Raw genomic sequence first — 72089 nt, 5'->3', positions numbered from 1 at the left:
GGGTGGTGCAAGAGGGCAGCCTGAGAGAAGGTTTAGTTTTACTGAGAAAGGGAGAGAAATCATGGACAATGGACAGGGCTTTGGATTCACAATCAATAAATACTAAGGCAGAATTGTAAGGTAGAAGATTAACCAAGCGAACAGAGATAAGGGAAACCTGGATTTTATGTTTTGGAGGTTATTGGTAATGTTTAAATAAGTTAGGAATGTACTTTACAAGTGTTAAATGGAATGTTATGTAAAAATTAACAAGCCAATAAAATAGGAATTGATAAAAAGAAAAGTGGCAAAAGTAACAAAACTCAAGGGGGGTTAAATTGGATAGTCCTGGAAAGACGCTGTTCATTGGCTGGATGCATCAGCAGGAGGCAAATATCATGAGAGGCTAGAAACTTTAAGCTAGACTGCACTGCTTAAAGCTAGCCTGCACCTCTTAATGGAAAGGCGCAGTGTGGCTGGAACAGGTGCTGGAAGTTGTGCTTTAAGAGCTTCTGACCTGGGATAGAGTGTAAAATGGCATAACAAGGGACTGAGCAGGCTCCAAGGTTTTTGGACGCTGCACTGGAGGTCTTGGTGGAAGAGGTGGAAAGGAGGAGAGATCTCCTGTACCCTCAGGAGAGTAGGAGGCCCTCCAGACACACGGTCAAAAGGCAGTTGGCGCAGATGGCCATGTAGGTCAATGCCAGGAGTCAAGCCTCGTGGACCTGGATGCAATGTCGCAAGAAGTTCAATGACCTCACATGAGTGGTCAATGTCAGTGAATACATAGAAACATAAAAACATAGAAGATAGGAGCAGGAGTAGGCCATTTGGCCCTTCGAGCCTGCTCCGCCATTCAATGAGATCATGGCTGATCATCCAAATTCAGTACCCTGTCCCTGCCTTCTCCCCATATCCCTTGATCCCTTTAGCCTCAAGAAATATATCCAACTCTTTCTTGAATATATTTAATGAACTGGCCTCCACCGCCCTCTGTGGCAGAGAATTCCACAGGTTCACTACTCTCTGGGTGAAGAAATTCCTCCAAATGCCATAACCTACCAACTGCACCACTAGCCTCAGCCACTGTTCAATTCACCACACCCCCATAACTCAACTATCAACAATCACTATCAATCAGGCCACATACCTAACATTCATCTTCACCTCACCCTCACACACTTAGCACTACTGCAAGCCTCACACCCACATCTCACAGCTTGAATACACTGTCAGCTATTCAACCATGACAGCCACATCAGCCAAACAGATTGCATGGCATTCACTAATAAACTTCCCTCTCTCTTGCAGGACAAGGTGGCGCACAACTGGAGTCAGCAGGAGCTGACTGGAGGGGGACAGGCACGCCTGCATGCCCTAATCCCAATGGAGGAGACAGTGCTGGCCATGATTGAGATGACCATTGCTGAGGCTGTGGCCAGCGGTGGGGCTGAAACCAATGAGGATGACGCTATCCTCATACCTAATACTCCTTCTTAAATTCTACTTCCCCCTCATCCCACGCACTCTTCTGATTTACAAGCTGCAGATTGTGTAAGCATGCACCTCTTATTTTCCCTCCCCTCCCTGCACCACAACCTTACCATGGTGGCCTAGAAATTCAGTTAGGGGCGCCCAGCTCGCCTGGGCACCGGAATTACCGCTGCGCGCGGAGCCACTTGCGCCAGCGGGAAATTCAGTTTCAGCGCCCCAAGTGGAAGCCGGCCGCTAAACAAGGGTTTTGGCGCCCCGCTTGGGGCGCTGAAACTGAATATCGGCGTGTAAAGTGCCGCAACGCCACCCGCTGCGGCACGGCAGCCTGCGGTACTGCAGGCCTTCCTCTCATTCTTAAGGGGGAGGTGCCTGCAACAGCGCGATCCCCGCTCGCGAGTGCCGGCAAATGAGCCCGGCACCAAGGAGAAGTGCCGTGCTCTCTGGAAACAGCCGGCAATGCCGCGGGGGCGGGGTGTAGGAGGCCGGGGAAGGAGGTGCGGGCAGGCGGCCGCCGAAAAAGCGGCCGGCCGCACCTCCACCTTAACTCGCCCCACTACCGGCACAGGTAGGCCCCGTGTACCGGTCGCTGTTTGCAGCCGGCGCGGGGGAGGCGGCAGCAACCAAATATGGCCAGCGGGGCGCTGCGCACACCGATGACGTCATCGGTGGCAGCGCAGCGCTAATGGCTAACGCCGCCATTAGCACCCCGCTAAATATCGCAGTAGGTTTGCACAGTGGCACAAAAGCCCTCTTTGGGCGCAAACTGGTGGCGCAGGCCACTGAATTTCTAGGCCGGTGCCTTTTTCCTTTCAGATAACCAAGAGGTACAACCTGGCCAGGCAGTGGAGGAACACCAAGAAGAGAATGATCATGAAGATTTCACACTCGCAGCCTCGCTTAGATACTGACACTATGCATATCTTAGAGGATAGATTAGAGGCAGAATCAGTACTTGGTGAGACACCGAGCATGAGTGGGCTACAGCCAGGGCAATGGGCAAGGATAGTGCAGGTGCCAGCTGGCCGGAGGGTGAGGTCACAGATGGGTTCTGCTGTAGAAGACTCAAATGAGGACTTCGATGGGGCAGCCTACAGAAGAATGTTGATGGGTATGCACAGCAGAATGCTTGGTGCATTAGGAAGCCTGCCAGGAATCCTGCAGTCAATGTCAAGGAGCATGGTGGAGTCCAGCACCGACTTGTCACAGGGCTTTGTGCAGAACTTGGAGCCCATCCTTTCCAGCATGGAAGTGATGGCCAACTCCATTCGCACACTTATGGACTCGACCTTGAAGCAGCGTCTGATGGCTGATGATGCAGCTTCCATTGCAACAGCCACCCAATGTCTGAGTGTTGCTGTGTAAGCTCAGCTTGCTGCCATCATGGCTGTGGAATACAGTTTGCAAAGGGGCTTGCAGGGTGTCACAGGAGTCCAGCAATCTGTCCTCCAACAGATCAGTAGGATTGCTGAAGCATCACACTGGGAGAGTGGCAATGTCTCCATGGGACATGAACCTGCTGTCCTCTCTCAGCAAGACAGTATTTGTCCTCCCACCACTGCCACTCCATCAGTGCCTTTGCTGTTGTCTGTCAGCCAGCCAGCCAGCCAGCCAGCCCAGACTGCTGCCGCCCATGCTGAGATGGTGCAGTCCTCAGTCGGGACTTCTAGACCCAGAGCTGCTTGAGGTCATCCTCCAAGATCATCTGTAGTCTCCTCCACTGAAAGTTAGCAGCCTTCCACCAGCCATGCTGCAGCCACCGGGGTAGCACTTCCTAGGAGCACTAGGACAGGCAAAGGAACACTGAAGACAGGCACTAAGGGAATGCACAAGGGTGATTAGTTGACTCTTGTATGTAAAGTGGCACAATTTCATTTGCAAATTTGGTTTGGAATGTTTATTTTGTTGTGGCTTTTATTTTTGCATTGTGGCCAAGCGGACGCTGTGCTGGTCAGTGACAGAGGGAAGGTAAGGTACAGCCCGGCTAGAAAGGGGCTGCCTATGTTGGCACCTCCCTTCTCCTCCTCTTATTCCTCCTCGTGCTCCTGCTTATCAGCTGCTCGCCATATAGCTGGTGTCAAGTGCTGTGCCCTCATACTGGCAAGGTTGTGGAGCATGCAGCAGACCACAACAAATCTTGACACCCGCACTGACGAGTACTGTAGGGCTCTTCCTCCAGCGTGGTCCAGGCTGCGAAAGCATTGTTTCAGCATGCTGATGATCTGCTCTATCACATTTCATGTGGCACCATGGCTTTCATTGTATGCATGCTGCGCACGTGTGCGTAGGTTGTGCACCGGAGTCATGAGCCATGTCGTCAGCAGATAGCCCTCATCACCCAGTAGCCACCCTTTGGTTTGCCGAGGTGACTCAAATGCAGCTGGCACAGTGGACTGCCGCAGAATGAAGGCATCATGACTGCGGTCAGGATACCAGGCATTGACCTGCCTGATTCACTGCCTGTGGTCACACATCAGCTGGCTGTTGAGGAAGTGAAATCCGTTTCAGTTCTGGTATAGAGTTGACATGCGATGTTTGCAAAGTGATTTGCTTGCAGACAATGGCATCCTGCACCATGGGGAAGCCTGAAATCCTAGCAAAGCTGCATGCTCACTCTGCCTGCTGGTCTCTGGCAAGAGAGAATGAAATATAGTCAGCTCTCCCTTTGAATAGAGAGCCTCAGTGACCTCCCTTGTGCAACAGTGGATGGCAAAATGCGAGATGTTGCAAATATCTCCAGCTCCAGCCTGGAAGGAGCCAGACGCATAAAAGTTCATCGCCACAGTCACCTTCACAGCCACTGGCAATGGGGTCCTTGCTCTGCACTGAGGTTGCAGTTGTGGCTGTAGCAGGTGGCAAATTTCAGTGAGGACATCCTTACTGAAGCACAGACGTCTCACATATTGCTTCTAACTGTGGTTCAGGCAGGAGAATCGCTCCCTGAACACCCTGGATGGATATGGACTCCTGCTGAGAGCCCTTCTCCTCCTTCCTCCTCCTCCCTCTTCCAGCAGCTTGTCCTGCTCTGCATGGCCTCTGTTCATTCTCCCAGTCATGCTGTATTCCAAGGGGAACACCTACTACTGCACCCATGTCTGGGAGCAACTGGTTTGTGCAGAAGCATTGAAGTCAGCAAAAAATCCTCAGCACCTGCCACACCACTCCCTGTAGACTTTTGCAAATTGAAACAACTATGGAAAGCACCAAACACTTGTAGAATCATAACAACAGCCAAAACATATCAACCAGCAACTAACCTGTAAGTAGATGCTGATCCCTTTAAGTAGCACTGGTAGGGGATCCTTCCTGCTGCTTAATACATATTCAGCTGTGCGAGGTTAAGAGAGGTCATTGGCTCGAGCGTTGAGCTCCAAAATGGCAGCATTGGCATCAAATCAGCATTGCACGCTGATTGACATCATGATCTGCCTGCTCTGCATACTTCTGGCAGACAGTCACTGCGTGCGCGCTAACACCTGCACCAATATGGCTTCCGGCGCGATTCGCCCCCACAAGTGTGCATGCGTGGGTGAATGCCATTTTGGAGCTCTAAGGACCCAAAAAACAGGTGCTAATGAATCCAATTTCTCGCCAAGCAAGTCAACTGGTTGCAGAGTTCATATTTGTATACACATCCTAGTGACAGAAATTTACACAGAGATAGTTACTTCATTGAATATACAAGAACTGTTTTCTGTCTGAACTGTAAATGTTGCTCTATCAGTGCAGTGGATGTGTTAACTTAGAAAACAGCGATTCCCCAGCTATTGCTTTATTGGGCAAATATGTGAAATTTGGATTTACTGATACTTTGGTCTAAAACTGATATTATTCTTTCTAGGGGCAGCAATGCATTTTCTCTGTTTTCTGTTTTCAATTCTTTCCACACTGTGCTTCATTTTTTGGGCCAGAGAGCAGGCAGACGACCTCTAGGAGGTATGTGAGAACAGCCACAGTGATTTAATCTTCAGCTGGGACCTTCTCCATGACAGCAGCATTGGAATCTGGAATTCCCAGTGGGGGAATTCGGGAGGTGAACCTATGAACCTCCCTCCCCCACCCAGCCCTCTAGCACCTGTGATGTTAAATTCCAATCTGACCGCTATGTAATTCTCCAGCTGCTCATTTTACCAAATAAGTTGATGTTTTACTTTGTCACCCACTTTTTGACAAAATTATCAACTGGAGTAATTTCACCCCGGATGTTCTCGACTGACTCAATTCTTTGAAGACAGAACTCACTTGGTTGGAAAGCTGAAGTCTGGATATCCCCCAAAAAAGTGACGTCTAAGTTCAACAGATCATCCCTGCAGCAGATGCAGTTCACTAGCCTTGTTCTTCAAATCACTGGTGAGTGTTGGTTTTTATTTACAAAAGCACGAACCCATCCTGCACTCATAACCTAGAGTGCAAAACTTTACAAAACTGAGGAAAGAACATCAAGTAACAGGTGATAGAACCAGGCATTTTAATAAGATTTTGAAACAGTGGCCGGAATTTTAATTAGGAGGCGGGTTGGGAACGGGGGTGGGTGCAGCTCAGAAGCGGTCAGGAAACCCATCTCCTGGGTTTCCTGTAGGCCCTGCCGAATTTAATGGCAGGGCTTGATTTGCATTTGAAACACTCTGTTTCCCACCCGCAGCCAGCCAGATGGAAAGGCTGGCTGGCTCCGGGTGGGTAGGCCTGCGGCACTAGGCCACACAGAGGAGGGAGGGAGGGATCGAGTGGGGGCTGGGGGTTTTCGGGGGACGGACTCAAGCATGGGGGGCTAGAGGAGTGTAATGTATATACCTTTAAGGGGGGAACTACTTTTTACAGCTCATGTATACTGTAGTACCGGCAGTGACCACACCTGTATATAGCACTGAGTAGTAATCTGTACAGTTCAGTTCCAGAGTGAGCCACGTTGAGTAAACACCTGTTATACCGTTCCCCTGCAGTCTGGTGTCTTATTACTCTCGGACACAACATTGGCGACGAGACAAATTCGATCCTACCTGCAACTCTGCATCACCTCCCAGGGATTCGTTCTGGAGACCAGTAGATTGGAGGTCAAGGCCAGAGACACGGGCGTCGACCATAGGCAACCGCCCAGTCATCCAACAGAGACTCGAGAATTGCGGGGGAGGCTGTTGAGAGCCAGGCTTGGTTTTCCAGTCGCGGTGGTCCAGCGAAACGGGTTGGCAACAGGTAGTGTGCAGACCCTTCCCGGACAGCGGCGGGCTAGAGCCCGACTGAGCGGCACAGCAAATGGCTGAGCAGCGTCGATGGGGGAGAGAGAGAGAGGGCAGAGCGCACAGGGCGCAGCCGGTGTTCAGGGGCCGAGCAGCATCGAGAAGAGGGAGAGAGACGCGCAGAAACCCGCGAGGCGCCGCCATTGCCACAAGGACCGCCAAGAGCAGCGTTGGCAGCAGCAGGGGAGGAAGAAAAGCGCGGGAGACGCAATTTTAAGCCATTTTAAACCACACCCAAAATGCCGAAGAGTGGCAGTATCACCGCATTTGACAATGAAGTTGAAGATTGGACTACATATGTCGAACGAATAGAGGTATACTGCAAGGCAAATGAGGTGTCAGATGACAAGAAAGCGCCGGTATTGTTAAATTTAATGGGTGCAAAGACGTATGGCTTATTACGAAATCTAGTAATCCCAGCGAAGCCAGTGGAAAAGAGTTTTGGAGACATAGTGACGATACTATAGGAACATTTAAACCCCACACCGCTGCTGATAGCAGAAAGATTCAAGTTTCACAAATGGAACCAGCATAAGGATGAAAGCAATGCTGAATATTTAACAGAACTTTGCAAACTATCGAAACACTGCCAGTTTGGAACGGGACTGGCAGATACCTTAAGGGACAAGTTTGTGTGTGGGCTTCAAAGTGAAGGAACCCAGAAACGGCATTTATCTGAAAAGGACCTTACGCTGGACAAGGCTTTCAGCATTGTGGTATCATACGAAGCAGCAGCACGGGGTGCTGCAGAGATACAACAGAGACCGCAAGAATATGGCACAAACAAAATGTCATACAGAACAGAGAAGTGCTATCGCTGCGGCAGAACAACACACGACCAGAAGGATTGCTGGTTCAAAGACAAAGTGTGCAGACAGTGTGGAAAAGTAGGACACATAGCACGAGTCTGCAGGTTGGGAAAGAAAACCAGCAATAAGAAATCTCCAAAAGAAAAGTACAAGAAGGTACATAAGGTGACGGAGAATAGTTCAGACGAACAAAAGAGTGATACCGACTCTGAAAACAGGGAGCTGAGTTGTCTGAAACTACATAATGTGATCAAAACAGAGGATCACCGAACCATTTGGGTCACTCTCAAGATAGCAGGAGTCCAGGTAAAACTGGAATTGGACACCGGATCAGCCCTAACAGTCATAAACCGACGGGACTACGAGCGGCTATTCTCACACATACCCTTGAGAGACACAAAAATTATTTTGAAGACGTACACGGGGCAAAAAGTCTATCCCAAAGGAAAAATAAGGGTGACCGTTATATATAACGGTAAGGAAACACCAAACTAGACCTGTATGTATTGCAAGATGGAGGACCACCATTACTGGGACGTGACTGGATCCGGAAAATACAGCTGGATTGGCATTCCATGCAAGCACTGACTGTGGCTGCCAAAAAGGATGACGACGTCACACCTGGACGACTGTCAAAGATCCTAACCGATGCGCAAGAAGTGTTCCAGCAAGGACTCGGAACACTAAAAGGCATGACAGCAACAATTAAAATTGAAGAAAACGCAAGCCCAAAATTTTTTAAGGCCAGACCGGTAACTTATGCGATCCGCCCAGCCGTCGAAGCAGAGCTGGAGAGTTTGGAACGTTCAGGAGTACTGTCCAAGGTAGACTGGAGCGAGTGGGCTACACCCATCATCCCTGTGATGAAAAAGTCATTGAGCAGCATGCCTGGGGAACCAAGGAAGGTTTGCATCTGTGGGGACTTTAAGGTAACAGTGAACCCAGTCCTTCACACCGTGCAATATCCACTTCCGCTGATGAAGATATTTTCGCCTCGCTATCTGGAGGGAAACCCTTCACTAAGATTGATCTGGCCCAGGCGTATCTGCAAATGGAGGTAGAAGAAGCATCAAAAAAATACCTCACAATCAACACCCATAAAGGTCTCTACCAATACAACTGGCTGGTATTCGGGGTAGCATCACCTCCGGCTATTTGGCAAAGGGCAATGGAACAAGTCCTGCAAGGGATCCCAGGGACCCAGTGTTATTTGGACGACATCCTGGTCACGGGCCTCTTGTCTCCATTTTTAATCCGAAGAAGGGCGCTCCAGTGATGACTGCGCAACGACTACAAAGATGGTCACCTTTTCTAGGGGCGCACCACTATGAGATTGAATATAAGGGCACGAAACAGCATGGAAATGCTGATGGGCTATCACGCCTGCCACTGCCTACTGCGGAGGAAACACCAGCAGTGGATCCTGTCGAAATATTTCATTCGACTATAGTTGAATACCTACCGGTAACTAACGCTCGTATAGAAAAGGAGACCCGAAATGACCCGACACTGTCTCGGGTATATGATTTGACAGTGAAGGGATGGCCAGCACATGGCGACTCACTGTTGCCAGCATTCTCGACAAGAAGAGAACAGCTGTCAGTGTGCCGGGGGACCTTGATGTGTGGATCCCGAGTGGTAATTCCACCCAAGTTAAGGGATAGAGTGCTCAATGAGCTTCATGAGGGTCATCTGGGAGGGGTAAAAATGAAAAGCCTTGCCAGGGCTTATGTGTGGTGGCCGGGAATCGATAAACAAATCGAGGACCTGACCAAGAGCTGCTCAGGATGCCAGAAAGTCCAAAATGCACCACCACATGCCCCTCTACACCCATGGGAGTGGCCCTCATCTCCATGGCAATGGGTGCATATTGATTTTGCTGGTCCATTCATGGACTCAAGGGCCTAGAAATTCAGTATAGCCACTTTTGGGGCGGTAAAGTCGGGCGGCCGCTAAAGTTTGCGCCCGGCGCAAAGTCGAGCCCCCTTCGCCGATATTCAGTTGCATCGCCCTAAGAGGTTGCTGCTGCGCTAAAACAGGCGATGCATGACTATCATTAGGCACTAAGCTGGCAGGCTGGGGCGCTAACACCGGAAGTTGGGAGCAGGGCAGGTGCGGCGAGCTGCTGATTGCCGGCAGCCACGAGATCTTAAAGGGGGAGGGTGGATTTGTTTTTTTGACAGGCCAAGACTAGTGTATTTGTGTCTCTGGGGATCATCATCAATCCTCCTCCTCCTCCTGCTCCTCCTCCTCCTCCTCCTCCTCCGCCGTTGCAAAACGGCTGCCTTTTCTACTGCAGGAGTGCCCTTTAATTTGCGCTCCCCGCGGCCCGCCTCGGCTGTGTACCGTTCCAATTCACAGTCGTTCGGGCCGCCCGGCGCACAATGGGGCGGTGCGAGTGAAGTTCCAGTTCCGGGCGCACAAAGGGCGTTGCACGACGAAATGACGTCATGATCTGCGCGCGCAGATGAGCGCGCGCAATGACTTTGCGCCGGCGCTAAATGTCTGCTGAAGTTGGGGCGAGGCGCAGATCACGCTGCGCCCGGGCGCTGCGCCCGGGCGCTAAGCGCCTAGCGCTCGAGATCTACTCCTCCTAAGGCGCTAACGGCTGGCGCAGCCAACTGAATTTCTAGGCCAATGTTTTTAATAGCCGTGGATGCGCACTCGAAATGGCCTGAGGTCATCAAAATGTCCTCCACCACCACAGAGAAAACTATTGCAGTCCTACGGACCATTTTTGCCAGGAATGGCTTGCCAGAACAGATTTGCTCCGATAATGGACCACAGTTTGTGTCCGAAGAGTTCCGGTGGTTTATGAAGAAGAATGGGGTAAGGCATTACACATCCGCCCTGTATCATCCAGCCACAAATGGATTGGCTGAGAGGTTCGTACAAACCTTTAAGAAGGCAATAAAGGCTATGTACAATGACAACATTCCGCTGCAGCATAAGGTGGACAATTTCCTGTTCGCCTACCGGAATGCGACACATGCAGTCACCAACCAGGCCTCGGCCATGATGTTCTTTAACCAAAGGTTAAAATCTCGCCTGGATTTGCTCAGACCAAACGTACGAAGAGATGTTGAGAGTAAGCAATTCCAGCACATCCATGAGAAGCCAACAAGGAGCTTCAATGTAGGGCAACCAGTCTTGGCCCGCGACTACCGAACAGAAAAATGGCAGCCAGGAACGATATGCACACGGCAGGGCCCACTAATGTACACAGTGGATGTTGGGGAGAACATCGTGAGACGCCATGCTGACCAGATCCTAGAGTCACAGGAACAAGTCAACCCCATGCCTCGCCCATACGTACCTGGTGAGGAACCTGACGTACAGGCTGCATCTACCCCAGAAACAGTAGCATCGGAAGCTGATGACCCAACCGACGACAGGGTGCCAGAATCGCCTCCGCACCAAGAGCGAGACACTCGGGAAAGGCGCTATCCAGAAAGGATCAGGAAGCCTCCCCAAAGACTGAATATATAAATGGACTATTTTCAGCTAACGTTGTATGTTAAAAGTGTTAATTGTAATTAGTTTGATATTTAATTGTTAAATGAGTGTTATGGTACTGTTAATCTAAAAGGGGAGGAATTGTAATGTATATACCTTTAAGGGGGGAACAACTTTTTACAGCTCATGTATACTGTAGTACCGGCAGTGACCACACCTGTATATAGCACTGAGTAGTAATCTGTACAGTTCAGTTCCAGAGTGAGCCACGTTGAGTAAACACCTGTTGTACCGTTCCCCTGCAGTCTGGTGTCTTATTACTCTCGGACACAACAAGGAGCATGGGGAGTGTGGGAGAGAATGGGGGCAGGCATCAAGAGATTGGGGGGTGCGGGAGGGAGAGGATGAGGCTGGCATCAGGGGATCGTGTGGGGGTGGGGGTTGGGAGTGAGAGAACAGGGACTGCCATCAAGGGATCGGGATGGAGGGAAAGAACAGGGACCTCCATCAAGGGATCGGGATGGAGGAAGAGAACAGGGACCGCCATCAAGGGATCAGGAGGGAGGAGAGAACAGGGACTGTCATTAAGGGATCGGGATGGAGGGAAAGAACAGGGACCGCCATCAAGGGATCAGGATAGAGGAAGAGAACAGGGACCGCCCATCAAGGGGTCGGGAGGGAGGAGAGAACGGGGACCGGCATTAAGGGATCGGGATGGAGGGAGAGAATGGGGCCAGCATCAAGGGATTGGGATGGAGGGCGAGAACAGGGACTGCCATCAAGGGATCGGGAGGGAGGAGCGAACAGGGACTACTATCAAGGGATCAGGAGGGAGGGAAAGAACAGGGACCGCTATCAAGGGATCGGGATGGAGGGAGAGAACAGGGACCGCCATCAAGGGGTTGGGATGGAGGGACAGAACAGGGACCACTATCAAGGGATCGGGAGGGAGGACAGAACAGGGACAACCATCAAGGGATCGGGAGGGAGAGAGAGAACAGGGACCGCTATCAAGGGATCGGGAGGGAGGAGAGAACGGGGACAGCATCAAGGGATCGGGAGGGAGAGAGAGAACAGGGACCGCTATCAAGGGATCGGGAGGGAGGAGAGAACGGGGACAGCATCAAGGGCTCGGGATGGAGGGAGAGAACAAGGATCGGCATCAAGGGATCGGGATGGAGGGAGAGAACAGGGACCACTATCAAGGGATCGGGAGGGAGGAGAGAAAAGGGACCGCTATCAAGGGATCGGGATGGAGGGAGAGAACAGAGACCGCTATCAAGGGATCGGGAGGGAGGAGAGAACGGGGACCGGCATTAAGGGATCGGGAGGGAGGAGAGAACGGGGATTGGCATTAAGGGATCGGGATGGAGGGAGAGAACAGGGACCGCCATCAAGGGATCGGGATGGAGCGAGAGAACAGGGACCTCCATCAAGGGATTGGGGGGGAGGAGAGAACGGGGGCCAGCATCAAGGAATCGGGTGGTTGGCGGGGGGGGGCGGGTGGCGGGGCGGGAGGGAATGGTCACCAGCATCAAGGGATCGTGGGGTTGGGAGGGAGTGAACATCGAGGGGCTTAGAGATGATCGGGGGGATGGGGGGAGGGAGAGAACATCAGGGGCCTGGAGAACGATCGGTGAGGCGGGAGGCGGGGAAGGCATTCAGAAGCCTGGGGGAGGGGGATTGTAGGCCTCGTGGGGGGTCTCCGATTGGGGGGGTAGTTTAGGCAGCGATGCTGATTCCAGGAGATAAGCTTACCTCCTGGAAGCAGCAGTCCTCGCCTTCCATTAGCTCTTTGGATTCCCGAGACATGCAAAACCTGACGAGCTACAGTTAAATTTAAAATTGTGGTTAAATCTGAGTCACACCAGCCTCATTATAATATTTAAATGGACGACCCGTCTCCTGGGAGCGGGTTGGCTGCCCGCCCCCCGGTCCTACCTCTATTAAAACCGGAAGTGGGCCAGTTGGAGGTGGGTTCTTGTAGGGATTCAGATTTTGAACACTTTAATTTCCCACTCGACCCCAACCCACCCGTTTTTTGGGGTTAATATTTCTCTCAATGTGTACCCTGCATTGAGGGTTTGATTGGGACCTCATACATTTCTGACAATAGATGCCTAATTTTGTAATGATGCTCCTTTATTTTTGATGGAACTATAGAAGAATATTTCTGTTTCTGGACTAAAATGTTGAACACTGGTTAATGTGTTGTGATGTTGAGTTCCCAATTTTGGACCTTCAAAGAACCTGAAGATCATTTACTCGATTAGCTGTATGTAAGACATCCTGGATTTAGAGTTAGATGTTTCTGATTATACTGGTGGCATCCATCAGTTTAACGACCTGGTGCTCACGGTAAGTTGTCTCGGCCAGTAACATACAATAGGTGAAGAGTGGACACTTGTCGGTCTCACAGTAAAGTTCCAGCTCTTTGCCATGTTGCTTTGTTCGGAGGATAGGCTTCAGATAGACAGCCGTGAAATGCATTTCTTGCAAATACAGTGGGAAAAAGAACGACTTGCATTTGTATAGCGCTGTTTACAAACTCAGAACGTTCTAAAGCGCTTTACAGCCAATGAAGTACTTTAGTAGTGTAGTCATGGTTCTAATGTAGGAAAGTCTTTCCATCAGTCCATGCAGAGACATTGAAAGGAAAGTTATTTTGATTTTGCAATAAAACACCTGGCACATATGAATATTTTGATACCCAGAGTAATGAGCTCACTGCCAGATTTTCCTTAATTCGCCACTGTTAGTTCTTCTTTGCTCCTCACCCCCCGCCCCATTTCAAGTAAGATTACGCAGTTGAATCCAGCCCATAGTTTCTACTTTTCGGATACAAAACAGTCTGCATGATGACGTTGCCAATAAAATGGATCCTGCTGGAAGAGGCAAGCTTTACAAGTATGTATCCAGTGATTCTCCCTGTCAAAGGGTTAAGTTTTTGCATCGACAGGACATATCCCTGTTACTGTCCTAATTGTTGTTCAAACTAGGATCAATTTATGCAGCAGGGTAAGAGTTAAGATACTCTTCATGCTTTGACATGGTTTAAGTTCAATTGGAACAGAACTTTTATTCATCTGCAAGCAAATGATAAGGTTCTTTGTAAACAGGGCGTTAAAACTGGTGGATTGTCAACATCTCTGACATGGCAAACAATTATCATTATTACTTCAGCTCAGACACATAAATGGCGCAGCAATTATGACTATGTTGTCTGAAAATGCCAAAAATTAAAGCAAGCAGCAAACAGAATCGTTGTTGTACACCACATATAGAAACAATTCTCGGTGGGCAACTTGTGAAATCAGGTACTTCCCCATTCCAATACTATGTTGTCTCACAGCTCTTAATCTTGAAAATATTATACAGAAATAAATTAAGAGAGCTGTGATAATAGTTAGAAAAGTTTGAATTGTTCCTTTGTTGAATTTATGGGTCTCAATATTAACCCCCACATGAGAGGCGGGAGAGGGTCAAGGTGGAGGGGGGTGTGTGTTAAAAAGTGAAATGCATGGAGCTCGACCCCAACCCGCCACGCACGTGCCCGCCATTTTTATGGCAGTGGCTATCAGGGCGTTCGAGTGACCCATCACAGAGAGCCGTGCCGCATAATTAACATACTTTAATCGGGGATTTACTGCTGCTGTGTGGGTTTCCCAGAGGTCGGGACTCTCGACAGTGAAGCGAAGGTGGGAGCTACCGACTCCGCAAGGTAAGTGCCTCTTTCAGCAGTCCTTTTGAGCCAATAGGAGCAGCAGTGCTCCACCCAGGCCCCTTAAGGAAGCCCTCGGCCTCCCTCAGCCCCCATCACCAGTGCCCCCCCCCCCCACCGCCAGCTCCCATCACCATTCCACCCCCCTAGCCCTGATTGCAGGCCTCCCACGCCCTCCCCCCCAACCCCCTGATTGCCAAACTCTTCCCCCCAGGTCCAATTGCCGACCACCCCTATCCCTCCCAATCGCAGGCCTGCCCCCAGGTCTGATTGCCGGCCTTGCTTCTCACCATCCCCCCCCCCCACCCACACTCCGGCATGCTGATTGCTAGGGACCATCCCCAAGGGTCCCCAGCTGCAGCCTCCTGCCGCTGGTGATCCCCACCGCTGGCCAGGATGTCCATTTAGCCGGCTGGCGGGCTGGAGAAGCAGCTACAAGATGTTAATGAGGTTCTACCATTAAGATTGGCAGGACCTTCGCGTCCTTGGCCTTGCTGGGTTCTTCAGTCATTTTCGGCCTCACCCACACCCTCCCTGACACCCTGTAAATATCGGGGCCATGGTAATTGTTTTTTGCTGTAGTTTTTCTCGCTGGTGTTTTTTATTAAAAGTATTGCTGATAGCTCTAAAGATGGGAGCACCAACCATGCTGACTACTCACTTAGAAAGGACATTAGGGTCTAGCAATCTGAGCCCACGTTGAGCTGAAAATTGTCATTGAATGGAAATGATTCATTGCAACACATTTGCTGCACATGCTGGGAGGCAAAGTTGGTGAGATGCAAAGAGCCCTTAATAGCTTTATACAACAGATTTACCTAAGGAAGGATATGCTTGCCATAGAGGGAGTGCAACAAAGGTTCACAAAATTGATTCCTGGGATGGCAGGACTGTCGTATGAGAAGAGATTGAGTAAACTAGGCCTGTACTCTCTTGAATTCAGAAGAATGAGGGGGATCTCATTGAAGCATACAAAATTATTACAGGGCTTGATAGGTGGATGCTGGGAGAATGTTTCCCTTGGCTGAGGAGTCTAGAACCAAGGGCCACAGCCTCAGGGTAAAGGGTAGGCCATTCAGCACTGAGATGAGAAGAAATTTCTTCACACAGAGGGTGGATAACCTTTGGAATTCTCTACCCCAGAGGGCTGTGGAGGCTCAGTCATTGGGTATATTCAAAACAGAAGTCAATAGATTTCTGATTAGAAAGGGCATCAAGGGATATGGCGATAGGGCCGGTGAATGGAGTTGAGGCAGAAGATCAGCCATGGTCTCATTGAATGGCGGAGCAGGCTCGAAAGGCCAAATGGCCTACTCCTGCTCCTATTTCTTATGTTCTTATGTTCTTATTTGGGGCTACTCTTGGTTTGCTGGATTTGTTGGCAGTGAAGAGCTTCCCAAATTAAATTATGTTGCTCAAGCGAGCTCTTGTTTTGTTTAAATGGAGCAGATCTTATCATTGAACAGATTACATTATTAATTAACTCGCTGATCCCATAGATATGAGTGTGGGTGTGTTAGAGTCTCCAGTGTGTCTGTGAGTCAGTGTATATTTATGCATGTGTTTATGTACCTATGATGCTTATTTGGTTATTTGATTGATGCTTTGAATGAAAGTAAATTCTGCTTAACATTTAGAAGGACATGGGCAGTCGGTGCATGGGAACACCATCGCCTCCAAGTTCCCCTCCAAGTCACACACCATCCCGACTTGGAGATAGAGTGGCCTAGAAATTGGCCCACTTACCGCCACGAGTCACTGCCGTGATCTGGTCCAAAAATAGCAGCCGCCACTCTGGCACCCTTCTGTGGTGTGGGACTCGGCAGCCGCCATTTTGGTGAGGGCCTTAGCGCTGCCGATAGCAGCTGGCTTGCAACGCTGACTTAACATCACATCAGCAAACTTGGACCTTAGCATTGAGTTCAGCACTGGGTCCTAAGCTCGCCATGAAAACCCAGCATTCAGCAGACTGACAGAGGCGCCATCAGCACCTCTTAAAGGGAAACACACATCATTCAGTTAAGTTTGCATTTTAACTTTTGGACTAGATTTTTAAAATTTTTATTGTAGTGGCTTGGTGCAATACATGTTAATTTTTCTTTAAGTGTGCCGGGCGTGCAGGAAGTGATGGTAAAGGGTGGCATCCGAGAAGACAGAAAATGCTGAAAATACTCAGTAGGTCAGGCAACATCCATGGAGAGAGAAACAGAATTAATGTCTCAAGTTGAGATGCTGCCTGACCTGTTGAGTATTTCCAGCATTTTATGCTTTTATTTCAGATTTATAGCATCCACTCACAAAGGGAAGGGGAGGAAGCAGAAGAGGCAGAAGCAGAAGAGGCAGAAGCGGAAGAGAAAGAAGCAGAAGAGGCAGAAGCGGAAGAGGAAGAAGCAGAAGAGGAGGAAGCAGAAGGAAGGATGCAATCCAGACAGCCCCTTTCTATCCGGGATGGAATCATCCACCTGTGGTACCAGTGAACACAACCCCAACTCCCCTTTCAACATTTTTCCCACACCAATCTCTTCCCCCCAGGTCCAGTTGCCAACCACCCCCATCCCTCCCAATCGCAGGCCTGCCCCCAGGTCTGATTGACAGCCTTGTCTCTCACCACCACCCCCCCCCCACCCCTACCCCAGCACCCTGATTTGCCTCTTGGCCACAATGCTGAAATAAAAGCCACCACAAAGCAAACCTTCCAATCCAACTTTATACATCTATCCATCCAATATGACATCAAGAAATCAACTCATCACCCTTATGCATTCCCTTAGTAACTGTCTTGTGTGTGCCTTTGCTGATCCTATTGATGTCACACAGTGCTACCCCAGTGGCTGCAGCATGGCTGGTGGAAGGCTGTTGACTTTCAGTGGGGGGGCCACTGCAAATGGCCTTGCTGGTCGACCTTGAGGAGCTGGTGGCTGGGAGGGTGAAATCGAGTGATGGTGTTTCCTCTTCTTCTTCTTCTACTGAAGGGATATTACGAGTCCTAGCCCCTTTAGGGCTACCCCGGATCAGGCGTATTCTCCAGACGTTCACTTTCAACTAAAGTTTGATTTAGCTGAATCCTAAAGATGCTTAATTGGGTCTAAAGGTCCAGACTATCTCTCCCTAAAGGAAAGGAACAACCTGAAGATGTTACCATCCTCCAGATAGCACTTTTAATAAGTTTAGCTAGATTGTAACGTTACGGATGTTATGAGGGTCCGGAAAACTCCCTCAGAATTCTGCAACCCCTCACCAAGGAGCGTACAGAGATTGAGTTTGCGAGTTTGATACAGAAGTATTATGTGAGACAATTCTAAAAATATATTGATTTATTAAAGAACCGACATTCAGTTTACAGTTGGTAAATCAATCACAACATTAACAGTTCCAAATACAAAAAGCTTACAATTCTATTATCAGAGATCCTTATTCTCAAATCTTAACTTCGCTAGTTTTACAGTTTTTAGTTTATTCCAGGATATCCACCAAAATCAAATACAATACCTTGATCCCCAAGATACAAAGAGTTGAAGACTTACAGAGCTAGCTCTGAAGCTGAGAATCGCTTTGCCCCTTTACAGTGAATCTATCATCCCATTTGAAAGTTCAATTTTTATACCCTTTTGCAGTGGTATTTCCTTTGAAGTTTTCTGCAGATGTAAGCTAATTATCTCTCGTTATTTTTCTGCTGACCCCTGCTATTCTTACAGTCAGTTCAGCTGGTAGCATTAAGAATTATGTCTCTACCTTTAGGTGTTCGAAGCTTATCATAAAAATGGTGTGACAGCAGATGCATCTATTTGATGTCATTCTTACCAAGGTCTTCTGTTTGTGTCTTTTTACGATGTGTAACTTAAAACACCTCAGCTGGGTGCGCCATTGCCTTCTTAGTTACCTCAGCTGGTTGTAACACAGACTCGTGTCTTCTGTATTTCATTTGATATCATTTTTACGAAGGCATATGTTTCTTAATCTTATGTGATTCTTTCCAAAGTGTAATTTAGGACACCTTAACAGGGTGTACCATTGTGTTCTTTCCAAGACTGCAGACTTCAGGAGCCTCCAACCTCCTGTTTCAATAAGGTTATTGATTCAGTGTCAACAACTTATCTTATCTCAATAGCCTGTATGCTGTTTACAGCTTCTCCATTGTTAGGTTTTTAGATTTTCAAGCCCAGTTTGTCATGTTACAATAAGGCCAGAATTATTTCATAGAATGGTGTATTTTTCTGAATATGGCTTATTCCTTTGCCCTTCTTCTTCTTTTTCTTCTCTTTCTTTCCTTCTGTCCTTTCCTTTTTTCCTTCTTTCTTCTTCTTGTCTTTCTTTTCTTCTTTCTTTCCTTCTTCTTCTTCCTTTTCTTCTTCTTCTTCTTCTTCTTTAATCTTCTTCTTCTTCTTTGTCTTCTTCTTCTTCAGAATGAAGTTTCTCAAGGCCATCCCATTTGCAGTGTAGATTTGCATGTACATTTTGTAGTTTAGTCTATGATCAGTGACACACATTGTTCAGGCCTCAAGAGCCTGGACGCTAACAGAGGAAAGGAAGTGTGGTTACTGTGAAAACACTTGAGTGAAGATCCAAATACCGTACAGGCGATCAGAAAAGGTAAAATTGCAGCCATAGCCTGAAGGTAAAAGCAAAAGAAAAATTGTCTCTATCTTGTAATTCTATTCACTGCATCCCAAAGAAATATGACAAAAAATGAGCAATAAATCTTCAACAAAAAAAGTCAATTTATGACAGAGGGAAAGGTAAGGCAGTTGATTTCAGTCTAGGTTCATTGAAGAAGTCGGTTTGTACATGTACTGTGATGGCAGATTACTCATGTGTACACCTTCGGGACATGTGAGCAGCTTATCCCAGGTTCAGAGTGGATAATTCCATCAGCAGACACACAAAATGTGGAGACGATTACGAGGAAAATCCTAACTTGTTTCCCTCTTTGGCTTAGCAAAGTTTGGAGTCCTTGCCAATATGATAAACACGAGGAATAAGGTGAGGATTTTCTTAAGAGCTAAGTGCAGTGACACTTCCAAGATAATTGGAAATAAGAGAAAAGTCACTTAGTTACGTGAAGAGATCGAACTGGAAAGCAAGTGCCTGCTGACTGAAATTTATACGCTTCTCCCCAGCAACAAACTGAATAATCTCTCTCTTGTAGCATTTGCAGACAGCTGCTATGCATTTTCTTGCTTCCCATGTGTTGTGCAAATGGCTAAGTATTTCCCGTAACAAATTAATTTTGAATAAACATAATTTGAACTGAATCCACTACAGGAGTATTAAAGCAGCGTTAGATTACCTTGTGGAGAACATTAAGGGTTGGCTGTTGGCATTTTGAGTATTTTTAAAATGTTATCATTAAAACCATTGCAAACCTTGGCTTTTTCATGTTTCAGTTTGTTCCATACATGAGACTTGGGATGTCACCATATTATAATGTATCAATATTTAAACTATAAAGATGGACCTTGTATACTGTGCTGAGGAACTGAATGCAGGTGGTTGAGGTGACTTAATAGAGTCCTATTATAGAATAATAGAATCAGCACAGAAGGAGACCATAGTGTCTGTGCTGGCCCTTTGAAAGAGCTATCTAATTAGTCCCACTCTCCTGCTCTTACCCCCAGCAAATTTTTATTTTTCAATTATATATCCAATTCCCTTTTGAAAGATATTAAAGGCACGGCTGCCAATGGTGGAGCGATTAAAATTCAGGATGCGCAAGAGGCCAGAATTGGAGGAGGGCAGAGATCTTGGAGGTTTGTAGGGCTGGAGGAGGTTACAGATGTAATGAGGGGCGAGGCCATGGAGGGATTTGTAAACAAAAATGAGAATTTTTAACTTGAGATGTTGCCGGACCAGGAGCCAATGTAGGTTAGTGAGCAGTGGGGTGATGGGTGAAGGGGACTTGGTGCGAGTTAGGATATGGGCAGCAGTGTTTTGGAGAAGCTCAAGTTTACGGAGGGTGCAAATGAGCTGAGGTGGGGCAGAGATGGCCAATGTTACGGAGGTGGAAGTAGGTAGTCTTGGTGATGGGTCAAATAGGATGCCAAGAATTCTGCGTTCCTCCAACTCTGGCCTCTTATCCAACCCCCACTTCCATCACCCTACCATTGGTGGCCATGCCTTCAGCTGTCTAGGCCCTAAGCGCTGGAATTCCCATCCTAAACCTTCCTGTCTCTCCACCTCTCTCTCCTCCTTTAAGACCCTTCTTAAAACCTAACTCTTTGGCCAAACTTTTGGTCCCCTGTCCTAATGTCTCCTTATTTGGCTCTGTGCCAAATTTTTGTGGGATTACATTCCTGTGAAGCACCATGGGAAGTTTTACTATGATAAAGGCGCAATATAAATGCAAGTTGTTATGATGCTCTTTTTTAACATGGGTAGAACAGAGGACTCCATGCTCTGCATGAGTTCATGAGATTGCCAATCAATATTTTAAAGTGAAGTGAGCATCAAACCTCACTTTTAAACCCATAATGTTGATCAAGCACAGAATGCAATGCTGCCAATTCAGTTTGGTTGCAATGTCATGAAAAGCACATTCTATAAATGTTTTGTCAGTAAGTAAATAGAGACTGTGTAATCATTTGTAGAAAGATAAAAGACAAATGATTCTATATGAAAAATTCGTTTGAATATAAATTATTTCAAGGAGTACAATTCTTCCTCCATCTGGAGGAGTGCTATTGCATATTGATGAAGGGTGTGAGATGCACCTGTCTCGTTGAATAAATTTCTTGGCTGCCTTTGCAGTGCTGGAGGGGAGCAAAACATCATCTGTCAGAATTTTAGTATTATCACCCTGTATTTTAGGTAAGCTGTAGACACCAGCAGCATTCCTCTCCCTCCAGCAGTGCTAACTGATCTACTGACTTGGGTGTAACCAGCACCATCCATCTGCTGCTGTTAAACAGGAAAACTAAAATAGAAGTGGAATTAATGGAGTAACTGGGCCATTCAGAACACATGCATGTAGCAGGCTTTGAGCATCTGTAATCAGCAAAACCTTGGAGCCGACTCCATAATATCAGTTAACATGTATACTTCCTGACTTCAATTATCTGTCCTGCTGATATGGCCCATTAGATAGGGCATATTAACCACACCATATAGTTAGTGAGGTGCCTTGGCTCTCATACGGACAGCAAAACTTGGTTTGCATTCCCCTGAGTATAGAAAATTGAGGGGCGATCTGATCGAGGTGTTTAAAATGTTAACAGGATTCAATAGGGTAGATACAGAGGCTGGAATTTTCATTTGTCCATGCGGGCGGGATTGGAGGCGGGTCGGGAGTGAAAGTGGAAATAAATCGAAGCAGGTCAGGAACCTGCCATCATCCCTCCTCCTCGGGCCTTTAACTCAGGCGCGTTTGCGCGGCAGCGACCCGAATGGCAGAGGCGGGTGACCTAATTTAGATCATTATCAGCTTGGTGTCAAACCCTCAACCCTCTTTTTAACCAGACCTTTTGAATTTCACTGCATGACTGCAGGAATCTCGCAGCTCGGGAACCACATCTGTCAAGCTGAGGTGGACGTTCAGTGGCCATTGATCGAAGTCATTACTGCAGAGCATGGAAAGCACAATGAATACTGCCACCTGACACTTCATTACTTTCCAAAGGGAAATGCTGTTGCTGAGTGCATTTTCAGCACAGGTTTAGGTCTCTAGAGCTTGCAAGTCTTTTTTGCAAATTCGGAAACCACTGTCACCTCATTGCTACTACCTATCACACCATTGACAGATTGTTTCTCTGATCTCTACTTGACCTGTCATTTATTACATCAGCATGGGTGCCATTTATACTATCTTACCTTGGTCCTCAGAATCGGACCACGATGAGCCCCAACACCAGCAGCATCAGGCACACCAGCAGCAGCAATAACAACACCACGAACCTTCTCCTCAATGACCTGATGCTCGACAGGACAAAGGGCATCAGCACAGTGCTGCACTGTGCCAGTGGCAATACCCCCTACACAGGGTATACAGGCAGAGGATGAGCAGCAATGCCAAAAGAGGCTCAGGCTACTGAGCCAGGTCATCACAGACATTTGCAGCTTGCTGAAGCAAGACCTGCGGCCCAGCGGAGCAGGTAGACATGTCTTACCATTGGCTGTCAAAGTCACCAGCACCCTCAACTTCTTCGCCTTAGGCTCCTTCCAGGGATCTGCAGCAGACATTTGTGGCATCTCGCAGTCGGCCACCCACAGAAGCATCACTCAGGTCACCGATGCCCTGTTTGACAAGTCAGCCAGTGACATCAACTTTACCATTGATGACGCCAGTGTTACTGAGCGGGCGCTGGGCTTTGCGGCTCTGGCTGGCTTCCCATGGGTGCAGGACATCATCAGGGCACCCCATCATAACCCAGGAGTGTTTGTGAACTGCAAGGGCTTCCACTCCCTCAGTGTGCAGCTGGTCTGCAGCCATAGGAAGATCATCATGCATGAGTGCACCAAATTCCCTGGCAGCTATCATGACTATTTCATCATGCAACAGTCTACCCTCCCTCAGCTTGTTGCATAGCCAAACAGAGTTTCCGGCTGGCTGCTTGGAGACAAGGGCTATCCACTGAAGACGTCGCTCATGGTACACCCTTGAGGAGGCCAAGTACTGAGGCCTAGGAGATATAATAAAGCCACATGTCCACCAGATGCACTTCAGATGCCTTGACAGATTTGGAGGAGCCCTTCAGCATGCACCAGTCAGGGTCTCCAGAATCATCATTGTCTGCTGCACCCTACACAACATAGAGCAGCAGTGAGGTTGGCACTGCATGAGGAGCAATGCTCTGAGTGCACAGCCTCTTCAGAGGAGGAGGAGGATGAGGAGCATCAGCTGGAAGACAAGGAGAAGGAGCAGGAGGAACCTGAGGTCCAGATGCCACCAGCACCCAAGCACATTGCTGCCTGGGAGGCCAGGGATGGCCTCATCATGGACAGATTTACTTAACTTCATGCATTACACCCATATGGATGCCACATGTTATGGCAGGTTACCCCCCCTCCCCCCGACCTCCCCACAACAACACCATAAAGCATCCAGACAATGACCAAGCCATGTCTTTCACACTGACACTATTGCTGGAGGTTACATTATGTCTCACCATTCACTCCAACTCATGAAGTCACTTCCAAAGTAGCAGACAAAATTGGGCATGACCGGAAAGTGGTGAAAATAAATAGTTTTGATGTTACACACAAGTAACGGAACCTTAACAGAAACAATTCTTTAAACACCCATGAGCTTACCCTTGTGCATCTACTTCTGCATCATCTTTCTCTTATGAGGTGCAACCTCTGTGGCTTCAGCAGAGGTAGAGGCAGGCTGCTCATTTCCCTGCTGCCACTGCTTAGATATTTTTGGTGGAAGTCTTCTGGATTTTGGAGCCTCTGATCGCCCCGCCAAAGTCTGCTCCTCCTGCAACTGTGCAGGGGCAGACTCGGCCATCGGGATCCCAGGAGGCATCTGGGGCTCTGAGTTAGGAGGAGGCAACAGGGAAGAAGTGTGAGAGCTTTGAGAGGAGCCCCCAGTTCCATGTCTCCTCTCACCATCATCCCTCTCATGGGCCACCCACACTTCCCTGCTAGCAAGGAGCTGGAGGGCACCTTGCTGCACAGCAGTGGGGCCATGAGGACCCAAGTCTACATTGACATCCCTCCCAGTGAGGAGGTCTATGAACCTCTGCGATCTAGTCTCCAAAAATAGCATGTATTAGTGTGGAGTGGCACATTAGCTGCTCCATGCAGGTGGCCATCCTTTCCATGGAAGAGCCTACAGTCATCACCGCTTGCAACATGGTGATGCCCAAGTTGGAGATGGACTTCTCTATTGTCTGCGGGCGGTGATGGTGGGTGGGGGGGTGGGGGGCGTGGGGGTGGCGGGTGGTGACTTTTGATGGACCTGTGGGAGAGTAAAGAGATGACTCAGAAATGTCATATCAAGAATGGGTACAGATATCATTATGCACATGATGAACATTCAATGGCTGCTGACATCAGTCCCCATATGAGTGACTGCTGTATGCCATGTGGCTGTATGAGATGTAATTCTGTAACCAGGTTGCTGAGATGTCCCCCTCGCTCCATCTCCCAACGCCAGCTGATCTGCAGCCCCTGAGACATCCAGGGCGACCTCCTCTGCTAGAGCCAACATGGCCAATGATGGAGGGCCACCTCCGGTTCTCTCCCTCTCCCTTTTATCGTGAGCTCTCTTCTCCTGCAAGGAGGGAAAGAAGAGAAGTTAGAGTGAGAGTGATGGAATGATTGTTAGGAATGGATGGGTTACTTCTGTAGAAGGTGACTATGAGGGAGTGGGGTGCCAATGCCAAACGGCCTCCTTGTGTGATGTTAGTTGGTATGAGTGCATTAGGATGAGGGTGTGTGTGAGGGGTGGTTAGACAGATGGGGATGTGATTATGTAAATAGAGAGAGAGGGATGGGTGGACATGCAAGCTATGTTGGTGTGAGTAATGATGTGCAGGAGTAGGCTTGGGAAGGTAGAGTGATGAAGATGTGATGAGAGGTACAGAAGGATGAAGTTGAGTGTGGTTGTGCACTCACCTTTCCTGATCTAATGAGATCATTCAAGCCCTTCCAGCACTGCCCCCAGGTCCTCCTCGCAACATCCCTGCTGTTGACCTCCTCTGCTATCTCCAGCCAGGCTCTTTTGGTTTGCTGGGGAGGTCTCTTGCGCCCATCAGAAGGGAAGAGGACCTCCCTGCGTGCTCTCAATCCCTCCACAAACATATGCGGGGAGTCACCTGAGAACCTGGGTGCAGCCCTCTGCCTCTGTGCAGTCATGTGTGCAAGGCTGAGCAAGACCCAAAAGCTAAAATGTACAGCCTGCACACTCCTAGATGAACCTTCAAATGCAATGTGGCCAAGGCTCCTTTAAATATCCGGCTGGAAATGAGTCATCGGTGACATCATCAGCCCGCACCATTTAATAGGGTCGGGAAATGTGCAGGCCTGCCTTAATAGGCACTATTAAGGGAAAGTCACTCTGAGGAGCATGATGAAAAGAACAACAGGGCTCCAACCCACTACAACCTGCCCAGGTAAATAAAATTCCAGCCAGAGAAACTATTTCCTCTGGTAGGGGAATCAAGAACGAGAGGATATAATCTTAAAATTAGAGCTAGGCCATTCAGAAGAGAAATCAGGAAGCAAATTGCATACAAAGTGTAGTAGAAATCCAGAATTCTTTCCCCCCAAAAAGGCTGTGGATGCTGGGACAATTGGAGCTTTCAAGACTGAGATCGATAGATTTTTTGGTAGGTAAGGATATCAAGGGGTATGGAGCAAAGGTGGGTAAATGGAATTGAGGTACAAATCAGCCATGATCTAATTGAATGGCGGAACAGGCACGAGGCGCTGAAAGGCTACCTCCTGTTCCTGTGTTCCGATATCAAGTAATATTTGTGATCTTCAAATGGAAGTTAAAGCACTTGCCTCTGTGGCAGCAATAAACTGTGTGAAAAGACAGAATGTACGTGGGACTTTTTTTTTGGAATTGTCCAAGTAAATAAGGTTGATATATTTGTTAATGTGAGGCAGGTCAGTCAGGTGGTAAATTTCAGACTGGTAATGTTCAGACTTGCCGTGCCAAATATGTTGAAGCAATAATATTTATTGCATTTGCAATCTTGCAAAATTATGTCTGTGCCTGCACCTCTGTATTGTTTATTCAGTCCATATGCAACATACCAATTAAATGAATGAGTATTCTGTGCCGAAATGATCATGAGAATGTGTAAGCTTTATCCCTTCTGGGGGATATTCAAGTCTTGCTCAATACTGTGGATCACAACAATATCGTGAGCAACATACCAGGAAAAACCTACGGATTTTCTTGAGCTAAACTGAAATGGAATTCTCGACATGTTCAGGCATTTGAAGCGCCCTTCAAGAGGCTTAAACAGTTCTCTGACATATTTGGTGATGCAATGTGCCAGAAATATGCCAGTCCTAGTTTGTGAGAATACAACAGCAATGTGGAGAGGTTGTGTGGTTGTGACACAGACTGATGATGGTGTAACACATTTCATTGAAACATCAGTTTGTCAAAACACAATGGATGAGTGAATAAGAAAAATCAAGTACCAACCTAACAATGTTGTGGTTTTCTGAAAAATAAAGGATTTGTGCTAACTATAGCTGACAGATGACAATTGGATTGAATTTCACTTGAATGGGACTATCATGCATTTATCCACAAAAACTCTGATTTAGCCCTGTTAGAATTGGATTCATGTTCCCATGTTCCTACTTCTTGGAAAATAATAGTAATGTCAATATAAAATATCCCTCTGTTCTATGCACAGAGGAGATGAAGGGATGATAAAGGTGCTTAAAGAAAGAAAGAACTTGCATTTATATAGCACGTTTCATGACCCCAACGTGCTTTACAGCCAGTGAAGTGCTTTTGAAGTGTAGTCACTGTTGTAATGTAGGAAACGTGGCAGCAAATTTACCCACATTAAGCTCCCAGAAATAGCAATGAAATAAATGAGCAGATAATCTGCTTTAAAGATGTTGGTTGAGGGATAAATGTTGGCCAGATCACCAGGGAGAACACCCCTGCTCTTCTTTGAATAGTGCTGTGGGGTCTTTTACATTCCCCTTAAGAGGGCAGACATCTCATCCAAAAGATGGGCAGAACTCACTTGCTACTGCACAGAGGTGTCAGCCTAGATTATGTGAAAAGTTTTGAGAGGGTAAATTGTGTTAGATTGTTTCTACTGGCAGAAAGAAATGGCAGCAAGGGGCATAGACTCAGGAATATCACTCGAAAAATTAAGGAAAATTAAAAAACATTTTCACAAAGGGTAATTAGAATGGAATGTTTTACCACAAGTGGCTATTGAGACAAAAAGACAGTATATAAAAGTATATGGGTAGTGAAATGGGACTGAAGTAGAAAGCTCCATTTGACAAGTTAGTGGCAACACACGTACATTGGCCCAATGGACTCCTGTCAGTAATTTGTATGATTCTGTGAAATTATTCAAATTTTCTTTTTTTTCAGTATGTGTGCTTTTGTTTTACAATATCAGACACAGGCGGAGTTAAGTTTTTGGAAATATTTTGTCATTTGAGCAATAATCTTGCCGGAGGGAATGGCGAGTGCACTGACTATTTTGAAAGAATTCTGTTGTGGCTATTGAGGCGTCTATCAGTGAACAGTCACAACATCGTTTATATTACATTCCTAATAGCAGACAGAAGATACCAATAATTGCAGTGGCTGGGACTGAGATTACGGAAACTAGGATGAGTGGATGAGAGACTGTGGTGGGCCAACAACAGAGAATACTGCTGCTCAGACACCTAATTTTGTTGGGTTAGAGATTGTGGAACCCAAAGGAGTGACTGGTTGATTGGAGCAGAATTTCTGGCATTGTGGCAAATGACTGGGTGGAGATAGTCCGAATGTATTATAGTTAAGTGATGGCAGAAGAACAAACTTGTATGGGGAGGTATGTTGTTGCATAGAGGGGGAACAGTATCCAGTGAATGATGAGAAATAGTAAACACGACACAAAATACAGGATTTTCAAGACAAAGGATTTTCACCCGAAACGTTGACTCTATTTTCTCTCCACGGATGTTGCCTGGCCTGCTGAGTTTTCCAGCATTTTCTGTTGTTATTTCGGATTTCCAGCATCTGCAGTATTTTGCTATCGTACCTCAGCCCATCTATCCTGAAATGTTTATCTCCACTTTTCTCTAATGTCCTCCCATTCTACACCCTCCATAAACTCCAACTATTCAAAAATTCAGCCAATTGTATTTTATATTGTAATAAGTTCAGTTCAACATCCTCCTCCTCACTGACCTACATTCGCTCCCAGTCACAATCCCCAATTCATTAAATTTAAAATTCTTGTCAGCGGCCTCATCCCATTCTATCTTTGCAACCTCCTCCAATGTTCCAACCCTTCCCACACACTTTGGCCCTCTGACTCTAGTTTTTTATGCATACTCCCTTCATTCACCAACTCCCACCCCTGCTCAATTGGTGGCAGAGGCTTCAGTTGCCTTGGCCTACTTTCTGGAACTCGATCACTTAAACCCTTCAACTTTTCCTTCTCTTTCCACCCTTTTAAGAACCTTTTCAAAACCTGTATTTTTCACCAAATTTATTATAAATAGAGGCATAGAGTACAAAAGCAAGGAAGTTATGATGAACCTTTATAAAACACTGGTTCAGCCTCAACTGGTGTATTGTGTCCAATTCTGGGCACTGCACTTTAGGAAGGATGTGAAGGCCTTAGAGAGGGTGCAGAAAAGATTTACAAGATTTACAAGAATGATTGCAGGAATAAGTTCCTCACAGTTCCCCAAACCCGCACAGCCCGCTTTTACCTCCTTCCCAAGATCCACAAACAGGATTGCCCTGGTAGACTCATCATTTCAGCCTGTTCTTGCCCCACGGAACTTATCTCTTCCTATCTCGACTCAATCTTTTCTCCCCTTGTCCAGTCTGTCCCACCTACATCCGCGACTCTTCGGAAGCCCTCCGCCACTTTAACAGTTTCCAGTTTCCTGGCCCCAACCGCTTCCTTTTCGCCATGGACGTACAATCCCTCTACACCTCCATCCCCCACCAGGATGGCCTGAGGGCGCTCCGCTTCTTCCTTGAATAGAGGCCCGACCAGTCCCCATCCACCACTACCCTCCTCCGCCTGGCTGAACTTGTTCTCACATTGAACAACTTCTCCTTTAACTCCACTCATTTCCTCCAAATCAAAGGTATTGCTATGGGTACCTGCATGGGTCCTAGCTATGCCTGCCTTTTTGTGGGATATGTGGAACTCTCTTTGTTCCAGTCCTACTCAGGTCCCCTCCCTCACCTCTTTTTCCGATACATTGATGACTGTATCGGTGCTGTTTCCTGCTCTCTAGACAATTTCATTCACTTTGCCTCCAATTTCCACCCTTCCCTCACCTTCACATGGTCCATCTCTGACTCTTCCCTTCCCTTCCTCGACTTCTCCGTCTCCATCTCTGGGGATAGGTTATTGACCAATATTCACTACAAGCCCACTGACTCCCACAGCTACCTGGACTACACTTCCTCCCACCCCGCCTCCTGTAAGGACTCTATTCCATTCTCCCAGATTCTCCATCTCCGCCGCATCTGCTCCGACGATGCCACCTTCCACACCAGTGCTTCTGACATGTCTTCCTTTTTCCTCAACCGAGGATTCCCCTCTACCGTGGTTGACACGGCCCTCGACTGTGTCTGTTCTATCTCCCGCACTTCTGCCCTCACCCCTGTCCCTCGCTCCCGGAACCACGATAGGGTTCCCCTTGTCCTCACCTTTCACCCCACCAGCCTCCACATTCAACGGATCATCCTCCGCCATTTCCGCCTCCTCCAAAGTGATCCCACCACCAAATACATCTTCCCCTCCCCATCCCTTTCAGCATTCCATAGGGACCGCTCCCTCCGAGACACCCTAGTCGACTCCTCTATCACCCCTAGCACCCCTTCCCCTTCGCCTGGCACCTTCCCGTGCAAGCGCAGGAGATGTAACACCTGCCCTTATACCTCCCCCCCTTCCCACTGTCCAGGGCCCCAAACACCCCTTCCAGGTGAAACAGCGATTTACTTGTACTTCTTGCAATCTAGTATACTGTACTCGCTGCTCACGATGCGGTCTCCTCTACTTTGGGGAGACCAAACACAGATTGGGTGACCGCTTTGCGGAACACCTCCGTTCAGTCCGTAAGGGTGACCCCGAGCTTCTGGTCGCCTGTCATTTTAATTCACTGCTCCATTCCCACTCGGACCTCACCATCCTTGGCCTCTTGCATTGTTCCACGGAAGCTCAACGTAAACTCGAGGAACAGCACCTCATCTTCCGATTAGGCACTTTACAGCCTTCCGGACTCAATATCGAGTTCAACAATTTCAGATCATAACCTCGGCCCCTATTACATTTTTACTTATATTTTTTTATCCACACCTTTGTTTTGGCCCTCCCCCCACCTTTCCTTTTTTTTTCTCCCACATGGCAGCTGTCTCCCATTCTGCCAGCGCATTTCACACCTAATCTAGAGCTGTCTTTTGTCTCCACTAGTCCTATCACCATCTCGTCTCGTTTTGAATACCTCTTAATGTCTCTTCTCTTTTGTTCCCTCCCAGCCTGGCCTCTTAATCTATTTCATTCCCTGTGCCTCTTTAGTCTTGATAAAGGGTTTTGACCCGAAACGTTGACTCTATTTTCTCTGCACGGATGTTGCCTGGCCTGCTGAGTTTTTCCAGCATTTTCTGTTGTTATTTCGGATTTCCAGCATCTGCAGTATTTTGCTATCGTACCAGGAATAAGGGACTTCAGTTATGTGGATAGACTGGAGAAACTGGGGTTGTTCTCCTTAGAACTGAGATGGTTGAAAGGAGATTTGATAGAGGTTTTCAAAATCATGATGGGTCTAGACAGAGTAGATAGAGAGAAGCTGTTCTCACTGGCCGAGAACCAGAGGACACAGATTTAATGTGATTGGCAAAAGAACCAAAGGCGACATGAGGAAAAACTTTTTTACACAGCGAGTGGTTATGATCTGGAATGCACTGCCTGAAAGGGTGGTGGAGGCAGATTCAGTCATGGCTTTTAGAAGGGAATTGGATAAGTACCTGAAAGAAAAAAACTTGCAGGGCTACGGGGAAAGGGCGGGGGAGCGGGACTAGCTGAAATGCTCCTGCAGAGAGCCGGCACAGGCTCGACGGGCTGAATGGCCTCCTTCTGTGCTGTAACCATTCTATGATTTTATGAAATTTTGCTGGCCCCTTTGAATCTCTTGCTCCTTAGCTCCCCTCTGTTTAAGGTGCCTTGGCTCACTTATTGTATTAAAGGCACTATATAAATACAAGCCGTTGTTGTTTATTCCGTGAGTGAACCAAACCTCAGAACTCCAGAACAACCTCAAATCTAGAACATCAACCTGATGAATGGATTCCCATGCAATACAATATCCGCAAAGTAACTCACTATAAAACTGATATTTCCAAAATAATAATTTTCTGGTTTTACTTCTGTTTAGTTGTTGTTCCTTGTTTCACTCTGGCGGACTCATTGTGGAGAGTGCAGGAGTATTTGTGGCATCGCCTGAATCTTTTTATGCTGATGCAGTCCTTCTCTTGCTAAATTAAGGCACTTTATTGTGCAGTTGGTCTATGTACTGTTTTGGGTAAAACTTTGGAGTTTCAAGTCTGTAATTACCTTCTGAAAGTGAAGGGCCCTTATTAGAATTATCTCACAGTTGAATAAGTCTTGGTTGCTATGTTACCAAATGGTGTTCCATTTTTAAAAAACGGAGTGAGTGCTGCCAATGAACCGGAAGCTACCAAAAGCTGCGCAGAAGCATTCTGTGCATAAATGTCAACTTTCATTACTTTCATTAATCCGATAGAAACACCAATTCAACATAAGCCGATAGAAATTCAACATAAGCCAATAGAAACACCAATTCAAATTTTAATTTTAATTTTCTTTTCAGCTCAGTTCACCAGCGTATAACTGTTAACTTTCTCTCTCGGCTCAGTTTGGCAGCAGTGATCTCTTTTCCCCGCCCCCCCCTCCCTATTGTTGGTAACATTTAACATTAAACCATCATCAGCCATGTCCATTATTACTTAAATTTAAAGCTCGGTGGATGCTTATTGTCGACAAACTCCAGGAGCTTTTGCTTCTCAAGCACACCAGCTACACATGAGGAACCCAGAGCCGAGCCGGACCCCACCATCAAATCACCACATCGGCAACCAGAAATCTGTTGAAATGACTGGAAACCATGAGTATCTTTACTTCTAATAATTACAAAGATGATTTATTTCACAAACAAACCACATTAATATATCAGAGTGACTGCTGCCTACAAAGTCTGGCAAGAACAATCAAGAAAACATTGGAACTGTGCATGCACAGCTAATTTACGTCATTGGCAGCCGTGGTGTCCTCAGAAAAAAACCAAATCTTTAAAAGTATATTATCACGCGAACAGATATCTTAAAATATGATTTGTCTGAAAGAATTTATAAGTCTCATCGCAGTGGGAATGTGGCAGTGAAGCATCTCACTGCTGGGTTCTATAATATCAAAAATGTGGAATATAAAAAATAGCATCACTGTTCCAAGATTCCATGTGAGGTATGGACACTCAGAATCTGTAAAACCAACAATTTGCTGTTAAAAATATATATTTTTTCACCGCTAATATTCGCCATTCCTATTCTTCATTCCAAATTACATTGACTCCTTGTTAGGGTACAGTTTCACATTGAATCCGTGTTAGGGTACAGTGTTACATTGATGCCTTATTAGGGTACAGTCCTACATTGACGCCTTGTTAGGGTACAGTCCTACATTGACTCCTTGTTAGGGTACAGTTCCACATTGACTCCTTGTTAGGGTACAGTTCCACATTGCCTCCTTGTTAGGGTACAATCCTACATTGACTCCTTGTTAGGGTACAGTTCCACATTGACTCCTTGTTAGGGTACAGTTCCACATTGCCTCCTTGTTAGGGTACAGTCCTACATTGACTCCTTGTTAGGGTACAGTTCCACATTGACTCCTTGTTAGGGTACAGTTCCACATTGACTCCTTGTTAGGGTACAGTTCCACATTGACTCCTTGTTAGGGTACAGTTCCACATTGACTCCTTGTTAGGGAACAGTTCCACATTGACTCCTTGTTAGGGTACAGTTCCACATTGACTCCTTGTTAGGGTACAGTTCCACATTGACTCCTTGTTAGGGTACAGTTCCACATTGACTCCTTGTTAGGTTACATTTCCACATTGACTCCTTGTTAGGGTACAGTTCCACATTGACTCCTTGTTGGGGTACAGTTCCACATTGACTCCTTGTTAGGGTACAGTTCCACATTGACTCCCTGTTAGGGTACAGTTCCACATTGACTCCTTGTTAGGGTACAGTTCCACATTGACTCCTTGTTAGGGTACAGTTCCACATTGACTCCTTGTTAGGGTACAGTTCCACATTGACTCCTTGTTAGGGTACAGTTCCACATTGACTCCTTGTTAGGGTACAGTTCCACAGTGTCTCCTTGTTAGGGTACAGTTCCACATTGACTCCTTGTTAGGGTACAGTTCCACATTGACTCCTTGTTAGGGTACAGTTCCACATTGTCTCCTTGTTAGGGTACAGTTCCACATTGACTCCTTGTTAGTGTACAGTTCCACATTGACTCCTTGTTTGGGTTCAGTTCCACATTGACTCCTTGTTAGGGTACAGTTCCACATTGACTCCTTGTTAGGGTACAGCCCCACATTGACTCCTTGTTAGGTTACATTTCCACATTGACTCCTCGTTAGGTTACAGTTCCACATTGACACCTTTTCAGGGTACGGTTCCAGGTTGACTCCTTGTTAGGGTACAGTTCCACATTGACTCCTTGTTAGGGTACAGTCCTACCGTGACACCTTGTGGTTTACAGTTCCACGTTGACTCCTTGTTATGGTATAGTTCCACAATGACTTCTTCCACACATCGCCCAAGTGTTGGTTATTGATTGTGCCAGCCAGTGCAACACACTTACTCTCGTGCTTTTTCTCTTTCTCTATCTATCTTTCTCTCTCTAACGCACTCTCTCGCACACCTGAACACTCTCACATGTGCACGCACATGTAAACTCTCTCATGCACACATCTATATATATAAACGGATACTTCTTTCTGTCTGTCTGTCTATCTGTCTGTCCTTCTGTCTGTCTGTCCTCACGTGTGCGTTTGTCCGGCTATTCGCTCGAAAGTTATAGAGCGTACCTACGCGCGCGTTACCTCCGAAGAAAGCTTACGCTTCCGGGACGCTCGTAAGTGTATTTACTTTTCGGTCGGATGAAAATTGTTCGCGCCTTATGCAAAAAACCTTCAAAATTAAACTCATTATCTGCTACTTAGCATTGATTGACTGACGTCAAGGTTCGACCAATCCTGTGCCGTCACAATTGACCAATCCTACAGTACAGTCCCCTGATGGTTGGCCAATCGGTGTGTGTGTGTGTGGGTGGGACTAATCGTTTTCATCTCAGGGATGTGGCAGCCATTGTTTCACTGCCATTACTTCAGCTTCCAGCTCAAACTACTTTGATCATCCAGCTTTGAAAAAGTTAGTATCTCTTTTAAAAATACCATAACATTTACCAAAAACATTTTATAAGTACTTTCACTTTCCTCTTTCAAGGTATTAAAAGGTAGAAATGTTGCCCGGCAGCAGATTCACAAAGGGACACAGACAGGGCCCAAAAGCCTGGGACTCGATTTAAAATGTTGCCTGGCACCAGATTCACAGAGGGACACAGAGAGGCCCCAAAGCCTGGCACTCGATTTAAACCACCCGGCCCAAAACAGCCCTGGCAAAGCCGGGCTCCCCCCAGCTAGTATATATATAAACGCACTATATAAAACATAGACTTACAAAATTGCAGGCTACCCTTGTGATTTTCTCCTCTCTTTCCTGGGGAAAGTTCCACTGGCACCGTTGCTGAGATTGGCGTAGACTGAAGATTGAACCGAGGACCTCATTGAGCTAGTATACAGAGTATTTTTATTAAGACACAGGGGACAGCTTTGTGCAAGAAGTGGGACCGAATCAGTAAACAATATTCAGCACTGTAGTTTGTCAATTAGACTCCAATATCACAGTGAAGCCAATCCCAAAACTTACAGCAGATAGCAGCAGTTTTAATTAGTTTGTTAATAAGTGACTGACTTACCTGAAGAAACTAAAGATAAAACATAGTTAAATACATCTTTTTCAGCAAAACACAATATGCCAACTACCCTACAAATAAAATGTGGTTGTATCATAAACTGCACAGTTTACTTGGAATTGTGGTATAATTTATATAACCCTGAGGTACCTTTTGAAAAGTGTCGGAATGATTTACTCACCGAGTGTTGGTTTATTAGGTGTGGAATGCTCTGTAGTAAATTCTTTGTAACACTACTTTTCATGAGGATGAAAGTCAAACAATGGCAGCATCACAAAACTATCACCAATGAGCTGGTACATTGCTTGCAAGGTCCTAGCCTTAAAAACCAAGGAGAATTTCTGACCTTGCAGCCTTTAGGCATTAGCAGGGGAATTGTGGATTTGCAAGTTTCTGGAATTAAGTGATTTGTGCTGAAAAGCTAAAGACTAAAGGCATTTGCTACATAGTCTAAGCTTAGAGAAAAGATTAATTGAACAACAAGGTGTTGACATGTTACAGTGCGCAAGCATTTGCTCCAACAATTGGACTTCGAAAGTGACATAGATTATAGGCAAAATAAAAGTCAGCATTAATTCATTATCAGAATCTAGATCATAATCCTTGCATTATATGAGTCATGTTAAGTAAAAAGAAAATAAGACTTTAGCTGAAGGAATTTGCTATGTCATCACCGTTTGCTGTATGTGTCAAAACATTTTGGTTGCAACATTGAATAGTGTCTGAAGCCTTTGAGAGGAACAATGAACAATGCTTACTGTTGCCTAACTGGTTTCATGCTTCAAACCTCAAAATAACTCACCCCACCCCGCCTCCCCCTATTCTATCATGACTTGTGATCATTGCTAAAAAGTATACAGTGTACATACAGAACCAAAGAAATAGTGGTTGCACAGTGTGGTTTCAGGCAATTTAGCTTTTTTTAGATGCAATGGTGAAACTAAAATATATAGGAAGAGAATCATTCCCAGATTGTGAGATTGGAGAAAACTGACAGGATTGTTCTACTACGCAGGGAGGTTTCAAGCAGAGGCTAGGTATCTCTGCCGTTCACTGTTATGTCTTCCCTCACCCGTTCTGCCTCTCCATTTCTTTTATTTCTTTCAAATGCCTCTTTAAAATCTTATTTTAAATTTTCTAAAAATTAATTCTCGGAATGTGGGCATCGCTGGCAAGGTCGGCATTTATTATCCATGCCTAATTGCCCTTCTTCTTTAACCACTACAGGTAGAAGTTTGATACAACTGAGTGACTCGCTAGGCCACTTCAGAGGGCAGATGAGAGTCAACCACATTGCTATGGGACTGGCGTCAAATATAGGCCAGGCCGGAGACAGCAGTTGGTCACTTTTGCTGAAATCAGCTTTTTATTAAAAACTCGATTAAAATTCTCAAAATGCCATAGTGGGATTTGAACACACATTTACTAGGCTTTAGTCAAGGCTCCTGGGTTATTAATCCAGTAATATAACCACTACACTATTTATCTCTTTGGCCAAAACTGTAGTCTTACCCATTGATTTCTCCTGTTCTGGCTTGATGTCCTCTATTTCCTTACTGTTAACGTCCTTGAAATATTCTCCTGTGTGAGGGATGCTGTACAAAATAAACGTCTTGTTATACAGGATAGGGCACAGTCATGTAACAGCACTAGGCTTGCCAACTGAGATTGGGAGTTCAAATCCCACTAAGTTAAATTGTGAAATTGTGTACAATAAAGCAATAACTTGTGAGCTGGCATAAGATAAAAAAAACAGACTCTTCATTAAAAGCCCAACTAGTTTACTACTTCCTTTCAGGTAAGGGAACCTGCCATCTGTACACAGTGCTGCCTATGTGCAACTCCAGTGACACACTGTGTGGCTAACTCTTAATGCCCAGTGAAGTGGCTCAGCAAGTTACTCAGTTGTATAAACTACTCAAGAAGAAGCTCCGCCACCATCTTGGGGCAACTAGAGATGAGCAATAAATGTGGCCTATCCAGTGTCGCTCGCATCCTGAATATGAAAATAAAATCTCAGAAAGCAAAGTGAATAAATGGCTGAAAAAGTTAGTATTGGAAAATGGTCATGAATCAAGATGTACTTTGTTATTGTTCACATGTAATATCAGTGATGATATTCTAAACCATCAGCATAATATCGTTATTTTTAATTAATATAATGACTGCCAGAAAAGGCACCACCACTCAGTCATGCAGTTCTAGCAGTCAGCAATGTTAGAAGCATTGCCAACACAGGCAGCAACCAATTTCCTCCTCCGCCCCATGACTGCTCAATTGCTCCACTGTGTGTGGACAGCATGTCCTTTCTCCATGGGCACCCATTAGATTAGTGGAATATAAACAGAAAATGCTGAAACACTCAGCGGGTCAGGCAGATCTGTGGAGAGAGGAACAGAGTTAACGTTTCAGGTTGTTGACCAATGTAGAATAACAGCACTGTTTTCTCTGCCATTCCTGGTTCAGTCCTGCTCGTGCCACTATACCAGAATGAATCCACTGTCTATGCAAGAACATTCCTCTGAGTCAGAAGGTTGTGGGTTCAAGTCCTACTCCAGGGACTTGAGCACATAAAGCTAGGCTGACACTCCAGTGCAGTGCTGAGGGAGTGCTGCACTGTCGGAGGTGCCATCTTTTAGATGAGACGTTCAACCGAGGCCCCGTCTGCTCTCTCAGGTGGATGTAAAAGATCCCATGGCACTATTTTGAAGAAGAGTAGGGGAATTATCCCCAGTGTCCTGGCCAATATTTATCCCTCAACCAACATAAAAAAAACATTATCTGGTCATTATCACATTGCTGTTTGTGGAACCTTGCTGTGCGCAAATTGGCTGCTGCGTTTCCCACATTACGACAGTGACTCCACTTCAAAAGTACTTCATTGACTATAAAGCGCTTTGAGACGTCTGGTGGTCATGAAAGGTGTTATATAAATGCAAGTCTTTCTTTTCTTTTTACCAGGTCTGTTTTGTGTATCACTCATTAGAATGGTCTAAAGTAAGCCTAGGAACATAAGGACAGGAGTAGGCCATTGAGCCCCTCAAGCCTATTCCGCCATTCAATGATGTCATGGCTGATCTGTGACCTAACTCCCTACACCCGCCTTTTGTTCTTATCCCTTACTACCCTTGGTTAACAAAAAGCTATCAATCTCCGATTTAAAATTAACAATTGATCTAGCATCAATTGCCATTTGTGGAAGAGAGTTCCCATCTTCTAGAACCCTTGTGTGTAGAAGTGTTTCCTAATTGCACTCCTGAAAGGTCTGGCTCTAATTTGCAGACTATGACCCCTGGTCTTAGAATCCCTTGGCTTCCCTCTCTCACCATTCTTAAATAGCAGAGTGACATGCACAATTTTCCAATCTAAAGGAATGGTTCCTGAATCAAGAGACCTTTGGAAGATTATAGTTAGGGCATCTGCAATGTGCTCATCTACTTCCTTTAAAACCCTGGGATGGAAACCATCTGGTCCTGGGGATTTGTCACTCTTTAGTGCCATTATTTTCTTCATTATTGTTATTTTACTTACTGAGTTCCTGTCCCTAATTTAATATTAGTTACGTTGGGATTTCCTCTACTGTAAATGCTGATGCAAAGTGACTATTCAATATGTCTGCCATTTCCTTATTATCATTGACAATATTACCACGTTCAGTTTTTAAGGGGCCAACATTGCTTCTGGCTACCCCCTTTTACCTAATATAATTGTAAAAATTCTTTGTGTTGATCTTGATATCCCTTGCAAGTTTCTTTTCATACTCCCTTTTTGTAGCTCTTACTGTGTGTTTTGTGACCCTTTGTTGTTCTTTGTATCTTTCCCATTTGCCAGGATCTGTGCTATTTTTTGAATTTTTGTATGCTTTTTTTAAAGTTTTATGCTGTCCCTCATCTCTTTAGTCATCCATGGCTGTTTTTTTCGCAAGTAGCGCTCTTGCCCTTCAGGGGTATAAACTGGTTCTGTATCACCTTAAATTATTTTTTGAACATCTCCCACAGATCTTCTGTCATTTTACCCATTAACAGATTTGCCCAGTTTACAGTCTCATCCCATCGGAGTCGGCCTTATCCAAATCTAGAATCTTCATAGCTGTTTCACAGTTCTCCCTTTCAAATGCTACTGTGAACTCGATCATGTTATGATCGCTATTGGATGAATGTTCATGTAGAGTTAGGCTGTTAACTAAATCTGGCTCATTACTCATTACTAAATCTAATATGGCATGCTCCCTTGTTGGCTCTAGGACATATTGTTGTAGAAAAGCTATCCAGGACACACTCAAGAAATTCACCACCTTTCTGACAGGTGCTAGTCTGCTTATCCCAATCTATATGAAAGTTAAAATCCCCCATTAAAACCACTCTGTCTTTGCTACATGCATTTATACAATCTAGTATTCCACAGCTGCTACCAGAGGGCCTATACACAACTCCCACTACAGTCTTAAATCCTTTCCTATTTCTTAACTCTATCCATAAAGTCTCCACTGCCAGCTTACCTCTCGTTATATCCTCTCTTATCATTGAAGTGATTTCATCCTTAATCACTAAGGCTACTCCTCCGCCTCTGTGATTTTGCCTATCATTCCTATAGACCTTATAACCTGGTATATTTAGTTTCCAGTCCTGGCCATCTTGCAACTATGTCTCAGTAATGGCTACCATGTCATATCCTCCAATTTGAATTCGGGCTTGCAGTTCATTCAATTTATTCCTTATACTTTGTACGTTTGAATAAAGAACGCTTATTTGGGCCTGTCCTTCAGCTTTAATGTTTTAGCCACTTGTTCCTTATTTCTCTCTCCTGGTTTAATCACTTTACATCTTTTAGTTTTCCCTTTACCTGTAGTGCCTAAAGCACAATCTTTGACTGTTACTCTGCACTTCCCATTTGTTTGTTTTTGAAATACTATTTGTACTACAGTTTCCACCTGAGCCCTGACCACCCATTTGTTAGTTTTAAGTCCTTGTGACCATCCTGTTTAACCTTTCCACTAGGACCCTGGTCCCAGACTCGTTCAGGTGGTGCCCGCCCCAATACTGGTGCCAGTGTCCCATGAAGTGGAACCCTTCTTTCTCATACCATTCCTTTAGCCACGTGCTCACTTCCCTAATCAGTTTATCCCTATGCGAATTTGCACATGGCTTAGATAATAATCCAGAGATTATGGCCTAGAAATTCACTGGTGCCCCGTTCAGTCTCGTCAGGGCGCCAGAAGTACCGCCCCGGAAGGAGTTGCAGCCGCCCGCCGGAAATTCAGTTTCAGCGCCCCAGACGGAAGCGTGGCGCTACTCGAGGCGCCCCGCATCCCTCTTGGGGCGCTGCAACTTAAAATCGCAGCGCAACGTGCCACAGCGCCACACGCTGCGGCATGGCACGCTGCAGTACTGCAGGCCCTCCTCCCCTTCTTAAAGGGGAGGGGCCTGCTGCAGCACGATCGGCGATCGCGAGTGCCGGCAAAAGAGCCCGGCACCGAGGAGAAGTGCCGGGCTCTTGGGACACAGCCGGCACAACGCGGGGGGGGGGGCTCATGAGGCCGGGGGCGGTGGTGCGGAGAGGTGCTGGCAAACGGCCAGCAAAAAAAATGGCCGCCCCGCACCTCAGCGCCTCTACCGCTGCAGGTAGGCCCCCCTGAACCGGTCACAAATTGCGACCAGCATTAAAGCAGGGGGCGCTACCAAATTTCGCGATCTGGGCGGTAGCGGGGCGCTGCGCACACCGATGACGTCATCGGTAGTGGCGCAGCGCTAACGGCTAGCGCCACCATTAGCGCCCTGCTAAATTTAGCGGGAGGCGTGGCCAGTGGCGTAAAACCGTCTAAGTGCCCGCTTTGGGCGCTAATGGGTGGCGCAGCCCACTGAATTTCTAGGCCTATAACCCTTGAGGTCCTGTTCTTTAATTTAGCTTAGTTCCTGGTACTCCCCAAACAGGACCTCTTGCCTACTCTTCCCTAAGTTGCTCGTCTCAACATGGACCACAACAACTGGATCCTCCCCCTCCCTCTCCAATATCGTTTCAAGCTGGTTCGAGATGTCCCTCACTGAAGTAAGATTTAAAAATGAGCGTAACAGGGCACGTTTAGTAGAACGCAATTGCGCAGCAAAATGTTTAAAGATGAAATGTACTAATTACTCGTATGTTTAATTGCAGAAATTACCATACCAGTTTAGAGAGATGAAACTTACAAAAAGAGACAATGACATAACCCTTTTCTGGAAAAACGAAACTCAGTAGTGGTCAAGAGAGAGAGGGTCTCGTTTCTCAGAAATCACATGACCTGATGACTCATTTCCAAGAAATCAGAGGGGCCACAGGCCCATACAGTAAAAAGTGAAACTTATGTTATTGGTTACCTTGTAGAAGTTAGGCACACCTAATTAGTGATTAATGTATAGACTTTTAAATCGATTGGACCTCTGGAGTAGGAGGTCTCGGAATATGTGTATAACTGTGTAAACCTCAAGAGATTCGGTGGAGTTGGAGCCTTGTGTTGGGACGCAAGAGCCATAGCTCCCCAGGCCTGAATAAACCGTTTTTACTTCAATTATTGGGTCTGTCTTTCTTACAACAAGCCAGTGTTGTCGACTGTGTATATCACTCAGTCCACACTTTGGGGGCTTACATCAATTGGCGACGAGGATGGGATGCGCGTTCTGAACCAGACTCTCGGACAGCGTTAACCTAGGACGGGTGAGTATGTTTTAATTACCACCTGTAAAATTAGGGGTTAATCGCTGGCGAGACGTTGAGTCAGAATCGACGTATAAAAGAACTATAAAAAGAAAGACACCTTTAATTGAAGGCGGTTAAAAAGTAAACTGCAGTAGGGGTAGGGGCAGGTAGTTCCCTACCAACCTTTGGGACAGGTAGTTCCCTAAGGACCGTGAGGCGGGAAAACCTCAGTAGGGGCAGGTAGTTCCCTACCAACCTTTGGGACAGGTAGTTCCCTAAGGACCGTGAGGCGGGAAAACCTCAGTAGGGGCAGGTAGTTCCCTACCAACCTTTGGGACAGGTAGTTCCCTAAGGACCGTGAGGCGGGAAAACCTCGGTAGGGGCAGGTAGTTCCCTACCAACCTTTGGGGCAGGTAGTTCCCTAAGGACCGGTGAGGTGGTGATACCTCAGTTAGGGGCAGGTAGTTCCCTAAAATCCGTGAGACGGCAAAATCTCAACAATTGAATGAATGGGTGCACCGTGGTGAGTGAATGAGATAAAACCCTACGGTCATAAAGAGGTTAGAACGGACAAGGGTGAGGTCTGTCCCAAGCACCTAGCCTGAGCCTGAATTAAGAGGACAGTAGTCCCACGTGACGGCCAGGATCAAGTAGGACGCCGGGAGCTACAGACCCCACAGTACCGAAACCTCGGGACTAAAGGGTTGGTGTGTGTCTAACGAAACGAAGTGACTAATAGAAAGCAAGAAACTAATGAAGGTGACGCTATGGGGCGAACAACGTAGCGTACAAACCTAATTCCTCAACATCGTGAATTATGCGTGAAACATAGCAGTTAGTTATGACTAAGAGGGTGGAAGAAGAATCCTCAAGGGACCTGGATTCTATAACCCGACTCCTGGAAAATAAAAAGAAACAGTGCAGAGAGCCAAAGGCTTGGTGGGGAGGAGCTAAAGATAAAGAGGCAACAGATAATGTAAGGAATTGAAACAGAAGGGAGAGATAAAGAAGGAAAAAGATCTAATTTGCAGGCGAACCAATTTGAAACCCCAGCAAAAAAAAAAAAAACAAACAAACAGGGATTTGGAAACTAGGGAAAGCTGTTGAGTCAGATTTAAAAAGGAAGGAAAAGATAAACTTAAAGCTTTACCAACATGGAAGTTATTAGCATTTGTACCAAGACAAGTAAAACACGAGATTTGCTGAGTGAAAGGAACCTTAGACATATGCTGAAATTACAGTTTGTACAAAAATGTGTGAGTGTGGATGTTTCCTGATTAGGAATGTTTAAGAGGATTCAATATTCCTTTGTCTGAAAATCTGTCCGTTAAGAAAAAGAAATGTCTGCTGTGTGTTGTAGCTCCACCCACTTCTCTGTGTTAAAGTAAAAGCATTTAACCCCTTTGTCTTGTCGGGGATTTTGGAAGTTTAAGAATGTGCAAATAAGATTGTGCCCTCAGAATGAAAAAAAAACCTATTACAATTTAAGTTAAGCTGGAGTGTAAAAACTGAGAAGAGCAACAAAAAGTTTGTTTAATGAAAGATTAAGTTTCAGTCTAAGATCTAACCTTGGAGTTATGAGGTAAATTAACCTATTAAAACCAGACTTTCATTGTGGCCACAGTGAAATTCTGGTTGATGTAAATTGGTGTAGTCCGAATTGAATAAGATAACTCCACTCCGCAAGAATATCTGATAGTGGCAGGTCCCTCTACAATATTTAATTGACTATGGTACTGGAAGCCTTATAGAAGGCGGGACTAGAGTTAAACCTTAGAAAGGTATAGGTAGGGAAGGATGAAGTAGTCGACCTAGGATACATAGTGACACAAGGGAAGAGACAAATGCCCAAAAACAGATGGGAGGGGCATTAGGACTGGCTGCGTGCTTTGATTGCTCGCAAGCTTCTAGGGATGGCAGCAGGAAGGGACCGCGCCAGAGAGGGGAGGGGGATCCGAGGATGTTTGTTGATGCATTGGTAGGGGGCCGACAGTGCAAAATGTTAATAGACACAGGAGCCACAATCTCATTGACAGACTTACCCTTGCCCCGAACGAAACTTTCAGTTAGTATGGCAGGAATCGGTGGACGAAGAATCAGGGCTTATAAGAGCGAAACAGTCTTACTAGAAATTGGATGTATAATAATACCTACCCAGTTGTGGGTATGCGAGAACACCGAAGGAACAATCCTAGGGATAGATATACTGCGAGAAGTAGGAGCTTTAGTCGACCCTAAAGCGAATGAAGTGTACTGGCCCCCAGATTATAAGTCAAACAAACAGGCAGGCCCGGGAAACAAAGTAGAAATGGCCCAGCCTATACAGGATTTGATCAAAGGGGGGTAGCCAAAGGAAAATGTGTAAACCTATATAGATAGTCGGAATGCCTTTGGGGTGGTGTCTGATTACATGATAACGGGAGTAGGCAGGGATATATGACACCAGGAGAAGACCCGTAAGAGACAAGAATATAATCAAAGAATTAGTAGGAACCTCTCTCCTACCCAAAGAGTCTGTAATAATAAATTAAAGCGCACAAGAGGATGGGCAGCTAAACGATCAACTGAGAGAGGGAATCTGACCAATGAAGCCCAAATGTTCATGTTGAATCAAAGTGTGAAACCACAACTGTCTTTCAGTCAGGGATGTTTTTTTGGGTTGCGTGAAGTGACGCAATAATGTTTAGCTCCACCTTCAAAAGCCTGCGAAGGAGTTAACCCTTTCCACTGACAGCTGTTTGAGTTCACCAAGCAACAACTTCAGTATTACTGAATAGAATTTAAAGATATTGGACATTATTAAATTTAAGTTTCTTAATGTTGAGCTGATATTTACCCACAGTGATAGAAGGATAATGTTAAGCTGATATTTCCCCACAGTGATAGAAGGAAAATTAGGATTTGATAAATGGAAGTTATCTTATAAACTAATTGCAGCACCGTCTCAAACGGCCGGGAGACTGCTGGGGAGGCTGTCCTGTTACCCAAAGATAAATCTGGACAGATAGTTAGAGACATGAGGCCAAAGACCAACAGATTATACGGGATCGAGAACAGGATACACGGGACGACCAGAAGGAGGTCTTTGCAATAGACAGCAAAGTGATAGCAGAAATAATACCAGCCAAACCAGGGCTAGCACCCAGATGGTCAGGACCTTATGAAGTATTAATGAATAATGACACGTGCTCATGTAGATGGGTCTGGAACGGGTAAAGGAAGGTGGAAACACTGGACCCAGTTAAAAATATATAAGAAAGACAATGAGTAAACCAGAGATGGTGCCCTTTTTGACAGAGTGAGGAGTATACTAGAAGATATAAAGAATGGGAAGGGGAGTTACTACATATATCAATGATAGGGCTGTGTATGATGATATTATATGCCATAGTTTGCATCTTCAGGTATGTCTGGGGACAGAGCCACAGAACAAGAAATGAACCAGATGTACAGCATTTTGAACTGATAAAATGTATAAGAGCAGAATAATTCTAACTGGCTGGTGACGACCAGCCCCCTTTTTGTAATTACAGGAACATTGGACGTCCGGAATGAGATGGAGCGTCCTCGCCTTGATTCTAGGGATAAATATAAGTATTGCCATTATCGAGGGGGATTAGTAATAAGGAGAACACAGGATGAGGTGTATTTTAGTGTAGCACATAGAGTTACTAAGCTTGCCATTAATATGAGTACTTTTGAGATACAAAACAAACCTGGAACTCCCTGTGGGTAAAACAATTAGAGGATCCACAGGAAAAATCTATCTTACAAAGATGTAAGAAACGGGGAGTATTGGAAACGACTGGAGCAGGGTATGCGGCCGGGTTAGCAACAGTTAATAGCTTGGACATAGAAGGATAAACGAAGGAGTAGAAGAATTACAAGCAAAAATAGAGAAGTTACTAAAACAAGCTACTGGAAATAGCCAGCAATTGACACTGGCAGGGAAACCAAACAATAATGCAATTGTCGGGGGTGGAAGAGATAGTAGCCCCCCATGCAGAAACAATCAATACAATTATTGATAGACTTAATAATGCTTCTCGCCAAACCGATAAGGAACTAATATGTGCCACGTAGGGCTCATGGCTATTGTCGAATGCTCAGCATAACATGAGGCAAATAAATAATGAACAGATCCCTGATTGGATTACTAATAAGGATCTGGAACCTTGGATTGACACAAATAAAAGCCTATGTAAGGAATGTAAAATGGGACAAGTATACCGGGCAGGCGATTGTCTGACCCCATGGACTAAGATGATTGGCTTTGTACTGGCCATCCCACAATTCCCAGAAGGGGGACAACTCCGATACGATGTGATTAATATAGGAGAAGTACAAAGGGATAGTGGGTTAAATATCATGATGTCCCTACCAAGGCGCTTTGGGAAAGGGATGAAGATAATAAACAGAAGAATGAAACCTAAAGGGGGGTGGTAGTGGACGGGTGCCACCACAAGGGAAGGACATGGGTGTGCACACACCCCCCCACCGAGGGAGACACATCCGAGTACGGATTTACGAAAATTACCAATTGCACCCTCGAGGTTCACCCAAGGGGATACACCAGACCTGGGTAGCATCAAGGAACAATGGGACCTGTTGTGTCACCACAATTGAACAGAAATATGAATATCAAGATATGGCTCATACCATTCCCCAACCAAACCGTTGTTTTGGTCTAAAGATACCTACACAGATAGGAAAACCTGGTCATTTGATAATATGGGACTTACTAAAAAGGGTTGAAACTTATGTCATACCAGAGCCCAAGGCAATTCCTAAGTTAGAGGAAGCTTGGCAGAAGTTACGGCAGGAAACGAAGGAAATTTTAAAGTACTATCATAAAATAGAAGAAGGCTTAAAGAAACAACAGAAAGACATTAGTACAACATTAGAGGAAACTCACCCACTTCCTCATATTTTGATAATTGGGGACCAGGATGGTCGGGGACTGTGGGCGCCTCGGTGGTACAAGGCATAATGATATTCCTCTTGATTGTTATTCTGATATATTGTGTATTTTTATTTCTCCAGTGCCTTTGTGCCAGAATGAGTAAGGCCGAAAGTGGTGCGGTGAAAGAAGTAGAGCCTGAGGAGGGGCAGGTAGCGATGTTAAGAATGGACAACTCCCCCGCCTCTCCAAGGCAAATGGTGTAAGACGCGATGGGAAGCGACTGAAATTATATGGGATTAATTGGGCATGGTAATTAATGACCGGGCCGGCCAACCGTAAGATGGAGGTGGCAGAAGGAGGGTGGCAGAAGGAGGGTGGTGAATGAGGACTGGTGTGTGATGACAGTCTCGAATTGGCACGTCACACACCCCACATGGGAATGAGGGACAGGCTTGAGCAGGAAAGCCTCAACCATTAGTGTAGGGTCTAAGGGGCCCCAGGAATGGTTACACCGGACGGAGTGCATAAAGGAAAGCCCACCCTAAAGGAAAGACCACCGTAAAGGAAAGACCACCATACCACAAGGGGGGGGAAGTCGGCCTCCAAATTGATAAGATATATATATACATGTATAACCTAGACTGGTAGAAGGCCAGGGAGTGCACGCTCTGGCAGACACCAGGCAGTGGACATGCATGTTGACCTGTTTTGGAACAATTGTCCAAAAGGTCAAAAGGAGGGACTGAAGTAAGATTTAAAAATGAGCGTAACAGGGCACGTTTAGTAGAACGCAATTGCGCAGCAAAATGTTTAAAGATGAAATGTACTAATTACTCGTATGTTTAATTGCAGAAATTACCATACCAGTTTAGAGAGATGAAACTTACAAAAAGAGACAATGACATAACCCTTTTCTGGAAAAACGAAACTCAGTAGTGGTCAAGAGAGAGAGGGTCTCGTTTCTCAGAAATCACATGACCTGATGACTCATTTCCAAGAAATCAGAGGGGCCACAGGCCCATACAGTGAAAAGTGAAACTTATGTTATTGGTTACCTTGTAGAAGTTAGGCACACCTAATTAGTGATTAATGTATAGACTTTTAAATCGATTGGACCTCTGGAGTAGGAGGTCTCGGAATATGTGTATAACTGTGTAAACCTCAAGAGATTCGGTGGAGTTGGAGCCTTGTGTTGGGACGCAAGAGCCATAGCTCCCCAGGCCTGAATAAACCGTTTTTACTTCAATTATTGGGTCTGTCTTTCTTACAACAAGCCAGTGTTGTCGACTGTGTATATCACTCAGTCCACACTTTGGGGGCTTACATCACTCACCCTGGCACCAGGTAGGTAATATAACATGTGGGACTCTCGATCTTGCTTACAAAGGATGCTATCTGTCCCCCTAATTATAGAACCCCCTTCAACTACCACATTACGCTTCCTCTCCTCCTCCCCCATTAGGCCAGCCTCCTGCTCCAAAGTGCCATGGTCTGCATTCTGGCTGTCCTTCCGACAGTCTTCATCCTTATCCTCACAGGTAGCAAGTGCATTGTAAATGTTGGATAGGATCAGTTTCTGTGGATCCTCGTTCCCTTTCTTATCTGGGTTCCCCTTACTCTGCACATTATCGGTCACACCAACTCCATTCTGAACCTGCACCTCTCTATGAGGTGTGGCCGAAGTCTGGAGCAAACTGTCCAGATACTGCTCCCCCTCCCTTATGTGTTGGAGTGTCTCCAACTCGCACTCCAGCGCAATGACCCTGAGCCAGAGAGATTCGAGATGGAGACACCTACTTGCAGATGTGTTCACTCGGGACAGTCTCATTGTCCACAAACTCCAATACTGCAGTCCAGACACACAACCTGCTCTGCCATATCTTAGTCTAACCTTGTTTTATTTAGTTAATTAGTTAAAATATTTATTCAATGATTAATTATAGTTATATTAATTAGTTTAACTAGTTAAGTTTTTAATTTAATAAAGTATGTTATAGTTTCCCACTCCTAGTTTAAACCACTGTCCTAGCTTAGAGAGAAAGAACGTTAATACTTACCAACCAATCATCTACCTGCTGTCCTGTGATGTCACTCCTTGTTTTTTTGTTGTTTTAGAATTTGTCGTAGATAGTCTGCCTCCACTCAGGCCCGCGCTGTCCTCGACTCCCATTCACTTTAAGTATTGCCTCCTCCGATGCTGCAACCGCTCAGGTCTGCATGAGTTCACATAAATAGTGTAAATAACAACAACAGCATGCGTTTATTTGTTTTTTCATTCTCGGGATATGGGTGTCACTGGCAAGGCCACCATTTATTGCCCATCTTTAGTTGTCCTTCAAAAGGCATAGAAACATAGTAGATAGGAGCAGGAGTAGGCCATTTGGTCCCTCGAGCCTGCCCCACCATTCAATGAGATCATGGCTGATCATCCAAATTCAGTACCCTGTCCCTGCCTTCTCCCCATATCCCTTGATCCCTTTAGCCTTAAGAAATATATCCAACTCTTTCTTGAATATATTTAATGAACTGGCCTCCACCGCCCTCTGTGGCAGAGAATTCCACAGGTTCACCACTCTCTGGGTGAAGAAGTTCCTCCTCATTTCAGTCCTAAATGGCTCACCCCTTATCCTTAGACTATGACCCCTGGTTCTGGACTCCCCGGCCATCAGAAACATCCTTCCTGCATCTAGTCTGTCCAGGCCTGACAGAATTTTATAGGTTTCGATGAGATCCCCTCTCAATCTTCTAAACTCCAGTGAGTATAAGCTCAATCGACACAATCTCTCCTCATACGTCATTCCTGCCATCCCAGGTATCAGCCTGGTGAATCTTCGCTGCACTCCTTCCATGGCAAGAACGTCCTTCCTCAGGTAAGGTGACCAAAACTGCACACAATACTCAAGGTGCGGTCTCACCAAGGCCCTGTACAACTGCAGCAAGGCATCCTTGTTCCTGTACTCGAACCTTCTTGCTACGAAGGCCAACATACCATTTGCCTTCTTAACTGCCTGTTGCACCTGCATGCTTACCTTCAGCGACTGGTGCACAAGAACACCCAGGTCTCTTTGCACTTCCCCTTCTCCCAATCTATTGCCATTCAAATAATAATCTGCCTTCCTGATTTTGCCACCAAAGTGGATAACCTCACATTTATCCACATTATAGTGCATTTGCCATGTTTCTGCCCAATCACCCAACCTGTCCAAATCGTACTGGAGTTTCACGACATCCTCCTCACAGCTTACCCTCCCACCCAGCTTTGTGTCATCTGCAAATTTGGAGATATTACATCCAATTCCCTTGTCCAGATCATTAATATATATTGTGAACAGCTGGGGTCCTAGGACCGATCCTTGCGGTACCCCACTAGTCACTGCCTGCCACTCGGAAAACGACCCATTTATTCCAACTCTTTGCTTTCTATCCGCCAACCAGTTCTCTATCCAAGTCAATACCTTGCCCCCAATCCCATGTGCCTTAATTTTGCACGCTAATCTCTTATGTGGGACCTTATCGAAAGCCTTCTGAAAGTCCAAATACACCACATCCACTGGTTCTCCCTTATCTATTTTACCAGTTACATCCTCGAAAAATTCCAGTAGATTAGTCAAGCATGATTTACCTTTTGTAAATCCATGTTGACTTTGTCCGATCCTGTCACTGCTTTCCAAGTGCTCTGCTATTACATCTTTTATAATGGACTCTAGCATATTCCCCACTACCGATGTCAGGCTTACCGGTCTATAATTCCCCGCTTTTTCTCTACCACCTTTTTTGAATAGTGGGGTAACATTAGCTACCCTCCAATCCATGGGTACTGTTCCAGAGTCTATCGAGTTCTGGAAGATGACCAGCAATGCATCTACTATTTCCAGGGCCACTTCCTTAATACCCTGGGATGTAGATTATCAGGCCCTGGAGATTTATCGGCCTTCAGTCCCATCAATTTTCCTAACACCATTTCCCTACTGTTGTATCCGTGTGTTAATGGAGACACGGAATGCAGGAGCTGGTTTAACAGGTGTTTACTGAACAAAGTCTGGAGGTGAACTAAAAGATACAAGACACTATACAGGCTTATATAGCCTGAGTGGCCACTACCGGCATTACATTACACAGGGCTCTTATAGGCACATAAACCACAATTCCACCCCTTTTAGACAACCAGTACATAACATTTTAAGTAATCATTAATTAACATGTTTACAAGAACAATAATCGACACATTTGCTGCAGTTAATCAATTATAAGTCAGTCTCTCTGGAGGCTTCCTGACTCGGTCCGGATAACGTCTCGGTGGTGTAGTAGTTTTCGGTGGTGTAGTAGGTTCTTTTGGCAAGGTCGATTCAGCTTGAATGCCAGTGTCGGGTTCATCTGGTTCCAGTATCACCGGATCAGAGGTAGATACTATGGGTATCTCTGCTTCATCATTAGGCGTATAGGGTTGTGGTGTAGGTTGTCCCTTTTCGGATGACTCTATGATCTGGTCAGCATGGCGCCTTATTATGCTTTCTCCAATGTCCACGGTATACATCAGCGGTCCTAGTCGTGTGCAAATAGTTCCAGGCTGCCATTTCTCGGTACGGTAGTCCCGGGCCAAAGCTTGTTGACCTATCTGGAAGGTATAGTTGGCCTTTCATTCATGCCTTGAAATTGCTGGTTCTCTACGTCCCTTCTGATGTTTGGCTTGATCAAATCCAGCCGGCATCTTAGTCTTCTATTGAAAAACATCATGGCGGGAGTTTGGTTTGTAACCACATGTGTTGCATTCCTGTATGCAAACAAGAAGTTATCTACCTTATGCTGTAGATTTATGTCTTCATTACCCATGGCCTTTATGGCCTTCTTGAAGGTCTGGACAAACCTTTCAGCCAATCCATTGGTGGCGGGATGGTATGGGGCGGACGTGTCGTGCTTAACCCCATTGTTTTTTAAGAACTTCCTGAATTCTTCGGACACAAATTGCGGTCCATTATCAGAACAGATCTGTTCAGGCAGCCCATTCCTGGCAAATATGGTCCTTAATACTGTGATGGTTTTTTTCGTGGTGGTGGAGGACATCTTTATTACCTCCGGCCACTTGGAGTGTGCATCAACCGCGATTAAGAACATTGAGTCCATAAATGGACCAGCAAAGTCGATGTGTACCCTTTGCCATGGAGATGAGGGCCACTCCCATGGATGTAGAGGGGCTTGTGGTGGGGCGTTTTGGACCTTCTGGCATCCTAGACAGCCCTTGGTCATTTCTTCAATGTCTCCATCGATACCTGGCCACCACACAAACGCTCTGGCTAGGTTCTTCATTTTCACTCCACCCAGAAGCCCCCCGTGAAGCTCCTTTAGCACTTTATCCTGGAGTTTGGGTGGAATCACCACTCTGGATCCACACATCAAGGTTCCTCGGCACACTGACAGCTGTTCTCTTCTTTGCGAGAATGCTGGCAACATTGGTTCGCCATGTGCTGGCCATCCCTTCACCGTTAAATCGTAGACTTGTGAGAGAGTCGGGTCATTTCTTGTTTCCTTTTCAATGGTAGAATTTGTTACTGGTAGACATTCCACTATGGTTGAGTGGAACATCTCCACTGGGTCCACTGTAGGTGCCTCTTCTACCGTTGGCAACGGTAGACGCGATAAATCATCAGCATTTCCAAGCTGTTTTGATCCTTTGTATTCTATGTCATATTGGTGTACCCCTAGGAAAAGGGACCACCTCTGTAGCCTTTGCGCTGTCATAATGGGAACGCCCTTTTTAGGGTTGAATATGGAGACGAGGGGTTGATGGTCAGTCAACAAGGTAAATTTTTGTCCGTGTAGGTAATGGTTGAATTTCTTCACTCCCCATACCAGGCTGAGTGCTTCCCTGTCGATCTGGGCATAGTTACGCTCAGCTGAGTTCAATGAGCGTGACGCAAAAGCTATCAGCCTCTCCGAGCCATCAGGGAATCTATGCGATAATACTGCTCCTATGCCGTAAGGGGATGCATCGCACTCCAGTCTGATTGGCAGTGATGGGTTGTAATGAACTAAAACTTCCTTGGACGTGATCAAGCCTTTGCATTTATGGAAGGCACGTTTACAGTCTTCGCTCCATTTCCAATTTACTCCCGTTTGTAGCAGTTCGTTAAGAGGGTGCAGAACAGTTGACAAGTTCGGTAAAAATTTATGATAGTAATTTATCAATCCCAGGAACGACCTTAATTGTGAGACATTTTCAGGTGCTGGGGCTTTTATGACCGCTTCAATTTTTTCAGGTGACTTATGCAACCCTTCTTCGTTAATTATGTGGCCACAATATGATATTTGTTTCTGGAAAAATTCGCACTTGGGGCGATTTGCTCGTAGGCCCCGTTCTCTCAGCCTAGTGTGCACCTGCTCCAAATTGGCAAGGTGCTCGTTGTCGTTTTCTCCTGTTACAAGGATGTCGTCTAGGTAGCATTGAGTCCCCGGAATCCCTTGCAGGACTTGCTCCATAGCTCTTTGCCAGATAGCTGGAGCTGATGCTACTCCAAAAACCAGTAGATTGTACTGGTACAGGCCTTTGTGTGTGTTTATCGTGAGATACTTTTTAGAGGCCTCCTCAACCTCCATCTGTAGATATGCCTGTGCCAAGTCAATTTTGGTGAAACGTTTCCCTCCGGATAGTGAGGTGAAAATATCTTCTATCCTCGGAAGAGGATACTGTACCGTGTGAAGGGCCGGGTTTACAGTCACCTTGAAGTCCCCACAGATGCAAATTTTTCTCTGTTCTTCAGCTTTATCATTATTCAACGTTTTCTTCATGACCGGGACGATGGGTGTTGCCCACTTGCTCCAATCTATCTTGGATAACACGCCTGCCTTTTCCAAATTCTCCAGCTCTGCCTCGACTGCTGGACGAATTGCATATGGCACCGTCCTTGCCTTAAAAAACTTGGGAATTGCCGCATCTTCCACTTTTATTGAGGCGGTGACACCTTTCAAGATTCCTAGTTCCTGTTGAAACACTTCTTTGGCGTTGGCCAAGATGTCTTTTAATCGTTCAGGTATGACGTCATCATCATTTTTTTTCTTACTGGTCACCGTCAGTGCCTGAATGGAGTGCCAGTCTAAAGTATCTTCCTGATCCATTCACGTCCCAACAGCGGTGGACCACCATCTTGCAGAACGTATAAATACAACTTCTGTATTTCCTTGCCGTTGTATACAACAGGCACCCTTATTTTCCCTCTGGGGTATATTTTCTGCCCCGTATATGTTTTCAAGATAATGGATGTGTCTTTCAAAGGTATATGCGGAAATAGCCGCTCGTAATCCCGTCGACTTATGACGGTCAGAGCTGATCCTGTATCTAGCTCCATTTTAACTGGGGACCCTGCTATCGTGAGGGTAACCCAAATGGTCTGGTAATCTTCTTTGGCAATTACATTATGTAATTTGAGACAGCTTAGTCTCTTATTTCCGGAGTCGCTATCGCTCTTCTGGTCTTCGGAGCTACTGCCCGTCATCATTTGTACCTTTCTGTACTTTTCCTCATCGATTTTTTTTTTGTCAGTGGATTTTTTGTTTCCAGATCAGCATACACGTGCAATGTATCCCATCTTTCCGCATTGCCTGCATGCTTTGTCCTTGAACCAGCAGTCCCTCTGGTCATGGGTGGATCTGCCGCAGCGATAACATCTCTCGAAACCCTGTGTCATTTCATGGGTGCCGAATTCCTGTGGCTTTTGCTGTATCTCTGCAGCTCCTCTTGCTGCTGCTTCGTATGATACAGCCACACTGAAAGCCTTGTCCAGTGTTAAATCTTTCTCAGAAAGTAGCCTTTTCTGTGTTCCTTCACTTAGGAGACCGCAGACGAATTTGTCTCGAAGAGAATCTGCCAGTCCTGCCCCGAATTGGCAGTGCTTTGACAGCTTTCTTAATTCGGTGAGGTAATCAGCGTTACTTTCATTCTTGTGCTGATTCCTCCTGAAGAATTTGAATCATTCCGCTATCAGCAGCGGTGTTGGGTTTAAGTGCTCCTGTAGGGTATCAACAATCTCTTTAAAATTCTTGTCCATCGGTTTGGCTGGAGTGATTAAGTTTCGTAACAGCCTGTATGTCCTTGCGCCCATTAGATTTAGAAGTACCGATGCCTTTTTATCATCCTCTATTTCATTCGCTGTGCAATATACCTCCACTCTTTCCACATATGCGGTCCAATCCTCTACATCACTATCGAAAGCAGTAATATTGCCAGTCTTAGGCATTCTGAAAAAAAATGGCGCCTCCCGCGCTTTCCTTTCTTCCCTGCCGAGAAAAAATGGCGCCTCCCGCGCTTTCCCGCCGCTGCCGCTGCTGACAACGCTGTTCTCCGCCGTTTTCATTTATACAGATATTTTTAATAGTTGGAGACTCATTCCCGCCGGACTCTCTGGGACTTTTCCCTCCCTCTGCTTGGTTCGAACGCCGACCTGCTTTGCAGCGCTGGCCGTCTCCCGAGTGCTCCACCCTCCGTCTCTGTTTGCCTCCGCCTTCGCTGCTCGGCCCCGCTGCTGAGCCAGCCGATCGAGCCCCAGCCCGCTGCCCAGGAAGGATTATTGCAGTACCTGCCACCAGCCCGGCTAGCTGGTGAAACCAGAGTTTTTTCTTTTTTTTTATTCTTCGACCTTCGTCTGAGGAATCGATCTCCTTGAGGTGCTGCCGAATTGCAGGTAAGTCCATTTCCAATTCGTCGCCACTGTTGTATCCGTGTGTTAATGGAGACACGGAATGCAGGAGCTGGTTTAACAGGTGTTTACTGAACAAAGTCTGGAGGTGAACTAAAAGATACAAGACACTTTACAGGCTTATATAGCCCGAGTGGCCACTACCGGCATTACAGTACACAGGGCTCTTAAAGGCACATACACCACACCTACAAATACTGATTTCTTTCAGTTCCACCCTTTCATCAGACCCTATGTTCCCCACATCTCTGGGAGGTTATTTGTGTCCTCCTTTGTGAAGACAGAACCAAAGTATGAATTTAGTTGGTCTGCCATTTCTTTGTTTCCCATTATAAATTCCCCTGATCCTGACTGCAAGGGACCTACGCTTGACTTCACCAATCTTTTTCTCTTCACATATCTATAAAAGCTTTTACAGTCAGTTTTTATGTTCCCTGCAAGCTTACTCTCATATTCTATTTTCCCTTTCTTAATTAATCCCTTTGTCCTCCTTTGTTGAATCCTAAACTGCTCCCAATCCTCAGGATTATTGCTTTTTCTGGCCAATTTATATGTTCTCTCCTTGGATCTTATGCTATCCCTAATTTCCCTTGTTAGCCACGGTTGAGTCACCTTTTTTGTTTTATTTTTATGCCAAACTGGGATGAACATATTCTGTAGCTCATCCATTCGGTCTTTGAATGTTTGCCATTGCCTATCCACTGTCAACCCTTTGAGTGCCATTCCCCAATCAATCCTACCCAACTCGCTCCTCAGACCATCGTAGTTTCCTTTATTTAAATTGAGGACCCTAGTCTCTGAGTCAACTACTTCATTCTCCATCTTAATGAAGAATTCGATCATATTATGATCGCTCCGACCCAAGGGGCCTCGTACAACAAGATTGCTAATTAATCCTTTCTCATTACATAATACACAGTCTAAGATGGCCTGATCTCTGGTTGGTTCCTCGACATATTGGTCCAGGAAACCATCCCGTAAATACTCCAGGAATTCCTCCTCCACAGTATTGTTACTAATTTGGTTGGCCCAATCTATATGTAGATTAAAGTCACCCATGATGACTGCTGTGCCCTTATTGCACGCTTCTTTAATTTCCCTTTTAATGCCATCCCCAACCTCCGCCTTACTGTTCGAGGTCTATATACCACTCCCACTAACGTTTTTTTCCCCTTTGTATTTCTCAATTCTACCCATACAGATTGCACATCATCAGAGCTAATATCCTTCATTACAATTGTATTAATCCCTTCTTTAACCAGTAATGCTACCCCACCTCCCTTTCCTTTTTGCCTATCTTTCCTGAATATCGAATACCCCTGGATGTTGAGTTCCCATTCTTGGCCATCCTTGAGCCACGTTTCCGTAATCCCAACCAAATCATATTCGTTTACCTCTATTTGCGCAGCCAATTCATCCACCTTATTACAAATGCTCCTCGCATTAAGACACAAAGCCTTCAGGCTTGTTTTTTTAACGCTCTTAGACCTATGAGAATTATTATTTACTGTGGCCACGTTTGATTTAAACCGTTGATTTCTCTGACTGTCACTTTTGTTTTTCTCCTTCCTATCTTTTGCTTTTATCCCTGTTTCCCTTTCCTCTGTCTCCCTGCTCAGGTTCCCAACCCCCTGCCATTTTAGTTTAAACCCCCCCGAACAGTGCTAGCAAACCTCCCCGCAAGGATATTTGTCCCGTTCTGGTTCAGGTGCAACCCGTCCGACTTGTACAAGTCCCACCTTCCCCAGAAGCAGGCCCAGTGATCCAGGAAACTAAAGCCCTCCCTCCTGCACCAACTCTTTAGCCACGCATTCATCTGCTTCATCCTCCTATTCCTATACTCACTAGCACGTGGCACCAGGAGTAATCCAGAGATTACAACCTTTGAGATCCTGCTCTTTAATCTGCTACCTAGCTCCCTAAATTTTTGCTGCAGGACCTCATCCCTCTTCCTACCCATGTCATTGGTCCCAATGTGAACCACGACCTCTGACTGTTCACCCTCCCTCTTCAGAATGCCCTGCAGCCGTTCAGTGACATCCTTGACCCTGGCACCAGGGAGGCAACATACCATCCTGGAGTCACGTCTACGGCCACAGAAACGCTTATCTGTTCCCCTTACGATGGAATCCCCTACCACTATTGCTCTCCCACTCTTTTTCCTCCCTTCCTGAGCAGCAGAAGCACCCCTGGTGCCAGAAAGTTGGCTGCTGCTGCCTTCCTCTGGTAAGTCATCCCCCTCGACAGTATCCAAATCGGTATACCTGTTTGAGAGGGGGATAGCCACAGGGGTCCCCTGCACTACCTGCCTGCCTCTACTGCTCTGCCTGATGGTCACCCATTTCCCTTCTGCCTGTGCAGCCCTTACCTGCGGCGTGACCAACTCACTAAACGTGTTATCCACGACCCTCTCAGCATCGTGAATGCTCCAAAGCCCATCCATCCGCAGCTCCAGCGCCGCAATGCGGTCTGCTAGTAGCTGCAGCTGGATGCATTTCTGGCACACATGGTCATCAGGGACACCGGCAGTGTCCCTGAATTCCCACATAGAACAAGAGGAGCATAACACGGGGCTGGGCTGTCCTGACATGACTTCCCCTTTAATTAATTTAAATTAAATCAATGCCACCAATTTAATGATATACTCAAGGGCGCTTGCCTGCCAGCAGTCCCCGCTACACCACAGAGACCCTAGAAACTATAAACCACAGAATTTAAGTTTTGTAAAGAAGGAGAAAGAGTAAATACTTACCAACCAATCACTTACCTGCTTTCTGGTGATGTCACACTTGGATTACTTTTTACTTCTCTCCTTCCCTCGGACTTCGGAGATTGGAGATTGGTACGCCTTACCTGGTCTCGGAGCTGTTTTTGACCTCGCCGCCGCTCAGCCTCATTCCCTCGCAGGTCCGCCCACCTGCCTCCGCTGCTCTGAGGCCTTACCTGGTCTCGGAGCTGTTTTTGAACTCATCGCCGCTCAGCCTCGTTCCCTCGCAGGTCCACCCGCCTGCCTCCACTGCTCTGAGGCCTTACCTGGTCTCGGAGCTGTTTTTGAACTCGCCGCCGCTCAGCCTCGTTCCCTCGCAGGTCCGCCCGCCTGCCTCCGCTGCTCTGAGGCCTTACCTGGTCTCAGAGCTGTTTTTGAACTCGCCGCCACTCAGCCTCGTTCCCTCGCAGGTCCACCTGCCTGCCTCCGCGGCTATGAGGCCTTACCTGGTCTCGGAGCTGTTTTTGAACTCACCGCCGCTCAGCCTCTTTCCCGCGCAGGTCCGCCCGCCTGCTTCCGCTGCGGTGGTGAATTGCCTTCTTCTTGAACCGCTGCAGTCTGTGTGGTGAAGGTACTCCCACAATGCTATTTGGTAGGGAATTCCAAGATTTTCACCCAGCAACAATGAAGGAATGACGATATTTGTTCAAGTTGGGATTGGTGTATGGCTTGGTGGGAAACTTTAAGGTGATGGTTTTCCCATGCATCAGCTGCCCTTTGTCCTTCTAGGTGGTGGAGGTCGTGGGTTTAGGAGCTGTTGTCAAAGAAGCACTTAGTGCCTTTATATAGCGCCTTTAACATAGCGAAACATCACAAGACACTTCACAGGAGCGTAATCAGACAAAAATTGACACCGAGCCAAAGAATGAGACATTAAGACAGGTGATCAAAAGCTTGGTCAATGATGTAGGTTTTAAGGAGTGTCGTTAAGGAGGAGAGAGAGACTGAGAGGATTAGTGAGGGAATTACAGAGCTTAGGGCTGAGACAGCTAAAGGCACCGCCGGCAATGGTGGGGCAAAAGGAATCAGGGATGCACAACAGGCTAGAATTGGAGGAACACAGAGTTCTTGGAGAGTTAGAGGGCTGGAGGAGGTGACAGAGATAGGAAGGGGTGAGGCCATGGAAGGATTTGAACATAAGAATGAGAATTTTACGTTTGAGGCATTTAAGTAATGCAAGTAACTGACAGCAACGATTTGACATATGTATACCACAAGTGCAAGGATCCCTATCAATCAACCAAGCTGAGGAATTACTTGCCAGATTTCTTTTTTAAATTGAAACCTCTTTATGAAGGGCCAGGTACATAGTACTGGTGGAGTAGGAGAAAAGATGAGGTCAAGTAAATAGTCATTAGACGAGACCTACTCTTGGGTTTTAAAAATCTTTAGATCATAGGTGGGAAAAAAACTAAGGACGATGCATCTTACATCCTGTTTATGAGTGTGAGAGAGGGCTTGGAAGGGCCTCCCCAACTATGGGAGCAGTGTTCACATCTTGGGCGCGATTTTACCTACCTGGGCAGCTTCAAGGTGGACGAGGTCAGCGGTGGGGGCGACCCCACTTTTGCGTGGATCCCATTGATAATTCAAATCTTGCCCTAATGGGCCTTGTTAGGCCCTGCATGTTTCCCAGCCCTATTAAAGGGTGTAGGTCTGGTGACGTCACCGGATGACGCGATTATTGATGGTTTATTTAAAGGGCCATGGCCCCAGTTACTGTCAATTGCAAATTGATAGCATTCAGTGCTGTCAGTGGTTGAGTCTCTGCACTCTGAGCTTGCAGCACCAACAAGCAGCACCTCGCTTCAAAGGTGAGTCCGTCCATCACCTTGTGGAGGGAGAGAGAGCACGTAGGGAGGTTCTCTTCCCTGCAGACGGCAGGAAGAGGCCTCCCCAGCAGACAAAGGCAGCGTGGCTGCAGATATCGCAGGAGGTTACGGTGCTGCCAGTGGTGGTTCGCACCTGGGTGCAGTGCCGCAAGAGGTTCAATGATATAGTAAGAACAGGAAAAGTGACTATTAAGCCACAATTGCCTTGATGCTGCTGTGCGTCTCATCACATTCGCACCACTCTACATTGCCCCTCCTACTCCTGCACATGCTACATAGCCCAAAATCCCTTGTACCTTCATCCATCCCTCTAACTCTATCTATATTATCAGGTCACCATCTTAATATGCAGCCCTCACACTGAGTCTCATCGTTATGCAATGACAGCAACTAACAACACAAAAGGAGACAAATTGGTATTGCCAACCCACTCCATCAAATTGTCAGTGTAAAGCTCTATGCCATTTCATTCTCTACACTCATACCATCATTCTCACTGAACCTTCTCTTCTTCCCTCCTTGAAGGAAAAGATTGCCCACAATAATAGGGAGAGGGAGAGAACGAGAGGAGTGCCTCCACAAACCATGTCATATCTGGCGGATGCAGAGGAGGCAGCACTGGAGATTGCTGGAGCAGTGGATGTTCCGGAAGTGGGGGATGGAGAGAGGGGCGCATTAGAAGAAGCTGGTGACAGAATGAATTTCCATACAATTGCATGCCTTCCATCATTGCCTCATATGGGGTGTGATGTCAAGACAAGATGAATGCTCATCATGTGTATAGTAATCTGGGATGTTATGATTAAGGTTATCCACCAAGTGGTGCTGTAGCCAATGCTGCTGCTAAGGTCAGGGGTTTGCTTCCTGTTAAGGTTAGGGGTTTGCTTCCTGCTAAGGTCAGCAAAGGTGCAATGCCTGGATGCAGGCCTGCCTGGTTGTTTTGCAGTCATTTAATAAAGCACTCGTATTAATCCTAATACCTCGCCTCTTTGAGTTCCTTGTCTCACTACATGGATTTATCACATTTGGCGATGAGGTAACTAAAGGACCCTGAATAAAGAAGAAAAGTCTGCCAGGACGTTTAAACAACAAAATCACGAGCTACGGTTAGCTACCAGTTGGAAGAGAGCATGGCTGCCATGGTAGGAATGGTTTCCGCTTTTGATATTCAAGCACAAACCTGGGAGGAGTACTGTGAAGTGTTGGGTTATTTTTTCAAAGCAAATGAAATAAATGATGCCGGAAAAAGGAAAGCCATTCTGCTTAGTTCAGTGGGAAGCCAAACCTACAGTTTGATGAAGATTCTGCTCAGTCCTGAAAAGCCTGGAGACAAATCATTTGTTGAATTAGTGGCCTTGCTAAAAGAACATTTCAACCCTAAGCCTAGTGAGATTGTACAGCGGTTCAAGTGTAATTCAAGGAACAGAAAAGAGGAAGAGAGCATAATGGACTATGTAGCGGTGTTGCGTAAATTAGCACAAGATTGCAATTATGGGAACAACCTGAAGGAAATGCTGTGAGATAGGCTAGTTTGCAGAATAATGGATGACTGAATGCAGCGTATATTATTACCCGAGACTGGGCTTACTTATGAAAAAGCATTGGAACTTGCTCAAGCCATAGAGACAGCGAACCGAGATGTAAAAGAAATACAGGGTTCAGACAGGGCTAATGCTAATCAAGTTGCAGGTCAGGTTGTTGTGCACAAGTTAAACATGCATCAGAAACCACAACATGAGCATGTGAAGGCATGTTATAGATGCAAGGGCGATCACCTGGTGAGCGAATGCCGGGTTCTGGAGGAAAAGTGTCACAAGTGTGGGAAACAAGGACACATAAAGCAAGCATGCAGGATGAAATCACCTGTGGAGGAATCCAAACCAAAAGGGGAGGAAAGCAAAACCAAAGAAGTGAAGTGAAAAAACATGGAGCACACCACATCAGCGGGGAAGCTGAGGAAGAAGAGGACATGTGCATAATGTATAGCATGTTAGAGAACATTCCAAAAGTGGCTCCTATCACATTGCAACTGACAGTAAATGACTCTAAGGTGAACTTTGAAGTCGATACAGGGTGCGGTGTAACCATAATGAACAAGGCAGAGTACTCAAAATTGTGGAACCGTGCAAAAGTTCCAGAGTTAAAGCCTTGCTCCCTGCATCTCAAAACATATACAGGTGAATGAGTAGCGACATTAGGTACAGCTAATGTAACTGTGCAACACAGGGACACCGTAGAACAGCTACCGGTAATTATAGTATTGGGTACTGGACCAAACCTGTTAGGTCAGGGCTGGATAAAAGAACTTAAATTAGGCTGGGGAGCAGTACATCAAATAGATGCGGGCAAACAGTTGACTTTGCAAGAAGTGTTGAGTGGACATGCGGATGTGTTCAAGGAGGAACTTGGCACATTTAATGGCCCCCCAGCTAAGATTTATGTAGACAAGGAGGCACCACCAAGGTTTTTTAAATAACGACCTGTGCCTTATGCCATGAAGCCAAAGGTAGAGGCTGAGCTTGACCGTCTATTGAGAGAGAACATACTGGAGCCAGTGAAATGTTCAGAATGGGCAGCTCTCATAGTACCTGTTTTGAAACTGGACAATTCGGTAAGACACTGTGGAGACTATAAATTGACAGTCAATCGGGTGTCCAAACTAGAGCAGTATCCTATTCCCAAAACAGAGGATATCTTTGCAAACCTGGCTGGAGGAAAGAAATTCACAAAGTTGGATATGAGTCATGCCTACTTGCAGACTACACTGGATGACGAATCAAAGAAGTATGCCACCATAAATACACACAAGGGCTTGTTTACATATAACCGCTTACCATTTGGTGTCTCATCTAGTCCAGCTATCTTCCAGAGGACAATCAAAGGTGTACTGCAAGGGATTTCACATGCTTCCATCTATCTGGATGACATTCTGGTGATGGGAAGAACCAACCAGGAGCATCTGAGCACTCTGCGAGAGGTACAACAGAGATTGGAGAGGGCAGGGTTCTGGCTCAAGAGGAGTAAGTGCACTTTCCTGGGAAATGAGGCAGTGTTCCTGGGACACAGAGTGGATACCACCGGGCTCCATCCACTCAAGGAGAAGGTACAAGCACTGCAGGACGCCCCTGCTCCTACAAATGTGGCTGAGTTAAAAGCTTACCTGGGACTGCTGAACTATTATAACAGGTTTTTACCAAACTTGTCAACTGTGTTAGCACCTCTTCACAAACTACTGCGCAAGGACACACAGTGGCAGTGGGGAGAGGAGCAGGGGGTTTCATTTGAACAGTCCAAGAAACTGATGCTGTCGTCGGATGTGCTGGTTCACTACAATGCAGAGAAAGACATCATTCTCTCTTGTGATGCTTCACCTTATGGGGTGGGGGCAGTTCTTTCACACTGCATGGAAGATGGAACTGAAAGACCAATAGGGTTTATGTCCCGAACTCTAACACCAGCGGAAAAAAAATATTCCCAGTTAGACAAAGAGGGGTTAACTGTAATGTTTAGGTTACAGAGGTTCCACAAGTACATATATGGCAGGAAGTTCACCATATGCACCGATCATAAACCTCTTCTCTTTCTTTTCAATGAAATGAAAGCAGTTCCACAGATGGTGTCACCCCGGATCCAGAGGTGGGCCGTGACATTGAGGGCATATGAGTATGTCATCGTCTACAAGGCAGGCAAGTACCATGGGAACGCAAATGCCTTGAGCCATCTTCCACTGCCAGGCACACCTATCCATGCAGCTCCAGAGGACAGAGTTTTGATGTTGGAGGACACTGACACAGCACTTGTGACTGCAGAGCAAGTAAGAACATGGACAGGTAAAGATCCAGCACTGTCTAGAGTTCGAGAATATGTGGTGATGTAGGGGGGGCATCTTTTAATTGGTTTAAGGTAATTCACCTGTTCTGCAGCCTTTGCCTGCACTCTGACCAATTCCAAATAAACCAATTTTAAAACAGCGGTTTCGAATCGCTACCCCAACTTCCAGTTCTGACTGCAGGACTTATAATTAATGATATTAAAATGGACACGTGGATTGGATGAGAGAAAAATCAAGTTTTATTAACTAAAAAAAACTATAATCAAATATCAAACTATACCACACGAACACAGTAATTACAGTAAAATTGCTTAAATGGGGGAATGCAGATGGTAAAAACGAGGGGTAAGTGACTACAATATTGATTAAACAATCTTAGCAATATCCCCTTAATTACCATCCCCCAAACTCCTTACTAGGTTGCTCTGCTGAGGAGTCAGAAACTCTGCTCACATGTGGTCCAGCGAAGTGAGAGAGAGAGAGAGAGAGAGAGGCTCACCTGTGATCCCAGCAAGTAAAGAGAGGGTGATAGCTTCTCAGGCGCTATCTTATATGCCTGGTGAGCCCCCTCCCCCCGCCCCTGCTGTATTCCTGTCTGGAAAATTCACGCCCAAAAAGTTCCAATTCACAAGAGAAAAGCTGTGATTGGCTAACTCAAAGTGGTTGGACTGGGTTAGTGTGTCTGCACTGTGGGCCCAAAATGTTCCCGCCCACATCCGGAGTTTACCTGGGCTAAAACAAAAGAGAATGCAACAGCCCTATTGTCCAGAATGATAGGTGATTTAAACACATTCAATGCCTAAACGGTTCCCATTCAAGATCCGGATCCATGGTTTCAATCATCGACTGTGAGTGCCTTGAATTGCTGTGTAAACATAGCAGTTACAAATCGATTGTCCTGCAGTCAAATCTCAAGTGGGCAATTGCTTAAGTCAATAAACAACTTCAAGTGCTTCTGAAGGGAACCTCCCTTTGATTGGCAGGTCTGACTCACAGCCACTGCTAGATCCTCCCACTTTATACACACAGACCTCTCGAGCTGCTTGCTTGTCCTATTCTTCTTGGCCAATGCTTTCTGTGGCCATTTTAAAACCTTTTGTGATTGTCCAAACTCCAGGTAACAATTTTATTATTAAAAGCACTGTCTTAAGGTGTGTGAATATTTCCCACAGAGCTCTACGACTCCGGTGTTGTCCACATTCTGTCCATCTCAGAGCAGTCTTTTGCGGTTCTCGGCACATTTTAAAACACTGTAGACCAGTCACATCACCCAATTCTTCATCCACGATGTGGACCAATATTTTCAATCTTCAGGGAAATAGGGGAAATTTTGCAACCCCTACCATGAGGGGATGGCCACAGCATCCGGAAGGGGCTGATTTCACATCCTACAGTGTCAGGAAAACAGAGCTGAGTGTGCAGGGTGGTTGCATGTTGTGGGGAGCACGAGTGATTATTCCACAGCCAGCACGACAGTCTATCCTAGAACAACTACATCAGTGTCATCCTGGGGTCTCGCATATGAAAGCCTTGGCTAGGAGTTACTTGTGGTGGCCAAAGCTAGATGAGGAGATAGAAAATCTAGTCAAGACATGCAGCACTTGTCAGGAACACCGGAAGGCACCAGCAGTGGTTCCTCTCCACCCCTGGGAGTGGCCGGATAAACCATGGGGAAGATTGCACTTAGATTATGTGGGTCCATTCATGGGGAAGATGTTCCTCATAATCATTGATGCACATTCCAAATGGATAGATGTTTATCCTGTAAATTCTGCTTCTGCCACTACGACTATAGACTGCCTGCGTCGGAGCTTCAGTAATCAAGGGCTACCGGAGATCGTGGTGAGTGACAATGCCACTTGTTTTGTGAGTACAGAGACAAAAGAGTTCTTGAGTAAAAATGGCATAGTGCAGGTGACCTCGGCTCCATATCATCCGTCCTCAAATGGACTTGCAGAGAGAGCCGTACAAACATTTAAAGAGATGATGAAAAAAAGTGCAGAAGGGAGTTTAGCAGCCAAAGTGTCACGGGTTCTGTTCAGCTACAGAATAACACCTCAATCCACCACAGGACTCTCTCCTGCTGAGATGCTATTAGGTCATAGACTACGCTCCACTCTTGACCTTGTCCACCCAGACCTAAAAAGGAAAATGGAAAACAGACAAAACAAACAAAAAGAGAACCATGACAAAAGAACAAAGAGCCGAAGTTTTGGAGAAGGACATGCGGTCCTTACCAGAAATTTCTGTTATGGACCAAAGTGGATTCCTGGCTTCATAGACTCAATGACAGGTCCAGTATCATACAAGGTCATGTTGGGAGATGGTAGGGTAGTACACAGACATGTAGATCAGATACTTACCAGACAAGGGGAAATTGAAATTAAGGTTCCAGATGCAATGGCTGAGGACAGGTTTGCCCCCAGTTATCCATGTGCATCTGTGGTGCCACCACCAGGGACAGAGACAATTCCACAGGAACCCATTCGTCAAGAGGAAACCATCGCTGCAGAGTCATATACTCCGAGCACTGCTCAGGAGCAGCTGGTGGCTTCACCACAAGCAAACAGGGACTGTACTGTCAGACATTCACAATGGACCCGCAAGCCACCAGGGAGATTGATACTGACCTGTTAGATTCATCAAGTATGGAACATGGTGAATGGAGACTTCTTATGTGACCCTTAGGAATGGTTGTTTGTTAAGAAATTCATACTGAAATCTTAAGGGAGGAGGGATATAGTAATCTGGGATGTTATGATTAAGGTTATCCACCAGGTGGTGCTGTAGCCAATGCTGCTGCTAAGGTCAGGGGTTTGCTTCCTGCTAAGGTCAGCAAAGGTGCAATGCTTGGATGCAGGCCTGCCTGGTTGTTTCGCAGTCGTTTAAAAAAGTACTCGTATTAATCCTAATACCTCGCCTCTTTGAGTTCCTTGTCTCACTACATGGATTTATCACAATGTGGATAATGGTAAGTGTCTGCAGTAGCCATCCTGTATATCTAACTGTTGTCTTCACTCTCCCACAGGTCCATCAAGACACCCCCCCGCCAATGTCCAGGAACAACAGCAAGAAGACTCCTCAGAGGAGCCGCCTGCCTCTGAGGGCATAGCGTCACCTCAGACAACGCAACCCAGCACCAGTGCTGAGTCGCACGCCTCGGTGGAGCCATCGCAAGATAGAGTAGTGTTGTCACCTGGTGTCTCACAGATCACAACTGAGCAGCAGCAGATGGTGGAGACATTGACAGCAGTGGAGACTCCTCGTCGGAAGGCGCAGGAGTCTCCTAGCTCTGCTCAGCTGCATGCAGAGGCTGAGCCTTGGGGGCCATCCAGGAAGAGGGTGATCCTGGAGTTGTAGGAACAAGTGCAAGAGGTTCTGACTGGTTTTGTGACCGCAGTGACTGCAAGTGTGCAGAGAATGGAGGAGTCCATCTCCAGCATGAGCAACACCGTGGCGCAGTCACTAGAAACTATAGCTTCCTCCATGGATAGGATGGCCACCTGCATGGAGGAGACACGGTGCCAGTCACATGAGAACATGTTTTCTCTTCAAAATAGATGCTCATCTATGGAGGAGAGATGGGTATAAATGGAGGATAGTTGGGCATCTATGGAGGAGAGAAACCAGAGGCTCATATACATCCTTTGTAGGAGGGATGTCAGTATAGAGATGGGCCCTCATGGCTCCACTGAAGTGCAGCAAGGTGCTCTCCAGCTACTTGCTAGCAGGGAAGTGTGGGTGGCCCATGGGAGGGATGATGGTGGGAGAGGACATGGAAGTGGGGGCTCTGCTCCAAGTGCTCTGACTTCCACCCACTTGCCAACCCCTCGGTCAGAGCCCCAGATATCTCCCCGGACAGTGATGGCTGAGTCTGCGCATGTACAGTCGCAGGAGGAGCAGACTTTGGCGGAGCCATCAGTGGCACAAAAACCCAGAGGACGACCACCAAAAGGTGTCTAAGCAGGTGCAGCATGGAGATGAGGAGGCTGCCTCTACCTCTGCTGAAGCTGCAGGAGTAGCACGATGTAGAAGCACCCAGAAAAGAAAGATCCCACACAAATAGTCACAAAGGGTAGTCACTCGGGTGTGTCTTTCTTTATCAATGCCATGTTAGTATTCTATGAAGTGCTGTTAATAAATCATCTAATTGTCACACTTGGAGATCGTTGGCAAATTTGTGTGATGAAATAGAAGTGGCAGAGTGAAGGGTCAGGGCTCATTTCACACCCAGCAATGGTGGTGAGAGTCAAAACAAGGGATGAATCATTGTTTGACAGCTGCATGGTGTTGGTGTTGGGTGATGCAAACACAGAATCACAGAAACCCCACAGTGCAGATAGAGGCCATTTCGGCCCATCGAGCCTGCACCGACACATATCCCACCCGATCCCCGTAACCCCTACACCAACACATATCCCACCCTATCCCTGTAACCCCACGTATTTAATCCCCCTAACACTAAGGGTCAATTTATCATAGCCAATCAACCTAACCCGCACATCTTTGGACTGTGGGAGGAAACCGGAGCACCCGGAGAAAACCCACGCAAACACGGGGAGAATGTGCAAACTCCACACAGACAGTCGCCCGAGGCCGGATTCGAACCCGGGTCTCTGGCGCTGTGAGACAACAGTGCTAACCACTATGCCACCGTGCATGCCACCATACCTGCGTACGCGGGTATGAGCTGCATGAAGTTATTGAAATCTGCCATTGATCAGGGTATCCCTGGCATTACAAGCAGCAACGTGCACACATAGTGGTCGCAATGGGACCACCGGTTCATCCTTGCAACCAACTTTACGGTGAGCCTCCTCGTCCTCATCCTCCTCGTCCTCCGATGAGGCTCTGCATTCAGCGACATCTTCCTCATCTAGTGCTAATCCTCGCTGCTGCGCTATGTTGTGCAGGGCGCAGCAGATGATGACCCTAGCTGGTGCGTACTGAAGGGCGCCTCCATATCTGTCGAGGCATCTGAAGCGCATTTTGAGCAAGCCTATTGTCTCCTTGATTACACTTGTCGTGGAGATGTGGCTTTGATTATAACGTTCCTCAGGCTCATTTGTTGGCCTCCTCAAAGGTGTCATAAGCCACATCTTCAGGAGATAACTGTTGTCTCCAAGCAGCCAGCTGCCAAGATTGTTTGGTGGTGCGAAGAGCTGAGTGATGGTGGCCTGGCGCAGGATGTAAGAGTCATGGCAGCTGCCAGGGAACTTTGCGCACAAATGGATAATAATCTTCCTATGGTTGCAGACCAGCTGAACGTTGAGGGAGTGGAAGCCCTTGCGGTTAACAAATGCTGCTGGATTGTGCTGGGGTGCCCTGATGGCCACATGTGTGCGGTTGATGATGCCCTGCACCCGTGGGAAGCCAGCCAGAGTGGCAAAGTCAAGTGCCCATTCATTGATAGTGGCTTAATCAGTGGCAAAATGAATATAATTTGCGAACTTGTTAAAGAGGGCATCGGTGACCTGTGCGATGCATCTGTGGGCGGCCGACTGCGAGATGCTGCAAAGGTCTGCTGCAGATGCCTGGAAGGAGCCTGAGGTGAAGTTGAGGGCAAGGGTGAGTTTGATAGCCACTGAAAAAGAGTGTCCACCCCCTCCTTTGGGCCGCAGGTTTTGCTCCAGTAAAGCGTAAATGTTGGCGATGACCTGGCGCGATAGCCAGAGCCTCCTTTAACACTGCTGCTCCATCATGTTGAGGAAGCTCATCCTCTGCCTGTATACCCTGTTTTGGCGGTATTGCCTCTGATGCGGTGCAGCCCTGCACTGATGTCCTATGCCCTGGCCAGCATCAGGTGATTGAGGAGAAGGTTGGCGCTCTTGTTGTTGCTGCTGCTGCTGTTGTGGCTGGTTCTGCTGCTGCTGCAGCTGATCGTCATCGGATTCGGAGGTCCAAGGTGACAGAGCATAAATCGTACCCATTCTAATTATTCATATGGCCGGCGAAGTTCTGATGACCGAACTGATCTATCAAGGGTTAGATATGATGTTGCAAGGAGGTGGCAGTGAATAGAGAGTTTACTGCAAACACTTCCCAAATGCATAAAGCTTAAAAATCTGTTCCAAATACTCAGGCCTGAAGCTTCTTAGAGTGGAAAGTGACCAGCTGTAAAATGGCAGGTTTTAAACCACTTTTGCAGCTGTCACCTATTGAAAGAAATGGAGAGTTGTTCAGAACCCGACATACTTACCTGGTGTGGTCCCCGAGTGACAGGAACCTCATGGAAAATTTGTGAAAATACTTTGTGCCTGCTAAAATGGTGAGTAAATTGGTTTAAACATCCTATCAACTAGCACAATTTAATGACCCGTTGCTTAGTGCCGTGTCTGCAAAGCACAGGCAGAACTGGCACTAGGGAAACTCACAAGGAGGCAGGTTTAGAGTAGGATACACCCTGCTGTCAATGATTTGGATTTTGACAACGGACCTGCCTCCGAACCCGCCCTCTGAGCGCCGGCAAAATTCAGCCCCTTGAGTGTACTGGGGGCTTTAGAGAGAGACAAAAGGGGTAAAATACATGTTTGCCACAAAAGAAAAGAACAAAATACATGATTGGTTGTGTGAAGATTTGGGATACCTAGGGAAATGTTTCCAAATTCAAACAGTATTGCTTTCGATAACTGTGTATTTTGTTGGGGGTTGCTTGCAGTGTTTATACTTTGAATGAGCCACCCCAAACAGCCAGCCTGAATGGAGTTGAGCAGGAAATGCCAAGCATGGGCAAGTATTAAACAGATTGCATAGTTATCAAAAGCAATACTGTTTGCGTTGGGAACACTTTTAGCCTGTGGCTCCAGGAATCTCATCGACTGATCACACATTATGGTTCTGGATGCTCAGCCACAAAAATCCATATTTGTCTCATTTGTAATATTACTCATGTTTAGAACTTGCACCATTGCCCCCAGGGATTGTTCTTCAACACTGACTGCTAAAATGCTGTTGTTGCATGTTTTACACTTCACCTCACCTCGCCATCATGTCAATGTATTATTGGGTCATATATCTTAATGATCAATACAGTAAGCACCAGGGTTGAAGGATTGAATCTCTCATTTAAAACATTTAATTAGTTAATCATTTAATTTTATTTATCAATGCTACATGTGTAGTGATTTTAATATCTTTGCTTATAACCCCAGCGATTGTTTTCAGTATATCAAATAAAGTGAGTTTCATAGTAATAAAGCTGACCATTATAGTTATTAATTTCCCATCATTTCTTTTGAGCAATCATTGTTTTTTGCTGAATACAGGATGGCCGTGAGTCAAAGATAAGAAAGATTGCTGTGCTGCTGTTCTGTACTTTACATGTTGTAAAACATTTGAGAAATAGGGGATATGGTACCAATGATGGTAAATTACTCACATTTTCATCTGAAGCTGGAAGGATCTATACCTTAGGAATGCAGTATCTGTGGAGAGGTAAACAGAGTTAACGTTTCAGGTTGGTGACCGATGTAGAATAGCAGCAATGTTCTCTCTGCAGTTTCTTGTTGAGTCCGGTGGGAATCAGTTAGAAGAGTCCTGTGCAGGACTGAAGCTTACTGTCACTTTTTGAGATGTAACATTTGATTTGTGGGGTTGAGTGATTCCCGCAGCACTCTTTAAATTAATTCCAGGATGCTGCACTTGCCTGGTAACTGTTAAATAATAATTTAAATACAGAAATTGCCATTTTTTTCCTCTTTTATCAAATCATCTATCTTCTGGCCAGTGGAGATTTTGTTTGATTCATACTCAGGGTGTCAATGTCAATGGCAAGGCCGGCCTTTATTGTCCATCCCTCATTGTCCTGAGAAGGTGATGGTGGAGCTTTTTGACCCACTGCAGTCTGTGTGGTGAAGGTACTCCCACAATGCTGTTCATTCACCATAGAAGGAGGACACTCACTCCATTGTGCCTGTGCCGGCTCTTTGAAAGAGCTACCCAATTAGTCCCAGTCCCCAGCTCTTTCCCCAT

The sequence above is a fragment of the Somniosus microcephalus genome, chromosome 10 (assembly GCF_052327205.1).
Source record: "Somniosus microcephalus isolate GS21.2 chromosome 10, FLI_Smic_1.0, whole genome shotgun sequence".
NCBI lineage: Eukaryota > Metazoa > Chordata > Chondrichthyes > Squaliformes > Somniosidae > Somniosus > Somniosus microcephalus.
This window is presented reverse-complemented; position numbering follows the sequence as displayed.